This window comes from Diceros bicornis, chromosome 34 (genome assembly GCF_020826845.1).
Source record: "Diceros bicornis minor isolate mBicDic1 chromosome 34, mDicBic1.mat.cur, whole genome shotgun sequence".
Classification (NCBI taxonomy): domain Eukaryota; kingdom Metazoa; phylum Chordata; class Mammalia; order Perissodactyla; family Rhinocerotidae; genus Diceros; species Diceros bicornis.
In genome coordinates this window covers 2,862,462-2,934,550 of record NC_080773.1, presented here as the reverse complement: position 1 = coordinate 2,934,550, position 72,089 = coordinate 2,862,462, and the positions used below count along the sequence as shown (strand labels likewise).

At 41.0% G+C, this 72,089-nt stretch overlaps 1 long non-coding RNA gene across 3 annotated transcripts; it reads right to left on the bottom strand.

Moving 5' to 3' along the window:
- Window positions 1–37,068: 37,068 nt before the first annotated feature.
- On the bottom strand, window positions 37,069–64,515 carry LOC131396713 (uncharacterized). Of its 3 annotated transcripts, none has more exons than XR_009216671.1 (4): window positions 64,467–64,515; window positions 63,586–63,778; window positions 43,947–44,025; window positions 37,069–37,849 (listed from the first exon to the last, which is right to left on the bottom strand). It is a non-coding gene; the product is annotated as an uncharacterized LOC131396713 (long non-coding RNA). The 3 variants fall into 3 exon arrangements; XR_009216672.1 differs by having other exon boundaries at window positions 43,954–44,025; XR_009216670.1 differs by lacking the exon at window positions 37,069–37,849 and having other exon boundaries at window positions 43,868–44,025.
- Window positions 64,516–72,089: the final 7,574 nt, after the last annotated feature.

Genomic DNA, 72,089 nt, shown 5'->3' with positions numbered 1-72,089 from the left:
TGTGATTTTTATCATTCATTTTGTTAATGTGGTGTATCACGTTGATTGATTTGTGGGTGTTAAACCATCCCTGAATCCCTGGAATAAACCTCACTTGATCATGGTGTATTATCTTAGTGTATTGTTGTATTCAATTTGCTAGTATTTTGTATCAATATTCATCCATGGTATTGGCCTGTAATTTTCTTTTTTTTGTGTTGTCTTTTTCTGGTTTGGGTATCAGGGTAATGTTGGCTTCATAGAATGACTTGTGAAGCTTCCCCTCCTCTTCAATATTTTGGAAGAGTTTGAGAAGTATAGGTATTAAGTCTTCTTTGAATGTTTGGTAGAATTCACCACGGAAGCCACCTGGCCCTGGACTTTTATTTTTGGGGAGGTTTATGATTATTGTTTTGATCTCCTTACTGGTGAGTGGTCTATTCAAATTCTCTATTTCTTCTTGATTCAGTTTTGGAAGGTGGTATGATTCTAAGAATTTATCCATTTCTTCTAGATTATCCCTTTTGTTGGTGTATAGCTTTTTGTAGTATTCTCTTATAATCTTTTCTATTTCTGAGGTGTCTGTTGTAATTTCTCCTCTTATTTTTTATTTGTGCCTTCTCTCTTTTTTTTTTTTTTCTTGGTGAGTCTAGCTAAAGATTTGTCAGTTTTGTTTACCTTTTCAAAGAACCAGATCTTAGTTTCATTTATTTTTTCTATTTTTTTTTTTTAGTCTGTATTTCATTTTTTTCTGCTCTGATTTTTATTTCCTTCCTTCTACTGATTTTTGGCTTTCTTTGTTCTTCTTTTTTCCAGTTCCTTTAGGTGCATTGTTAGATTGTTTATTTGAGATTTTTCTTGTTCGTTGAGGTAGGCCTGTATTGCTATAAACTCCCATCTTAGAACTGCTTTTGCTGTATCCCATAAATTTTGGCATGTCATATTTTCATTTTCACTTGTCTTTATGTAGTTTTTGGTTTCTCCTTTGATTTCTTCATTGACTCAATTGTTGTTCAGTAGATTTTATTTAATCTCCACATATTTGTGTCTTTTCCACTTTTCTGGCTGTAGTTGATTTCTAGTTTCATACTTTTGTGGTCAGAAAAGATGCTTGGTATTATTTCAGTCTTAAATTTATAAAGACTTGTTTTGTGGCCTACTATGTGATCACTTCTGGAGAACATTACATGTGCATTTGAAAAGAATGTTTATTCTGTGATTTTTGGATAGAGTGGTCTGTATATGTCTACTAAGTCCATCTGGTCTCATGTGTCTTTGAAAACCAATGTTTCCTTATTAATCTTCTGTTTGGATGATCTATCCATTGATGCAAGTGAAATGTTAAAGTCCACTACTATTATTGTGTTACTATTTGTCCTTTTATGTCCATTAGTAATTACTTTACGTATTTAGGTGCTCCTACGTTGGGTGCATAGATATTTACAAGTATTATATCCTCTTGTTGGATTGTTCCCTTGATCATTATGTAGTACCCTTCTTTGTCTCTTGTTATAGTTTTTGTTTTAAAGTCTATTTTGTCTGATATGAGTATTGCTACCCCAGCTGTCTTTTCATTGCCATTTGCATGCAGTATCTTTTTCCATCCCTTCACTTTCAGTTTGTGAGTGTCTTTAAGTCTGAAGTGTGTCTCTTGTATGCAGGATATATATTGTTCTTATATTTTAATCCAATCATCCCCCTTATGTTTTTGATTGGAGCATTTAGTCCATTGACATTTAAAGTAGCTATTGATAAGAATGTACTTATTGCCATTTTGTTAGTTTTTCTGGAAGTTTTAGCAGTTCTTCTCTGTTCCTTTCTTCTTCTCTTGCACTATTCCCTTGTGGTTTGATGGCTTTCTTTACTACTATGTTTGTGTTCCTTTCTCTTAATTTTTCGTGTATTTATTATAGGTTTCTGGTTTGTGATTATCATGAGATTCAAATATAATAACCTACGTATATAGCAATCTATATTAACTTGGTGGTCTCTTTAGTTTGATCTCTTGCTAAAAGCTCTACTCTTTTACTCCTATTGTCCCACATTTTATGGGTTTTTTTTTTGTGAGGAAGATCAGCCCTGAGCTAACATCCACTGCCAATCCTCCTCCTTTTTTCCCCAAAGTCCCAGTAGATAGTTGTATGTCATAGTTGCACATCCTTCTAGTTGCTGTATGTGGGATGCGGCCTCAGCATGGCCAGAGAAGTGGTGCATCTGTGCGTGCCCGGATCCGAACCTGGGCCACGAGTAGCAGAGCACACGCACTTAACTGCTAAGCCATGGGGCCAGCCCCCACATTTTATGTTTTTGATATCATATCTAACCTCTTTGTGTGTGTGTGTGTGTGTGTGTGTGTGTGTGTGTGTGTGTGTGTATCTATTACCCTCTTATCATGGAAATAGATAATTATAGTACTTTTGTATTTTGACCTTCACATTATCTTCATAGGTGGTTGGTCTGCTACTTTTACTGTATTTTTGCCTTTATCAGTAATTTTATTGCTTTTTTATTTTGATAATTTTCTTATTCCTATTTGTGGTCTTCTCTTTCCCACTTAAATAAGTCCGTTTAGCATTTCTTGTAAGACTGGTTTCTTGGTGATAAACTCCTTTAATTTTTGCTTGTCTGGGCAGCTATTTATCTCTCCTTCCATTATGAATGTTAGCCTTGCTGGGTAGAGTATTCTTGGCTGTAGGTTTTTCCATTTCAGCAGTTCAAATATATCATGCCACTCCCTTCTAGCCTGTGAAGTTTTGCTGAAAAGTCAGCTGATAGTCTTATGGGGTTTCCTTTGTATGTAACTTGTTGCCCTTCTCTTGTAGCTTTTAGGATTCTCTCTTTATCTTTAATTCTTGACATTTTAATTATAATGTGTCTTGGTGTGGTCCTCTTTGGGTTCATCTTGTTTGGTGCTCTCTGTGCTTCCCATACCTTGATGTCTGTTTCCTTCCTTAGGTTAGGAAAGTTTTCAGCTATTATTTTTTCAAATAGATACTCTGCCCCTTTGTCTCTCTCTTCTCCTTCTGAGACACCTATAATATGGATGCCAGTGTGCTTGATGTTGTCCCAGAGACCCCTTAGACTGTCCCCATTCTTTTTAATTCTTTTTGCTTTTATCTGTTCAGCTTTGGTGATTTCCTCTAGTCTTTCATCCAGCTCTCTGATCCATTCTTCTGTATCATCTACTCTGCTATTGAGTGCCTTTAGTGAATTTTTCATTTCTAGCATTGTATTCTTCATTTCTGACGGGTTCTTTTTTTTATATTTTCCAGTTCTTTGTTATAGTTCTCACTGAGTTCATCCATTCTTCTTGCATGATCAGTGAGCATCCTTAAGACTTTTTGTTTGAACACTTTGTCAGGTAGATTGTTTATTTCTGTTTTGTTATATCTTTATCTGGGGTTTTGTCCTGTCACCTTGCTTGGTACATATTCCTTTGTCCTCATTTTTCCTCTTTCTCTGTGCTTGTATTTATATATTAGGTAAGTCAGCTACATCTCCTGATCTTGGAGAGGTGACCATATGTAAGAGATGCCTTATAAGGCCCAGCAGTGTATTTCCCTCTTGTTACCACTTCCAAATGTTTCAGAAGTGTCCTCTGTGTGGGCTATGTGTGTCCTTCTGTTGTGGCAGGGTTGCTCTTGCTACAGGTGCACAGGGAGGCTAGCTGTCCCCCTGGCCAGCTGGTTGTAATGCTCAGCTGTGTGTGGCTACTATGGACCCTTCAGTCACTTTATCAGGCATGGGGAGCCCCAGCAGAGTTGGCTACAATGTCTAATAGCACCCTCCCGTTGCAGTTTTTCTGTTAAGTGAGTAAGCCCCAAGCATGGCTGGTTGCTAGGATCAGGAGGTTACAATTGATGTAAGCCTCCACCCTGCAAGGCTGTTTTCAGCTCTCTCAGGATTGCAGCTGAGTGGGGCTAGCCCCAGGCATGGGAGCACCCAAAAGTTTCAGACTATGGAAGGTGGGGCTGATCCCCCATGTTGCTGTTTGAGAAGAAAAAGTCTGCTGCAGCTGACAAGCCCCACCACCCACAGAACCACACACACCGTCAACACAGTCTTGCCCAGAGCATCTGCCCTGACCCACTGAAGCAGACCCAGTCACCTGACTTCAGAGGCCCCACACACTCCACCAACATCCCAAACACTCCACCCGCTCCTTGTGAATGACTTGTCCTGCAAAGGCGGATCCACTCATCCAGCTGCAGAGGATCCAGGCACCCTGCCTATGCAGCCTTGAAAGTTACCTGAGGGTTTGATGTTGGGCAGGACCAGTCCCTAGGATGGGCTGCGTGCCCTGGCTGAGCTGGATTAAATTGGTGTTCTAGTGAGTGGGACAGACCCTGGGATAACAGGCCAGGGGAAGAACTCCAACGGTGTCTGACAGCATCTGTGTCAGCACACCTGTACTAGGTCACAATAAAGGCTACCACCAATGTCTCAGTCACTAGAGAGGTCTCGCCTCTCACTAAGATGCACCCAGAACATATCAAGTGAGTTTCTTCACCAAAGGACTGTTGATCTTTCTTTCTGGTGATTTTAGATTGCTTTCCATAGTGGGTGAATTTGTGCATGGGCTCTTTAAGAGCAGCCTTTATTTCCCTTGTGTCCAATAGCTTTTCTGGGGGTATTCCGCATTGTTGTTGGTAGCCAGAAAAGCCAGGTATCATGACACTTGTCTCGGTTGTGCTGAGTCCAAAAGCTGCTGATAGTGGTAACGCTCCCCTGCTCAGATCCCCTCTAGGGAAAACGTCATACCTTAGGATTGCTCCCAGCTGGCCATGAAGCACTGTGGCTCTCAAAGGCAGGTTTGTTTCTCTCCAGAAAGGAATTTCTGCCTCTTCCACTTCAGTCAGCACTGTCCCTTGTTGCAGGGGATCTTTCTATCCAGTTTTCAGTTCTCTCTCAGAGGTAACTGTTCCAAGAGTAGTTGTAAATTTGTTGTGTCTGTGGGAGGACGTGAGTTCAGAGTCCACCTATGCCACCATCTTGACATCATCCCAGAAAGATTTTCTTATATCTGCTTCTTCTCAATTGTCTTCAGCTCAAAATAATCAATATGCCAAAGTGGTATATTTTGGGGTGGCATATTCTGCTACCCTTCAAAAGCACCGAGTAATTTGAGAACACTGGTGGATGAAATGACAATTCCTCCACTTTGTGGTCAGATCCTTGCCCTCCAGCAGTGACATGCAGTGTCAGACTGGTATATAAATTGGAGTAGAAGGAATGAACAGAATCTACTGGAGTATAGGGGTGAGAGCAAAAGCTTGGAACTCTGCTAGAAAGTGTTCTGGAATTGTAAAAGACAAGTCTTATGAAAATTAGTCTAAATGAGCAAATGAAATTCAGGTTTCATTTTTCCTGTCATTGACCAGCTTGTGAGGTCTGGATTACATGTTATGTCTGTTACTGAGCAAGGGGTCCTTGTGTGGTATGCATAGAAGCCAATAATATGGTACTGGCTTTTGAGAAAAGAAAGAACTTTATTTGAGGTTGACCAGCAAGGAGACAGAAGCCAAAGCTCTGAAATCTGTCTCCCCAATCCAAGGTTCAGGGCAAAATTTAAGGAGTTAGGGGCCACAAAGCTTGAGCTGGGCCCATGTAAGCTGATTGGCTAATCTCAAATCAGTCCATAATCAAATTACTTGGCCTACTGTAAGCCAGATTTTCCTTGTTGAATGACTTCTCACTTTGTAAAGGGCTCAGGTGGCAAATTTCGGAAGATTCTTGGTTCCTGGGTCATCCTGGGGCTATGGGTTCCCACTTGGCACGTGCACAGTGCTGTCTCTGATTTTAAGCAAGATTTGATTAATCAACAACTTATTTTAAGGAAGCAAAACTGGTTTAAGCTGGTCAATGTTTTATGTGCTGCTTCACACCCAGCTTAAAGCATTGGGTTAAAGCAGTAATAGAGGCAAGTTCACATGGTTGGGCCACCCACGTGGGCAAGCTAACCAAATTTGGAGGTGAAGGCTCAGCAGGAGTGATTTTTGTCTAAGCAAAACCCAAAGGATAATTAAAAATCAACCAAATGAAAAGGAGGGAGAAACAATTTTATTTCTCACAAATACACAGAAAAAACAGCATGTACAAGCATTAGAGGCAAGAGACTTTGTTGTGTATTATTGAAATGGAAAGTAGGTGAGTATAGTGAGAGCAGAGACTGAGACTGGTCCTAAAGCAACAAAGAACTGGAGAGGTGGGCCATATGGGACTGGAATTTGAGTGTGATTCTGTATTCAAGGTCACTCTGGGGCTCCGACATGCTGAGACCCTAAGTTAAAGCTATGGGCAAAAAAGTCACCTGTAGACAGGATAATTCATGGATATACTAACCAGTTTTCAGCCATTGATGTGGCACAGCCCCTCCCCATGTGCATGCTTTCCTATGTCATATTTGACTTACTTGCTGTCTAGTAACTGTTCAACAGGTTAGAAACAAATTAACCATTCCTTTTGGTAGGTCATACCTGGGCACTTACTGTGTGACAAGCCTTCTGTTTATCTTCAAGACAGCTTTCTCAGGAGGTGGAACCTTCCCCTAAGCCCAAGCTTTTGCCATGAAAATAGTTTTCCATGTTTTTCTTTTTCCCCTTCTGGCAGATTTTGGTGGGATTCTTGTGAGAGACATAAAGACCCTCCTCGCTCAGGTTAATCTGTAAACTGCAGTGTCAGTAGGAACCCTGAATGTGACATAAGCCACTTTCTAAAGAGTTGGTCTGAGTGTGAAAGGCAGTTTCACTCTATGCCTACCAATTTGTGGTTCTGCATAATGATTCTAGAGTTAAAACCTAAATTGGGTTTCTCATTTATCCACTTAGCAGCTGTGTTCCTGATAGACAAGAGCCCTTCTCCAACCAAGCAAGAAATTTACAATTAAGGTTATCTCCTAACTCCTCTTGGTTTTCTCCACTTTTTCAATTTGGCAATAATATAATGGAGCCGAGGATGGATCTCCAAATGCCAACCATCTTCACCACTGGAGCTATTTTCAAGTGATCTTTACAGTTGAAGACATCTGTAAAGAGATGAGCTGTTTAGCTCACTGGTGATGTAAGTTGGGCCTTTTATCAGCTAACTTCATGCAATTAATCTTCCTTTCTTCCTTCCTTCCTTCCTTCCTTCCTTCCTTCCTTCCTCCCTCCCTCCCTCCCTCCCTTCCTTCTTTTCTTTCTCCCTTTCTCCCTGTCTCCCTTTCTCTCTTTCTCTCTTTCTTTCTTTTCTCTCTCTCTCTCTCCTGTTTATACTCTCTAGTAGGGAACACTAGTGATTTACTAGTCCCAACTTTGCAGAGATGCTTTTTCCACATAAAATTTCAGTGGCTCCACATTGTCTAATCATGATTTTCCAACAGGGCACAGCCTAACCTGGCTCTGGGGACATACAAAGCCACAAAGTTTACACAACACATGTTCCTGGAAGGAGTTACATCTTGTTCAAATAGTTGAGAGAAAGCATTGTTTATGTTATTCAGAAAGTCATATGAGTAGAGTTGATTACCCGAAAGAACTCAAAATCCACAAAATCAATTCATAAACACAAGTCCAGAAGATACATTGATTTATTTTTATTTATTCAACAAAGCTATCCATTATGTGGCCAGCATTCTACCAAGTGCTGGAAATAAAATGTTGAACAAGTGGGTAAAATTCCTACCCTCATGGAGCTTACGTTTTAGCAGAGAAAACAGGTAATTGTCAAGTAAACAGTAAATATATAACATATTCAGCAAGTGATTAAGGAAATAAAGTAAAAATAAGCAGAGTATGGGGCAAGAACATGGCAGGAGGTTATATTTTAGATTTCAAAAGGAGCAAGCCATGCAGATAACAGAAAGAACTGCATCCCAGGATGACATCAACAAATTGTCGGGGCGGAGACCCTGAGACAGGATACGTGTGGTAAGTTTGAGGAAACAGAAAGAAAGCCAAATGGGCTAGAGCACAGTGAAGGAGAGAGAGAGTGTGCTGGAATGAGTGAAAATGTGGTGAGAGACTAGAGGTGTACTTGGTAAGGACTGTGGATGAGTAAAACATTCTGTTACAACTGCTCTTTCAGTTAGGCTAAATTGCCCTTCATGGTCATCCTTCTTCCTTGTCTTCATCCTCCTTTTAATGCTTGATTCAAGCCAGCTTACCCTAATTGTCCTGGCTCTTTATGTTTGTCTCGAGCATTCCCACTATGAAAAACCACTAGTCTCTTGCTAATGTTGATCACTTCCCAGAACAGCATTTAGATGCATTATTATGCTTGAAGTTCCTCTCCATACCAAGAGGGATATAGGAAGGACAAACAGGATAGAGAAACAGACAGAGAAAGCAAGGCCCAGGAATTTCAACCTACAATAGTTAAATTTCAACTTGCCAACAAAAATTTATTAAGAGTTCCAGTAGCCAAATCCTCTTTCAAACTCAGCCCAAATTGAGATACTTTGAGTAATTATCTGTCATCATCAAAGTCAGGAATGACAGCCATATTGCTTTGTTCTCAGAGAAAGGCCCTAGTTCTCAGTCCAAAGTATTTTGATGAGATGCATGTGTACACAATAGAGATAAAGACTTTATTATTCTAAAATTTCTGCACTTAGGTTACCTTAACTCCTTACATCTATGTTCTTTGTACTAAACAATGTAGATCCCAGAATTTCACTGCACCTGAAGACCAGCAATCAGCCTGCTTTATTGCTTTCTCCTTGCATGCTCATCATAGCAGGTACAATCAAAATCATCTTCTAGATTGACCTATGAAGAGTAGTCAGGGACCATTTTGAGCAAGAGCCCCCTAGTTCTAGAGAGACCATAAATTTGACCCAAACCAGGAAACTGTGGGAATTTTTAGATCAGGGTCCAAAGATCCATCACTCTGTCAACTTACCACAGAAGCATTAAACCCAAAGTTCCATGGGAGCACTTAGAGAGCCAGGCCATTGATGACCCAAGCAGTAAAGAGCCGAGATGATGCAAAATGAGACTTGCTCAGTCTGCTCAAGCTGCCATGATCTACTGAAACATATAGGATCCTGGTGTGACAAAAGTCCTTTTAGCTAAAAGTGATAAATTACTTTTCGTGTAGGTAATATGTGGCTAGAACTATTGCTTTTCTTTTCAGCACACTTATAAAGGGAAAAGGAAGCCCATATAATCCAGAGGAAAGAGAGTAGCTCAGTTACTAATAAATAGGCCTTGCAGAGACTATATAGGTCTGTAGAGAATGAAATTAAAATGTCAACAAACTTAATAAATAAGACAAAATTATTTTCAAATAAAGATCCAGCTTTCTGCTGAATGATGCATGCTGAAGTTCCAGGCACCCTTTCTTATTAGTAACCCCCTGTCAGATATGAAACAAACACTACTCTGCTTTTAAGATGCTTTTATGGAAAAGCTTAAAAACAGTTACTGAGGGCCTAGTGTGTCATATCCTTGGTTTAGGTCTGGCATAAATTTCTAGCTCTTAACTTTTACCTCACATTCTTATGCATTCCTCTTTCTTCAGCCAGATTGTATAGTTTTGGCACCCTGACACCAAAGCAGTGATTGTAAGCACCTCATATCTGTCAGCAGTGAGACAAACCCAACAAGAACCATATGAAGTGTGCTCAGTACTTGTGAAGGTATGTAAAATGCAGGCATCCATGTGGCTAAGTGTTCTAACCAGCCTGCTTCTTTGGAGCAGGAAGCATTAGGTTATGGGTTCTAAAAAAGAGAAAAGATGAAATCTTTTAGGTTCTCTCTTGTATTAGAGGACTGTTTGAAGCTTCTTAGTCCTGGAATCACAAGCAGACATTTCTGGAGATAATAACTACCAACAAGACTGGTGTAATGTTCCATAACATATTTGACAGAAAAGCACTGTTCTAAAATCTAGGTATACAGCAGTAAGTGATGCACGAGATTCATACTCTCATTAAGCTTAAACACAAAGGAAGATAGAAAATAAATATGTAAAGTATAAATATGGATAATAATAAATTTGTCAAAATAAAAGGAGGAGATCTCCAGTCATGATAGTGACTGGAGCAATGATGACATTAACTAGAATGGCCAATGAAGGCCACTCTGAGAAGGTAACACTTAAGATGATAATTGGATGATGAGAAGGTCTCAGCTATGGGAGATGTAGGAGAAAATAAACTCAGGCAGTAACAGGAGTAAGAGCAAAAAGCACGAAAATGAGCAGAAGCTGGGCATGTTCAAGGAACAGAGGGAAGGAGGAGATTAGAGATGAGTTCTAAGATGCAGGAAGAGCCAGATCACCTAGAGCTTTGGAGGCTCCATAAAGAAGGTAGGTTGTGATTGTAAGTGCAGTGGGACCCACTAGATGTATTTAAGCAATGGAGAGACATGCAGGTATTGGGATTTTTACTTTTGGTTTCCATTTGCTTGGAATATCTTCTTGCATCTCTTCACTTTGAACCTATGTGTCCTCTTGAAGCTGAATTGAGTGTCTTGTAGGCAGCGTATAGTTGAGTCTCGCTTTTAAATCCATTCAGCCACTCTGTGCCTTTTGACTGGAGAATTTAATCCATTTACATTTAAAGTAAGATTGATATGTAAGGACTTCCTTTGCCATCTTGTTCACTGTTTCCCAGTTGTTTTGCATTTCTTTTGTTCCTTTCTTCCTCTCTTGCTGTCTTCTTTTGTGAATTGATTATTGTCTATAGTAGTATACTTTGATTTCTTTCTCTGTCTTGTGTGTCTCTACTATAGATTTTTGTTTTGTGATTACCCTTAAATGAAACATCTTATTTTTATAACTATTTATTTTAAGCATCATATCATCTGTGAATAAAGACAATTTTACTTATTTCTTTCTAATCTTTATACTTTTTTCTTTTCCCTGCCTTACTGCAGTGACTGAAAACTCCAATACAATGTTGATATAAGCAATAAGCATGGACACATTTTCCATGTTCCTTATCTTAGAAGGAAAGCCTTCAGGCTTTTACCATTAACTGTGATGTTAGATGTAGTTAACATCTAGATTTGTAGATGTCCTTCAACAAGTGAGGTAGTTGTCTTCCATTCCTAGTTTTGTTGACAGTTTTTTTATCATAAATCGTGTTGAATTTTGTCAAATGCTTTTTTTCTTCATATTGGATAATTTCTACAGATACACCAAAATGTGTCAATAATTACAATAAACGTAAATAAACTAAACTCACCAATTAAAAGAAATCCTCTTTTAACTGTCTTTTAACAAGAAAGTTTGGATCTTTTAAAAATTCAGCAATGTGGAACATGAAGAAAAACTAAAATATAAGAACATAGGTTAAAGATAAAAAGGAAAAAGATATGCAAACAATAACCTAAAGGTCCTTGCAGAGTTACCTTATATCAACATCAGATAAAGATTCTCTTAGATTATTGCTCTTCCCCTTCTAGAAAATAAGAGGAAAATGTACCTATCATCCCCCTGAAATCTATATAAATATGATGAAACGGGCTGAGGTATAGGAATGTATGAAATAAAGTAATGGGAAATAACATTTCAAATGGAGATTGGGGCAAGATCATGAAGAAATTCAAATGTCAGACAATTTATCCACGTAAACAGAGTCTTTACAGAATATCAAACATGATTACAGTGCTGTTGAATTAGTCTTAGCCATGTTGCTAAGTATGCAATGATCACTAAATGCTTCTCATAAAAGATATTTGGCTCCACTTTCCTTCTTCCATTCACACTGCCAACAGAAATGCATAAAAAGGTAGCTCTTAGTTATACTCATGGTAAACTTGCCTCGTGTAGACACAGCCCAAGTGCTGTAAAGATACATTTTATGTTAGTGCATTCATCATACACACATTAAGCAGATGCAAATGATTACAAAACATGTGCATTGGCATGTCTTAGTGCTATAAATTAAATGTCTCCTTGGTCATACCCATGAATATTATTTATGGATATGCTCAGAAGAATTTGTGCTATTGATATCTCCATCCCTTCTATCTCCCTGAAGTCCAGTCAAGTTTACTCATTCATGCTAACTCCACAAGGGGCATCCAATTTGTTAGTATAATCCTGTCAAATGATTCAAGCAAATGCAAAAAAATATGTTTTCAGGTCTCCACAGAGAGGAAACAGTAAATATCAAGTGAGCATTAGTGTACATAAGACTAATTGATATAAAAGAGCAAGTAACACAACTAGCCTTCAAGTCAAAGCATTTTCAAGAGTTGATGAGAGAGGCAGTGATGCCTGAATTGTCACAGGACACACAAGTTACCAGAAAAAAGAGACTTTTTTTTTTATTGATGTTTTAATGGTTTCTAGCATTGTGAAATTTGGGGTTGTACATTTTTGTTTGTCCATCACCCCATATATGACTCCCTTCACCCCTTGTGCCCACCCCCCACCCCCACTGCCCGGGTAACCACAGTCCAGTTTTCTCTGTCCATGTGTTGGTTTATATTCCGCATATGAGTGAGATCATACAGTGTTTGTCTTTCTCTCTCTGGCTTATTTCACTTAACATAATACGCTCCAGGCCCACCCATGTTGTTGCAAATGGGACGATTTTGTCTGAAAAAAGAGACTTTTAATAAGTTTCTAAGTGAGTTAGAATCAGACCTTGCCTTGAGCCATGAAGACAAGCCACCTGACCCACTGGAGGTCACAATTAGCTTAAGGCATTTTCCTCCAAAATCTTATTTTTAAACTACAATATTTCCATTTACTTGGAAGTTTCCCCTGAGAGAGTCTAAATCATTTGGCAAATATTTTCTCATTCCTCATGCTAACTCCAGCAGGGGTATTTTGCTGCAGGACCCCAATTTTCTTTCTGTTTCTTTATGTGTTTTGATGAAATCTATTTCATATATTATCTTCAATTAAAAATTTCATGAAGGAGAGGTTCGTTTTAGGTACCCCACATCTGAAGATAAACATGGAGTTGAGAGGATCAGTATAGAGTGGATATAAACTCTAACAACTTGAATACACCGATATTCTAATAATTTGTAACATTTATTTTTAAGGTTTTTGTTATTCCATAAAAAATACTAATTTATTATAGAAAATGCAAATGGGCAAAATAAGAAAAAATTTTAAACAGTCACAATTCCTTACACTTAGATACGACCAATGTGAATATTTAGGCCCTCTGATCCTCTATTGCAGAGATGTATGATTTCCCATATTTTCATGAGCTTCACTGTTTACTTCAGTTGCTAGGGCCTGCATACTCCACACATGCAGGTTCACTATGATGATAGAGGTGCAGCTCTCATCAAGATCACCAGAGACCTCCTTGTAGCCAGTACACTGTTCCACTTCCAGATATTGTCCTGCCCAGCCCTTTGCAGTTATCTTGCTGCTGACCCTCTCTACTATCTCCTCCCTTGGCTTCTCTGGAGTCTTCTCTTACCTCTCTCTCTGTTCCCTATCCATCTTCTTGGTGGTCCTTTTATTAATGGAGCTCCATGAGTGTCCTATCACTGATCCTCTTCACATTAAATTGACTAAATCAACTCATTTACTCTCACTCCCAGCTTTTCCTAATAATTTCCACAATGTCAAGTCTGGCCATGTCTCCATCCTGACCTCCAGACCCACACAGCCAACTACCTATTGGAACTCTTTACCAAAATATCTCAGAGAAATGTCAGGCTCAGAAAACAATCTCATCTTCCTCCTTGCTTCCCTTCCTAAGCAAATAGGACTACTGGCTATCTGGTATCACAAGTCAGACATGTCTTACGTACACTCAACTCTTCTCTCTCTTTCACTTCCTAATCTTACATCACTTCTCTTCTCCACCCCTCCACTGTCTTAGTTCAGCTCTCATTGTCTTTCTTTCTCCTGTAGTCCTGTAGTTGTCCTAACTGGTCTGGTTGCCTCTACTTTCTTTTGATTTTCTGTAAATCCTCAGATCAGAAAACCAAGGGACCTGACTTAGCTGGAGTGTGTGAGGGCTGGATCAGGGTGGACATTCCAGAAAACAAGTCCTTTAAACTGAGGATCAAACATTTAGTTTGGAGGAAGAGGTGAGAAGACTGTTCCATGACAAGAAAATGACAAGAGCAGAAGCTTTGAGGTATAAAGTCTTTTCAAACTGAATAACAGACTTTAACTATCCTCTAATTCTCCTCAGCTCTCATATAGCAACCAGTAAATAAGTTTCTTTAAAGAGCTTTACCCTCTAGAAAGTAAATTCTATGCAGATTGCTACTACGTCTATAACAGGTTTTCTAAACCTTGGCATTATTGACATTTGGGGTGAGTTTATTCTGTTTTGTGTACGGCTGTCCTTCGCATCGTAAGAGGTTTAGCATCCCTGGCCTCTATCATTAGATGCCAATAGCACTCCTCCCTAGTTGTGACAACCGAAACATCCCCAGCCATTGCCAAATATACCTGGCAGACAAAGTTGCTCCTGGCACAAAGCCTTGTCTTACACATTCAGTCCTTGGCACAGTCCCCAGTGGAGTGCCTGCAACATAATGGGTCTTGACTAGATGGTGGTGGAATGAGAGAAACAAACAAACCTTTACCTATGGGGTGATACAGTTCCTTTAGCTTCCTCTTGGTTCTATAAACAAATTAATAATGTAGTGTTATTTTGCATTCTGAGTCTAAAATATATTTTTTAACTCAATATCTCTAAGCCTGATGCATTTATTTATGATAAGAATTCAGGTCAATGGGATATTGTATGATTTGATAAGAAAATTCATATTAAAATAATGTCAAGGGGCTGGCCAGGTGGCACAGCGGTTAAGTGTGGGCACTCCGTGTCAACAGCCTGGGGTTCACAGGTTCGGATCCCCGGCGCGCACCGACGCACCACTTGCCAAGCCATGCTGTGGCGGCGTTCCATACAAAGTAGAGGAAGATGGGCACAGATGTCAGCCCGGGGTCAATCTTCCTCAGCAAAAAGAGGATTGGCATCAGATGTTAGCTCAGGGCTGATCTTCCTTACAAAAAGAAATAATAATAATAATGTCAATATATGCAAGCTAAAATATATTTCATAATATCGCCTCTCATAAAGTCAATATAATTTATTAATTTATCTCTTGACAAAAATTAAATTCAGGGAGAAAACCCTATGAATTAGGAAACAAAGCAAATATTGAATTTCAAAAGGGACTCAAATGCATATTTAAGCTTATCAGCATGTAGTCCAATTGTAACGTATGTAATTGGCTGATAAGCTTTGACAAAGACTCTCTTCTAGACCAAACTTTGGACATGCTGCTCTAAGTCCTTTTCAGTGAGGCCTCATCTGCGGCGTGTGAGAACTGCAGACTCCCAGCACAAATGAGTTTCTTCACACTCACCCCTCACCCTGGCACTAAAAGACTTCAACAAACACTAACATAGTTTCTAACAGCTCAAGGCCGCATCCCTAGGATGACCCTAGAACCCCTTACAGTGCCTGCCTGAGAAAGCTCAAGGCTGCCAGGAGAATTGTTATTTGGACCAGCCAAAACCTGGTAATAAACATACAGGTCCCTCAACACATCTCTTAAAGCAATTACTTTAGAAAGCTTACAGTTGTAAATTCTTTTCTCCCCCTTGAGATGTAGATTTTCCACCACATAGAAATGTCTTCTCAAGAACCTGACAGCCATCTTTTTGAAATGTAAACATTCAGGGAAATAACTCCCACATCCCTCCCAAGCCTGTGGACACCTTGCTGTAACTTGCACTACTACTTCCTGTCATAAAGACACAAGAAGGTTGCTTCTCCTCCAGATAAGCATCAATTAACAAACCTAGTCTCTGATCAAGCCTCCCTTCTTCTCCTCTGATTCTCCCTCTAACGTGGCCAGTCACCTCGGCACAAATAAAAGTTGACGTTGGTTCATGTGGGACCCTCTTCCCATTACAAAAGTTATTACTAAATAAAGTCTATCCTTAGTGCTTTAACTAGTGTCTGGCTTTATCTTTGACAGTTTCAAATCTGTGGCTTTTAAAAGAATCTTAAAAATGTATTAAATATATATGCATGTATGCATATGTATAAATATAAATATAAATATAAATGTAATATGTACACTCACACAAAAAAGTGGGTGTGTATAAACACATCTTCCTTTATATATAGATAACTATATAGAGAGAGAGATGATTTTTTTTCCACTGGCTGATCTAGTTGAATCCAAACTCAAACACAAGTTTAAAGGATTACCGAAAACAATTATGTATAATTCCAAATATTCTAACTAGCAAACCTGCCTGTGTGGATTTTCTTTTCTAGGCACATGTTGGGGACATTGGATTTTCATGTCCAGTTTCATCAATATGAAGATTATTTTAAGAATTCTGGCTGGAATCTCTTAATAATCTTGCAAAATTCGGGAGCATTTGCCTTGTAATGATGCACCAATGGTTGCTATCTTGGAATTACAGAACTCATCCTCCAGGATTTTCTTACCAATTTCTCCAAAGTTCTCACACACTAGCAAATTCACTTCTTATAGACCCGGATTTGCTTCTTTGCCAAGCTATCTTCTGCTTTGTGTCGAAAATTTAGCCTAGAAAATATCAGGGGTTTTGTCTGGACACTCAGGCCCACAGATAGGCCCACATAGATGGCAGAATATACAAATATATATATGACATATTTATATCTGTATCTATATCTACATCTCTCTCTATCTATCTATCTATCTATCTATCTATCTACAGAATAAAATGAAATCAAAAAGACCCCTGAGAACCAGATGGATTCTGTGTGGCTAACTGGGACCTAAAAACAAAAGAATCAAGTGGCCCTGGCTGGACTGGGATGCAGTCACATACTCTGTTCTTGGCAAAACCACAGAATAACTCTTAAGCTTTGACTCTGTCCAAGTTCCTGATTTTACAAAAGCACCTAACAGCCACCTGGACTAAACCAATAAAACTGTGACCTACGCCAACCAATCAGGACTAAGCAGGCTAGCATCCTTTATTTGCATAAGAGGACCTGGCCTGCATCCTTCATTTGCATAAGCAGACCTGAGTGGAAAGCTGGTCAGGAACTAGGAATCTGGAAGGGAACTTTTTCTATAAAAGACAGCCCCCGTTCCTTTGTCCTCCCAGAGTGTACTGTCAGTTTGCTACTGAAATCTATGTCTCCCCAGTTTGCAAACTGTATGAGCAATCAAGTTTTCCTAACTAAATTCTTGTGTTTCAGAGATTGTTGACATTCTTTAGTGCCAAAAGCAGGATCCGAAGTGACTCCCGGACCCTTCCCTGCACCACGTAGGACCAATGCATCAGTGCGCGGAGGAGACCCTTGAGCTCAGTTGCTCCTCAGAGATGTCGAGAGATGTCCAGATAAGGTTTCTCAGATCCAAGACCCCCTACGCTTTCAAGTAGAGGTCTCAGAAAGCTTTTTGCCTGAGCTGTCCCTCACTAAGATTTTAGGAAAGGGGGTTTTTATCTAGTTGTTTGGATGCCCACTCCTAGTTCTTGTCACCACAAGTTAAGATTCTCAATGGGAAGTTCCCATTCAGAATGATAAAGTTTGCTTGAGTTCAGCATGGGAAATCAATGCTAGAAAACAACCTCTGCTGATCAGTCACCCTCTGCTACCCTGGCAGGGTTTATGTTTAAGAATTATGGCCCTGGGTTGTGTAAATATCTTGTTCTCTGGATTAAGATCACCATGGATGATCTCAAATTGCACTGGCCAACTTAAGGTTCTTTCAAAATCCCCAAATTAGTTTATCTCTCTGTGCAATTAGAATCAAGGAAATATTGAACTTCCCAAGACCAATAGGAAGCCTATTTTAACTGGTATTTTGAGGCTTCTAAGTGAAATCAGGAATCCCTTATTGCCTCTTTAAAAGAAAATAATCCCAAATTAAATGAGACACCCTCCAAATTCGAGAATAACTGTGTCAGTGACCGTGCTAGCGAGAACAAAACCAGGTCTGCTGCTCTTGTCCTACTCCTTCCACTCCCCTATCTCCGCCCCACTACCCCACTCTCACTGAGCTCCCCTACTTCAACTCCCCCAAAATCTCTGCCTCACCCTTCTTTCCTGAACCCAACTCACCTCCCTAATAGCACCTTTCAAAGTTCAAACTAACACTGCAGGAAATGAGGCTGGCAGGTCATTTATTCTCCTTGGACTAAATCTGAATTGCCAGCTTTAGTTCAAGATTTCCCCAGTCCAAATGTTGATTCCCTTCAGTTCCAGCACCACTTTCACCTTATAGCCAGCACTTACCAACCCGGCCTCTCTGACCTTTACCAGTTGGTTCACATGCTGGTTGGAAGTGTCCTTGCCCGAGAATGGATAGAAGCAGCCAAATGGGAGAACCCCCTAGATGATTTTAATCTAACCGGGGTCCCAGCCCTCAAACAAGCCCCAAAACAGGCAGCCAAATTGACCAAAGCCATTCCTTTAATCCTCCCCCACCCCCCAATTAAACTGCTATATCCAGTAAAGGGCGAACCCTCCCGGGCTTCTATGATAGACTTGAGAAACCTTCCCAGAAGAACTCTGGCATAAAGGGCCTCACTGATGAAACCTCGAACTTGTTTAACTGTCTTTTTGTTGCTGGCCTGCAAGACACCCTGGACACTCTTTAAAGCAACATAAACTTAACTGGCTGGCTAAAGGTCCGCATGAACTTGCTTCCTTGGCAAACCGATTTTCTAAGATTTTAGAAAAAGATAAAGAGTCGAGAACCTTATGTGCCCTCTATTGCCAAGATAAAACGGAAAAATTAATGACTTTACAATTGCAGCAGTTCTAAAAACACTCCTCAGCCCCTCTCAAACAATGACTGACACCACCCAGTCAAGAAAAGACTTGTTTTTTTGGTAAAAGGCCAGGGCATTTCCAAAAGGATTGCCAGAAAAACAAAAGATGGCTCCAACAGAATCCTGACAGGTCCACTGCCTTTTGGCCCCTCCATTACATCGAGATTAGGGGGGCTCTGGGGACTTAAAGGGGGCATCCCCTCTCCTCACTGCCAGCCCCTAGGAGATATCAATCTCAGAATAGGGGAAGATCTGATCACAGCTCTCATTGACACTGGAGCTGACTGTCTGTCTTCAACACAGAACGTTATTTATGCTCCTCTCCAGAGTACCAAGATAATCCAAATAATTGGGGTCTCAAAACAACCTATGACAGTTTTTAAGTCCCTGCCTATGTTCTTCCTATTGGGTCCCCTGTCTGGGCAACACTCATTTCTTTTAGTACCCTCAGCTCTGATTCATCTCTTGGGAAAAAACTTCCTCCAAGAGCATCAGGCACACATTTCCTTTTCAGAAAAGAGGGAATTAATGCTTGAAGTCTCCATCGGTTCACACAGTCTAGCTGAGCCCTAGATACCCGCATACCTATACTTAGTCTGACTGACTATACCTCTCCTAGCCCTCCAGAACTAGAGGACATACCAGATAGTCTTTGGGCCAAATCCAACACAGACGTGAGGCATATACATTTGGCCCCACCCATAACGATTCAGACAGATAATAACAAGCCTCTCCCAAACACCAAACAATATCCCCTAAGTCCTGAAGTCTTTAAAGACATCCAACCCATCGTGGAGGACTTGATACACAAGGAGCTAATCCTTCCATGCACCAGCCCTTGTAACACCCCCATCCTTCCCGTATGGAAGCTGAATGGAAAAGGATGGAGATTTGTCCAAGATCTCTGAGCTGTAAATAATATAGCTATTCCCAGACACCCCATTTTACACCCCACACCACTCTCTCTAATGTTCCCCAGACTCAACTTACTTCTTTGCAATAGACCTTTGCAGTGCTTTCTTTAGTATCCCAGTTTCCCCTGGGAGCCAATTTCTTTTCCCCTTTATGTGGAAAGGTCAACAATATACCTGGACTGTGCTACCCCAAGCGTATACAGAAAGATCTATTTATTTTTCCCAATTCTCTGAGCAGATCTAGCCAATATAACTTTCCCTCAAGTTTCCACTCTACTCCAGATGATCTGCTTCTCTGCTTTCCCTCTCAGGAAGCCTGCTCCACTGATTCCCTACACCTTTGAAGCCTAGCCTCTAAGGGCCACAAGATATATAAAGACAAGTCACACATTTTCCAGCCCTCTATTGAATTTCTAGGACATCTTCTGACCCTCAAGGGATTTAACATATATCCCTCCTGTGTCACAGGAATACTAACATTCCCTCTCCCCCAAACCCAAAGACAGCTCCGAGGGTTCTTGGGACTCATCAGATACTGCTGTAACTGGATGCCAAATTTCTCATTAAAAACTCAGCCTCTCAGGGGCTGGCCCCATAGCCTAGTGGTTAAGTTTGACGTGCTCTGCTTCAGCAGCCTGGGTTTGGTTCCCAGGTGTGGACCTACACCACTCGTTGGCGGCCACGCTGTGGCAGCAACCCATGTACAAAATAGAGGAAGATTGGCACAGATGTTGGCTCAGTGTGAATCTTCCTCAGCACAAAAAAAAAAAAAACCTCAGCCTCTCTGCAAAATGCTGAAAAATTCCTATCCCCATCCACTCATTTGGGGCACCTCTGATGAGAGAGACTTTAAAAACCTCAAAGCTCAACTACTGCTGGCACCCACCCAGAACACCCCAATTATGACTCTCCATTTAGGCTTTTCACTCACAAGCATGAGGAAAACACCCTCGGAGTTCTCCCCCAGCCCCACGGGGCACATTGTTGCTCTCTAGGGTACTATAGCACCCAGTTAGACCCTATGGTTTAAGGCTTGCCCTCTTGCCTATGTGTGCTTGCTGCTGCCTCTGCCCTTATTAGAGCCACCGAAAATATAATATTGGACTCCTTTCTGACTGTTTTTGTTCCTCATTCTGTTAAGGCCTTCACCATGCCCAACATCTTACGACCTATGAACCACAATTCCTGTCTTTTCCCCATATCACTGTTGCCCTCTGCAACCTCCTCAATCCTGCTACCCTGTTACACTTACCGGAACAAGATGATGTACCCCATGACTGCATCTCACTGACAGACCATCTCTTGACACTTCATGCCTACTTACATGAGACCCCCTTGCCCAATGCTGATTTCAGCTGGTTTACTGTTGGCTCTTCTCTCAAGGACTCTAAGGATCAATACCATGCAGGCTATGCTGTCATGTCCTTAGAACAAATTACTGAATCTGCCTCCTTAATAGAGGTCACTTCTGCCCAATAGGCCAAATTACATGCTCCCACCTGAGCATGTGTGCTGGCCACAGTGAAGGTCATTAACATTTTCACAGATGGTCACTATGCCTTCAAAGCAGCCTGTGATTTTGGCATGCTCTGTAAACAAAGAGGGTTTCTGACCTCCTCAGGGCAACAAATTTAAAAATAGAGACCATGTTCTGGCACTCTTAGATGTGTTATGTGTTCATTTTTACCTGTGGACATGATTATAAACCTTGGGTATATAATTACCTTGATAGCTGGGGAATAGGAGGAACCTGCTTCTTGAGACTTTTAACTTCCCTTCCTTCCATATTCAAATTGATTGACTCCCCTATGTCTAATCGAAAGAAAAGGTCTTTATCATAGCTGATGACTATCCAGATGAAAATCTTTCCAATTATGAGGATGATAGTGTGGCCAACGTCACGGCTGCAATATTCTTGCAGGATACTCCGGGGCCTTTGGCCACTATGTGGTTAGAGTACTTTTCTCTTGGCTGGTATTAGGGACTGTCCAACATTATATAATGAGCCACAATTTAACTAAGACAGTTAACAGAATGGCCTGGGCCACAGCAAGGGCCATGCGAGCTCAACAAAGCTCTTTAGACCCCCTTGCTAGAGTTGTATGTGACAACTGCATTGCCTTAGACTACCTTCTTACTGCTCAAGGAGGGGTCTGTGCTGTTGTTAACACCTCTTGTTGCACTTGGATCAAGACTTCATCACAAGTCAAATTAGAAACTGCTAAGCTCTTCAAACTTGCCAAATCTTTAAAAGGCCATTCAGATTCCATCCCCTACTGATTTGACTTTAGCTTTTCAGATCTTTTTAGTTGATTACCCTCAGGTCTGGGGTCACTTTTAAGATTGGGTCTCCAGGTTCTCACATTATTTTTCTTTAAAATAATTCTGGCTTGCTTCCACAAATACTTCCAGGTAACCCCTACTCAAATCATGGTGACTCAGCATCTCTGGGCCCTTGACGCAACCATCTGGAACCACCATGAACTTCCACTCTGAGATCTTAATTGACCTCTAACAGGTACCTGGCTGGACCCCTGCTCTGCATGGCCCAAGTTACTCAATTGGATGACTGAGTCTCATTAAGCCCACAAGTCCTTCAGTGGGACTAGATGGACCCAAGGCAGGCAGAGGCCACCTCAGCACCCAAATAGGACAAACACCAAACTGAACGTCAACACTGCCTGCAACAGGTTTTGATCAAAAGGGGAAAATGTGGAATAAAATGACATCAAAAAAACCCCTCAGGGCCGACCCCGTGGCTTAGTGGTTAAGTGCATGCGCTCCGATACTGGCGGCCCGGGTTTGGATCCCGGGCGCACACCGATGCACCGCTTCTCCGGCCATGCTGAGGCCGCGTCCCACATACAGCAACTAGAAGGATGTGCAACTATGATGTACAAATATCTACTGGGGCTTTGGGGGAAAAAAGGAGGAGGATTGGCAATAGATGTTAGCTCAGAGCCGGTCTTCCTCAGCAAAAAGAGGAGGATTCGCAGGGATGTTAGCTCAGGGCTGATCTTCCTCACAAAAAAAAAAAAAGAAGGAAATTAAAAAAAAAAAGAAAAAGCATGAGAACCAGATGGATTCTATGTGGCTAACCAGGACCTAAAAGCAAAATGGAGTCAAGCAGCCATGACGGGACCAGGATGTAGTCACACACTCTGTTCTTGGAAAAAACAGGATCCACTCTTAAGCTTCAACTCTGCCAAAGTTTCTGATTTTACAAAAGCCCCTAACAGCCACCTGAACCTACTGAATAAAACTGTTACCTGCACCAACCAAACAGGACTAAGCAGGCTGCATCCCTCATCTGTGTAAGCGGACCTGGCTTACATCCTTCCTTTGCATAAGCGGACCGGAGCGGGAACCTAAGCAAGAACTGGGAATCTGGGAAGAAACTTTTTCTATAAAAGGCAGCCCCCTTTTGTCCTCCCAGAATGTACCTGCAGTTTTCTGTGAAAGGCTACGACTCCCAGGTTTGCAAACTGTCTGAGCAATAAAGCTTTCCTAACAAATTCTTGTATTTCAGAGATTTTTGTTGACATATATATGTATATAAATCTGGTATACCAGAACAAAACTGGGAATTAGGAGCACCAGCATTGTTGTCTATGTAGATGATGTGATGAGATGGGCACAGAGTAACCATAAGTAAAAGTTGCTATTGGTACCCTACCTGTATCTCCCTTTATACCCTAGACTGCTTTCTCCTGAAACCACTGCGACTCTGCCTGAAACTGTTCTCTGGCTAGGAACAGGCTTGGCATATGCACAGAGCAGGCCAAAATGCCAAGGAAATAATGCCCCTGGAAACAGCCCTCAATCAATTTTGGGCAGAGTCGATGGATATATACTCCAACTTCCTCATCTCACCTCAATTGGAACAACGATGAGGCTGGTAAGGCACAGTTTCCCAAAGGTCCCAAGTGGAATAGAGCCCCAGTTTCCCACCAAAGAACCTATATGTTAACACAGTCTATGAGTTTTCTTCCCTTCTTCATCTCACGTTCCATATGCCCATAGTATTCTTTGGATTATTTTCCAAAAAAGACTACTTCCATGTGAATCTTTGTCTCAAAGTCTATTTCTGGGAAGCTCAACATGAGAAATAAAACATAAAACAGATGTAATATGGGCATGACATATTCAAAATTCCTTGGGAGATTAAATATGGGACTTGGGAAGAATTGGGAAAAATAAACAAAGAAAGTGATCTTTAGGTTGGGCCATAGAAAATGAGAAGAGTTTAAAAAGACAGAGATAATGTCTAAGGCACTTTGGGAAGTGGTAACAACACACACTGCAGTGTAGAGAAATCAACTGAGCAAACAGATTAAGGAGAAGCTGAATCACCCAGTTTAGTTGGAACAGGGAGTGAGTGAAGGGCCTAAAGGGAGACAAAGGTAACAGGCTAGCTAAATCATGGAGGACCTTGAATACCTTACTAAATTATTTTTCCTTTATCAGTAAATCAAAGGAAGCTCTAATGTTGAGAGGAGATTTAATGTAATTAGTATAACACCTAATATTTATAGACGTACTTCTAAGCGCTTGGCATCAAACTGTTAAACACAGATTATATCGTTCAGTCACCACAACAATATTATAGGATAAATATTATTATCATCAACATTTTTCAGGTGAAGAAACAGAGAAGAATCTAGGGAACTTGCCCAGAACCATAGCTAATACATGATGGGACTGGATTTGTACTCTGGCAGTTGGATGCCAGAGCCTGCTTGCTTAGCTACATGCAGCATTGGCTTCCTGAGAGTCGTAGTTTGTGAGGAGGCATTTATCAGAAGAAGGTTTAGATCTGGCTCTATGATATTTTCCAGTAATACTCTATACAGAAACATTTCTAGCTACCTGATTTGTCTTATGTTCCAGTTGGAAATCAACCTAATATTTTTAGCTCTTCCATTCTTGTCTCCCCAGTGGAACCTTCAACCAAATAAATATTCAATTTAGGCAACACATTTAACGATGCCTTCAAAATGGTATTTTATTTTTCAGTAGGTAAATGCTGGAGTTGGTATGCTAAGATCTGGTTAAGTCTTCACAAGAAAGAACAAAATGATCATTACAGACTAGAGTTACATATATTGTACATTTCTAAAAGCAAATGTTTCACCAAAATTTCCCTTTTTGACTGCAAATCTGTCTACCTCATAATATTGGCTAAGTTGGGCTTCATAGTGAGCAGAGAAAAGGGGCTGAGACTTTGTCTTAACTTGAAATCCAAGCACAGTTATGTTAATTCGTGGAGAAGAATAGATTGCAATTAATGCCAGCTGTATTAGCCAAGGTCTTCCAGAGAAACAGAACCAAGAAACCAATGGGAGATATATATCATAAAAACATTTTTAAAATATATAATATTTATATATATTTTAATTTATCAATTAAAATTTAATTATTTAAATATTATATTGCATTTAATATGTTAATAAATATTATAATTAATATTAATATTAATATATAATATAATTTATATATTTTATATTTGTATACTTATATAGTTATACAGTGTGAGAAAGAGAGATTTATTATGAGGAATTGGCTCCCATGATTGTGGAGGATTAGAAGCCCCAGAATCTGCCATATGCAAGCTGGAGGCTGGTGGTGTAATTCAGACCTGAGAACCAGAGGAACCAGTGATACAAACACCAGTATAAGGGCAGAAGAAGATGAGATGAGATGTCCTGGCTCTAGCAGTGAGACAGAAAAAGAAGGAGCAAATTGCTCGTTTCTCTGCTTTTTGTTCTATTCAGGCCTTCAATAGATTGGGTGATGCTCACTCACGTTTAGAAAGGAATCCACCAATTCAAATGCTAATCTCAGCAGGAAACACCCTCAGAGACACACTTACAAATAATGTTTAATCTTGGCACCCCTTGGAGAGTCAAGCTGACACATAAAATTAACCATCACACTGGCCAAGACAGCAGTTTTGTCTTGCTATATAAGAAAATTCATGTATTGTCACATTGCTTCTCCTTCCAATAGAAATCAGTCAGCATTAGTGGAAAGCTCCCCAATTTTCGGCTTGATGAAACACATTTGGAAAAACAAAGGAAATGCAATTGCATTTTGGGGGGAAACAATTAGGAAATACTTTCTTCTTTTACATGATCATGTGAAGGCTGGCAAACCCTGCTCTGTGTAGGTCAGTGTCGCTGTCTCAATACCATTCACTGATTCTGGTAGTGCGGTTACTCCCAGGACAACACAAAGCAGCTGTTTCCAAAATTGGGGATGGAGGGACGAGGGGAGTGCTGTACTACATGCCAGGTACTCCTCTAAGGGCATGGCACCAAGACATGCATGAGATTATTTTACTTAGCACCATCACTCATTACCTTTCAAAGAAAGAAGCTATAAGAAGTGTTCATAGAAGTGAATCTCAGATGGTCCCCAGTGTAAAGGGCCCTCTGCTTCCTTTCTTCCTCAGGCTAAACGTTGGAGGCGTAGGGGGGTGTCTGCCAATATGTGAGCCCACCACAGTCACTTGGGCCAATGCTGACAAGTCTTTTATTTCTGAGATATGTGAAAAATAAATTAACAAATCTTGAGCACCCACTGAGATTCTTAGAAGATCAACGGTCATAAATAATAAAGCCTTGGCTAGCACTGTTTTTGTTCTCTACTACTCCAAAACGTGCCACAGCCTTTCCCAAAATTTTTCAATTGGCATGCTGATTTGGATGAGGGGGTGGGGTGGCAGACAAGAGGAATGAATCTATTGGAAAGGAAGTTTATAGATATTTTAAATGAGAAAACTCTTGGAAACTAATCACCAGAAAGGGAGAACTCTGTACACTCATGATTAAAAACCTCCATCAGGGAATAGTCAAATTTTTAAATCACTCTGCTCATGCATACAGAACTTTAGAGTTTGAAATATTTCTCATATTCCAAACTACGAATGATCTTCATAGACTAGAACAGTCATTCTTATTTTACAAATAAGAACAGACGGTCAGTTTGGGCTGCTATAAGAGAATGCAATAGACTGAGCAACTTATAAACAACACAAATTTATTTTTCACAATTCTGAAGGCCAGGAGGGCCAAGATCAAGGCACTGGCAGATTTGATGTCTGGTGAAGACCTACTTCCTAATTCATAGATGGACATCTTCCCACTGTGTCCTCAGCTGGTGAAAGGGGTAAGGGGGTTCCCTGGGGCCTCTTTTGTGTTGGCATTAATCCCATTCATGAAGGTTTTGTCCTCATGACCTAATCACCACCCAAGAGCCTCTCTTCCAAATATTATCACATTGGGGGTTAGGTTTCAAAATATGAATTTCAGGGGGATACAAACCTTCAGTATATAGCAGGTGGCTTTTTCCCTGGTTGACCCAGCTGGTAGGGGTTAAAGAAGATTTTAAACTGTAGCCAATGATTCACTGACTCTTTAAATCAGTCCAACAAAGAAATAAGTTTGTATGCAACTCACAATCTAATATGGCAGTCTTCAAAAGTTGTCTGGCAAAAGAGTAATTATTTGTGTTACTAAGACCTCAGGCTATATTAAGTTCTTTAGTTCATTAGCCTGAGAAACTTGAGCAAATCACTTAATCTCTCAAAGCCTGAGTGTCCTCATTGTAAAAGAAATAAGGCACACACGGAATAGAGCATTCAGCAGCTACTTTTTGACCACCTAGTGCATGCTGGGCACTTTGGTGGGCCTGAGGGTGCCAACACGGTCCTGCCCTGAGTTTGCAGTCAAAACTCTGTGAGCTGTGTAACCTGGGAAAATTCACATAATCCTTTGGATCTCAGTTTCCTCATTTTTTAAAATGAGGATGAGTCCACCAACCTGCAGGGCTCCACAGATGATGGATTTGAGAGCTCTTCCCAGTGCCTGTTCCTCTGTAAAGAGTTCAGAGAATGTTGCAGCCCAGCCTTTGTGGAGTAAATCAAAGGATATAATGGTTATAAAAGCTCTTTGTAAACTGCAAAAAGCTAGAAAAAATGCAAAGCTGCCCATAAAAGGATGCATAACGGAGTACTGCTGGGCAAGCACAAAGTGTCAGCAATGTTCTTCCTTTGCCACTGGGAATGGGCTCAGCTGCAGATAGAATGAAGTCTAGTAGCAAGGCACAGCCTCCTTCATGACTCTTCTCCTCTCTCATGTCCATTTTAGCAACCAGAACAGTGACTATAAACATTCACGGATGAGAAAGATTAGAAAAGTAAAACAACAGCTTCTGTTTCTCATAGTCCTCTCATCTTTCACATCTATCTTATTCTGAGGCTCAAAACACTTAAAAAATGCTTAAGTTTTCAGAACTAGTGGCCAGGGTATAAACCAATGTAACTCCAGCTGCTGTGCTGTCGGTCATTAGGCTCTACATCCTCATTAACAGCTTTGGAGGCTGGGCCACAAAGGTATATAGTTCACAGAATCCAGCGTCAGAGGACTCACAACAAAGCAAGAGGAGTAAGCTGTGTGCACAATGTGACGTAACTAGTGGCAGAGCTGAATTCCATTGTAGAAGTACAGACATTACCACATCCAGTTCCTGAGGGAAGTAATGATGTCAACAGCAGCAGTTCCTCTTGCTGAGGGGGCTATGTGCCACGCGCTGTGAAAGTGATAAGGGAGTCACGTACGTCATCCCTCATGGTGCTTCCACCAATTCCCAGATGGAACCATTATCAGCCCCTTTAGCCCCAAATCACCAAGCTTATGTACGACAGTACCAGAATTCAAACCCAGCTCTCCGAATCTCTGAACACCTGTTCTTCAACACCATGTTAATCTGTTCCTTAAGGGAGGGAAATAGTTACAAAACTGCCATTTAGTGTACATACCAAGGTGAATGTCACAACAGAACAGGCGTGACAAGGCCAGACTCAGGAGGCCAGACCCAGGAGACACTGTTCAAACCTCTGGGGAGTCAGACAATGGATAGAACTCAGCCATTAAGGGAAGAAGGCTGGAAAAAGGGAACACCAGGGGAAAAGAATGGAAGCTGGAATAAGTGGAATATGGATAAAGAACAGTACGAATTAATGCTGAGGATAAAGGGGCAGAACGGAGGGAGAAATGACTGTCAAGACAGCTTGGGATGAAATTCTGATGAATTGAAATAAAGAAATTTGAATAACGTTTCACACTTGAAATAAGCAAGTGTGAAAGGAACAAGACTTGTTAACACATGACCCGTTCTCCCCTCACTTCCCAAGCCCTCTATGGACTCTTCTGTCTTTGCAGCCTAGCCAACACATCTCTGCCCCCAGACTTCTAAAGGGGAGGAGATGGTCAAAACATCTTCACAACCACGTTGGATCTAGGAATGCAGAGGAGGTGCAGAGGTTTTAGTTCTTTTCGCTGGTCTGCCCTGCTCCCCTTTGCAGCTGGAACAGCCTCGTGCTCCTTTTCTGCTCAGTATCCAGCTCTGTACACAGCGGATGCTCAATGACCACTGAGGACTAAACCACAAACATGTTTTTGCCATTGCCGGTAACTGCACGAGCCTGTTTCCTGACACTCTGTTGGTCTGTTTTTCCTCAGGAAATAAGATGCACCATCTACTGCAACTAAAGTTGACATCTTTGTTATCCTTATTCCAACAAAAAGAGAAATGTGCTAATGTAGTTTCACAGCGAGAAGTGATGAGCACCAAGGCTTTTGCTCCAGCGGCTAATATGAGAAAACAATGCTCAAAGTCAATTTGTACATAAGAATGACTCTCTGTAAGCGAAATGTTAATATGATTTAAATTGAGGGCAGGCAGACTGAAAACCTGCATAATTAATTGTTTAATAATTCTGGAACAAATTCTGCATCTTATGCCCAAATATATCCATTAATATTCCTGGTATCGCCACTGATTACCAGTTCTGTCATGTCTAATATGACCAGGAAAAGGGGGAACAGTGTATTTTCAGCGCCCAGAGGGTGTGTGGTCCTGTCACACTTGCCTTCACAGGCCTGCAGCCTTTTCCTGACACAGCAGTTGTACCATCAATGCCAGCCACAGCACCTTCACCCCACCACCACTGCCACCAATGCTCCCATTCAGCACGTGAGATGAAACTGAAATGGATTCTCTCCTACATTGTGCATCTGGAATTATTAAACTGATTTTAAACGAGACGAGAGAGGCTTAGGGAATTTCATGCACTTAGCTTCAAGTTGGGATGGATAGGATTTTAACATAGATGTTTTTCCCATTGCTGACTAAGTATTGGAGAATCCCAGTTTGTTATAAACAACAAAGTGTCTACTGGCCAGAGGAAGGTTAGACTCTGAATATGTCTTAAGGCAAGCATATCATTTCTCTCATCTCCTCCCCAAATCAGCTGCTTCATCTCCCCTGCATAGGTCTGACAGTGGAGTCATTGTCCTCCTTGTCACCTAGGTTCAAAACTTTTTTGTGTGTGTGTATGAGGAAGATGGGCTCCTGAGCTAACATCCACTGTCCATCTTCCTCTTTTTGCTGAGGAAGATTAGCCCTGAGATAACATCCGTGCCCATCTTCCTCCATTTTGTATGTGGGACACTGCCACAGCATGGCTTGACAAGCAGTGCGCAGGTCCACCCCCAGGATTTGAACGTGCTAACTCCGGGCCACTGAAGTGGAGCAAGCAAACTTAACCACTATGCCACTGGGCTGGACCCACAAAACTCTTTTTAACTCATTTATTTCCTTTCTCCCCATCTTTGGGCAGTCAGACTGGCCTGTCCATTCTTTCCCGCTCACCAGGTCTCTCTCCTGACTTCTTCCATCCCCACTGCCTTCATTAGGGTCAAACTGTGAGTACCCTGGGTGATTGTAATAGTCTCCCAGGCTGCTTTCCTCCTTTTCAGGATATCCTGGCAATGCCTCCAAAATAGCATCCCTAAAACTCCACTGAGACTCTCTACACCTGAACACAGAGCAGAAGTGGTGCTTCTACAGGCTTCAAAGCACCAGGAACACCCTGCACAGGGACCCCCCCTTCTCCTGACTCCTGTGTGTGTCTACCCCCTCGGCTGTCCTACTCAATGTTGCCTTAGTTGTTAAGTTCTGAGGCTACAGGAATTTAAAATTCAGAAAATGTAAATCAAGGTAGGCTGCTTTACTCAAACTTTATTGGGGAAGGGAGCTTTGAAGAGAAGCTAAGACCTGCTAAGATGTGGGAAGATGGAGGAAAGTTTGAAGTGTTTTCCCAGTGAGGAAAACAACTGAAGCCCAAACAGGGAGGTGGGAATGAGCAGGTATTTGCTGGGTCACTGAGGAGACCAGTTTGCCAGGAACCGAAAGAGTTTTGAGGAGACGTGGGCCAGAGCCAAGCCTTAGTGCCAGATGCCATTAAAAAAGTTAAAATACAATAATATCATTTATTGTCCTTTTTGTTGTTCTTGGTGATAAAGGTATTACATGTTTATTACAAAAAAAATCAGAAAATACAGAAATTATTAAGAGAGAGGTAAATATTCCACCACCAAGAAATAATCACATTAGCATTCTAGCAGATATTCTTTGAGCATTCTTCATTCTCTCTCTCTCAGTCACTCTCACTCTCAAGATGGGATCAAATAGTACATTCTATTCTATATTACTACATTGCACAAGTAGGGGATGGAGAGTAGAGAGAGACCTTTCTTTTTATAAACTCAATTTGGCATAGTGGGACTTATCTACCGGGTACATTTTTTTCATATCTGGTTAAATGTTCTTCAAACAAATAAATGTTAGTGACTACCCAAGGTTGCAGCCCTTAGCAGATCTGGAGTGCTCCCATTCTTCTAGCCACAGCTGTACCTTGCTGTAAGTTGTTGCTGCCTTCAAAAATCGTGAAGTTCATGAGTCAAAAACACATTGACAGAAGACACATATACTGTGATTTATCATTGGATGGAGGAGGCTATTCCTGTTGGGAGTGTCACAGAGTAGAACATGGAATATCTTGAACTCTGAGAACCAAATCCTAAAGCTGAGGCAGTCACCACTACTTAAGACAATCTGCCCGGTTGCCCTCTGCTTCCTTCCTCTGACGACTAAAAATAACCCTAAAATTAACCCCTCGTTTTCTTTCTTCCTGGATCTTCTCAGTGAAGGAATATAGGAAATTTGTAGTGAAGAAGTACTTCAGTATTTGGGGTTTGTAAATGAGCTCCTCAGAATTTGTGGATTTGGAGGTTAGGCAGATCCTCTGAAAAGTGAGTACAAAGGATCCTGTGGGGATCTCCATCCCCGCATGTGGACATATTATAATTAATTCAGTGTCTATAATTAATTCCATGTGTCTATCACCTGGACATATTATAATTAATTCAGTGAATCCCTCATCATAGGACATTTTCTTAGCTTCCATTTTTCTGTTATAAATAATCCTATAATTTAAGTAATTGTAGAAAATGTTTGGATGCATCATTTGAAAAACAATGTCTCCTTTGGATATTTCTTTTGAATAAATTCTTAGAAATGAAATCATTGGGTCAAAAATTTTATACGTTTAAATACTCTGTAAACATAAATGTAATAAAATCTCATTCCATAAAGGTTTCCCTGCTTTCTACACAATTAAGCCATACTGGAGAGCATCTATTTCACCACATCTTCACCAATACTAGAAATTTATTTTTCATTCTTACCAATTGTACCGATGAAAAAACTTTTCCTTGTTTCATTTTTCTTGCTGGTGTCAGAGAATTTTTAATGAATCTATGAGGCATTCATATTTCTTTTGTAAATCTTCAACTTTTGGTTTTTGGCTTATTTTGATCTCTGAAAAAGTTTTGTTTCTCTTGATCTCTCTCTCTCCATCTGTCTACCTATAACATTATGACCCCTCATCACTTCAGCTAGTTCCAATGAATAAGGATTTTTGCCAACATAATTACAATAACATTATCACCCTCCCAAAACTTTAATCTTGATATAATCATGTTACCCAATATGTACTCCACATATAAGTTCCCCTAATTGTCCTATAAAAGTCCTTTCTTGGCCATTTTTCCTCAATTCAAGCTCCATTTACCTTTCACTCATTCGGTTGTCATATCTCTGTAGTCACCTTTAATCTAGAAGAGTCTCCTGCCTCTGTGTGTGTGTGTGTGTGTGTGAGAGTATGTGTGTCTTTTGTGACAAGAACTTTTTTTTTTAATCCAGGATATTTATCCAATGGAATGTTCCACAATCTGGATTTACCAATTATTTCTTTATCATTAAGTTTAGTTTAAATATTTTTTTTAAGAATCTACTTACATCAAGGGGTAGATCATTTAGACAGAAAGTCAAGAAGGAAATAGTGGCCTTAAATGAAACACTAGACCAGATGGACTTAATAGATATAGATATAGATATAGATATAGATATAGATATATATATATATAAAACATTCCATCCAAAAATAGCAGAATATACATTCTTCTCAAGTGCACATGGAACATTCACAAACAAAGACCATATGTTGGGAAACAAAGCAAGCCTAAATAAATTTAAGAAGACTGAAGTCATATCAAGCATCTTTTCTGATCACAATGCTGTGAAACTACAAATCAACTAGAAGAAAAAGCTGGGAAAGTCACAGATATGTGGATACTAAACAAAATACTACTGAACAACTATTGGATCAATGGAGAAATCAAAAAATACCTGGAGACAAATTAAAATGAAAACACAACATACCATGCCTTATGGGATGCAGCAAAAGTGGTACTAAGAGGGAAATTCATAACAATACAGGCCTACCTCAACAAACAAGAAAAATCTCAAATAAATAATCTTAAACTACACTTAAAAGAACTATAAAAAGAAGAACAAACAAAGACCAAAGTCAGGAGGGAAATTAAAAAAATTAGAGCAGAAATAAATGAAATGAGACTAAAACAACAACAGAAAGGATCAATGAAACTAAGAGTTGGTTCTTTGAGAAGATAAAGAAAATTGACAAACCCTTAGCCAGACTTGCTAAGAAAAAAAAGAGAGAAGCTCAAATAAATAAAATTAGAAATGAAAGAGGAGACATTACAATAGGTACCACAGAAATACAAAGGATTATAAGAGAATACTATGAAAAACTATATGCCAACAAACTGGATACCCTAGAAGAAATGGATAAATTCTTAGACTCATAGAACCTACCAAAACTGAATCAAAAAGAAATAGAGAATCTGACCAGAGCAATCACAAATCAAGAGATTGAAACAGTAATCCAAAACCTCCCAAAAAACAAAAGTCCAGGACCAGATGGCTTCCCTAGTAAATTCTACCAAAGATTCAAAGATTTAATACCTACCCTTCTCAAACTATTCCAAAAAATTGAAGAAGACAGCCTGCTTCCTTACTCATTCTACAAGACTAACATTACCCTGATAACAAAACCAAACAAGGACAACACAAAAAAAGGAAAAGTACAGGCCAATATCACTGATGAACAGAGAGGCAAAAATCTCAACAAAATATTAGAAAATCAAATACAGCAAAACATTAACAGGATCTTACACCATGATCAAGTGGGATTTATTCCAGGGATGCAGAGATGGTTCAACACCCACAAACCAATCAATGTGGTACACTACATTAATAAAATGAGGAATAAAAATCAAATGATCATCTCAATAGGTGAAGAGAAAGCATTTGACAAGAGCCAACACCACTTTATGATAAAACTGTCAATAAAATGGGTATAGAAGGAAAGTACCTCAACATAATAAAAGCCATTTATGACAAACCCATAGCCAACATTGTATTTAGTGGTGAAAAACTGAAAGCCATTCCTCTGAGAATAGGAACAAGACAAAGGTGCCCACTCGCACCACTCTTATTCAATATGGTACTAGAAGTTTTGGCCAGAGCAGTTAGGCAAGAAAAAGAACTAAAAAGGATCCGAATTGTAAAGGAAGAAGTAAAACTCTCACTTTTTGTAGATGACATGACTCTCTCTATATAGAAAACCCTAAAAATTCCACCAGAAAACTGTCAGAAATAATCAACAACTACAGCAAAGTTGCAGGGTACAAAATCAACATGCAAAAATCAGTTGCATTTCTATACACTAATAGCGAGCTAACAAAAAGTGAAGTCAAGAATACAATGCCATTTATAATCACAACAAAAAGAATAAAATATCTAGGAATAAATTTAACGAAGGAGGTGAAAAACCTATGCACTAAAAACTATGTCAATATTGAAAGAAATTGAAGACAAAAAGATATTCCATGCTCATGAATTGGAAGAATAAACATAGTTAAATTGTCTGTATTAGCTAAAGCAATCTTTTGATTCAGTGCAATCTCAATCAGAATCCCAATGACATTCTTCAAGGAAATAGAACAAAGACTCCTAAAATGTATATGCAACAACAAAAGATCCCAAATAGCCAAAGGAATCTTGAGAAAAAAGAACAAAGCTGGAGGTATCACAGTCTCTTACTTCAAAATGTACTACAAAGCTATAGTAATCAAAACAGCACAGTGTTGGAAGAAAAACAGACACACAGATCAATGGAATAGAATTGAAAGCCCAGAAATAAAACTTCACGTATACGAACAGCTAATCTTCTACACAGGAGCTCAGAATACACAATGGAGAAAGGAAAGTCTCTTCAATAAATTGTGTTGGGGAAACTAGACAGCCATGTGCAAAAGAATGAAAGTAGATGGTTATCTTACACCATACACAAAAATTAACTAAAAAAAATTAAAGATGTGAATTTAAGACCTGAAACCATAAAACTCTTAGGAGAATATATAGGGAGTACACTCTGACATCAGTCTTAGGAGTATCTTTTTGAATATCATGTCTACTCAGGCAAATGAAACAAAAGAAAAAACAAAGAAATGGGACTATATCAAACTAAAAGTCTTCTGCAAGGCAAAGGAAACCATCAACAAAAGGAAAAAACAGCCCACCAACTTGAAGGAAATATTTGCAAATCATATATCCGACAAGGCATTAATTTCCAAAATATATAAAGAACTCATACAACTCAGCAACAGTAAAACAAACAATCTGATTAAAAAAAATGGGCAGGGGATATGAACAGACATTTTTCCAAAGAAGATATACAGATGGCCAAAAGGCACATGAAAAGATGTTCAATATCACTAATTATGAGGGCAATGCAAATCAAAGTTACAATGAGATATCACCTTATACCCATCAGAATGACTATAATTAACAAGACAAAAAATAACAAATGTTGGAGAGGACATGGGAATGCTCATACACTGCTGGTGGGAATGCAAACTGGTGCAGCCACAATGGAAAACAGTATGGAGATTTCTCAAAAAATTAATAAAATAGAAATACCATATGATCCAGCCATTCCACTACTGGGTATTTATCCAAAGGACATGAAATGAACAATTCAAAGAGATTTATGCATCTCTAGGTTCATTGCAGCATTATTCAAAATAGCCAAGATGTGGAAGCAACACAAGTGACCCTCAAATGATGAATGGATAAAGATGTGGTATACATATACGATGGAATACCACTTACTCATTAAAAAAGACAAAACTGTCCCATTTGCAACAACATGGATGGACCTTGAGGGTATTATGCTAAAGAAAATAAGCCAGATATAGAAATACAAACATCAAATGATTTCATTCATATGTGGAAGATAAACAAACACATAGATAATGAGAACAGATCAGTGGTTACCAGGCGGAAGTAGGTTGGAGGGCAGGCAAAAGGGGTAAAGGGGAACATATGTATGGTGACAGATAAAAATTAGACTACTGGTGGCGAGCATGATGCAGTCTATACGGAGATATAATAATGTACACCTGAAGTTATACAATGCTATAAGCTAATATGACCTCAATAAAACAATTAAATAAAAAAGAGAATCTACATAGTCAGTATGTAATTTTTTTTTCATTCCATGCTGGCAAAACAAAACAGCCTTTGGGCAAGAAGATACAAACCTCCTCTTTGAGTCCTCTGCTCTGGCTTTAGCTGAGCTCACAAATATCTCCTCATATTTTCCTCTAGTTTATTTATAAATACATTTTTACTTTATATTTAATATTTAATTAATCTAGAATTCCTGTATGTAGGAAGAATTAGAGATCAAACAGATTTTTCTCCCCTAATGGTTAATAAATTTTCCCTCCCATTTCCACTGATTTGTTCTTTGACTGTTATCATAAATTATTTAAAACAATAAGATCTATTTCTAGGTTTCCTATTTTTATTCCTTTGAATAGAATTTTCTGTCTATTCCTAGGCATGTGCCTCAACCTTTTAATAGCTGGTTGCTCAAGTCCACCCTGGCAGGGATTTTCTTTTCTTCAATATTTTCACCTGTTTAATTTTCCAGATGAAGTTTTTAATAATTTTACCACCTTAAAAAATATCAACCTTACTGGGACAACCTTACTAGGATTCTATTTGACCTATTAATTAATTTGGTATGAATCATCATCTTTACAAATTTTTCTTACATGGTATGAAACTGATTGTGTACGATGATTACAATATTCTTTACGACCTTCAATAAAACTGTATACTTTCCATCATGTAGGTTATGCACATTTCATTTTAATTTTATTTCTAGGTAGTTTATTTTTATGTTTTCTCTTGTGTATGAGATTGTTTTACCTATTATATCTTTTAATTGGCATTATCAGTTCTATATAAAAGCTATTAATTTTATTTAGTTCGTAATTAGCCACCTTGCTGAACTCTCTCAAAGTACATCTGATTCTTTCGTAGGTAGTCACTCCATTGAAAATCACAATAGTTTTGTCTCCTTTGCAATCACTGTCTCCATGTCACGGGGACATGCTAACACAGAACTGGTGTAAAATTAGAGGAACAGAAGAGAGAAAAAGATGACACTTAAAGTTCTTATGGATCATTTGACTCTTCAGAAGAGATACTGTTAATAAGATTTGATTTGGAATATGACATCGAACTGCCACTTATTATCCTCTTTTCTAATAGGCATGGTATCTATATCAGTTAGCTATTACCACAAAAGTTCAGTATAACAAACCACTCTTAAATATAGTGGCTTAAAATAACACCCATTTACTCTCATGGATTCATGGGTTGGTTGGGCTCTGCTCCACGTGTTTCTTATCCTCTTCGTCCTCTTCCTGGAACCAGCAGACTACCAAGGTGTCCTCTTTTCATGGCGACATCAGAGGTGCAAGAAAGCAGGACCGTTTGCACAAGCACTGTTCAACTTGCCTTCTGCATGTTCTCTGCTAACATCCCATCGGCACAAACAGGTCACACAGGCAAACAGTCAGGTGGTATAAAAGTACATGCACAGCAGGAGGACACTGCAAAGTTACAGGGCAAGGGTATGGAAGTATAATTCTATCACTAGGAAGAGAGTGAAGAGTTGAAACAATAATTCACCTACCAGAGTATCAAAAACCCTCTATGCTGGAATTCTTCTCTTTTGTTATCCTTTTTTTGTGCTTAAAAGTCTTATTTCCTCAAAAAAGAAATTTCAAAATAGTATGTATAATCTTGTTTTACAACAAAAATAGCAATGTCAACCATAAGTGCATATACTTCGTCAGCAGCTGGCTCAGTGCTGAAACCTTGGCGGATAGTACGTGGACTCAGCCCCTGCCTGTCCCTCTCCCTAATGGCATACAGCTCCTGATTCACATGAGGCGCATCTTTCTCCCAGCCTCATCCCATTTGCCATCTCCTAGTGGAAAATCAACCCAACATTTGTATTCTCTTTCCATGGTAGTAACCTTAAGTTTTCATCTTTTTTTTTCCTACTTTCATTGGCATTGCAGTGGGAAATTAAAAAAAAAAATTAAATCAGTTTCTGAAAGAGAAGTAATGTGGTAAAAGAGGTTTATCAGGCAAATCACTCTGGTGGCAAAGTAGAGATCGGGTCAGGGTTGTGAGAGCCAGGAAACAAGGAGCCCTGGGAGGGGCCATGAGTCAGTTTGAGTACACGGAGCTGCTACCTTGGATGGACAAGAGGAAGACAGAATGAAGCAACGTCGAGGGCTGGTGAAAGCATGTGAGTGGTGGTGGAAGAGGCGAGTCTGCCATTTCCTTCTGCAATAAAAAAGCTTCCACAGGTACCTCGCATGGTAACCTGGCAGCAGAGAAAATATCACAGCTGATTCATCTGCTTTAGTTAATAAAACCTCCTTTCTCCAACCATGTCAAACTTCTTCCTGAATTCCTGTTTTGTTAGACTGAGGTCCCCCAACTCAAATAAACCGGGGATACTCAGAACACCCTGTAACCGTAACTTGGATCCCCATTATTGTCACAATGTCCTACATGGGCAGTAATGGCAAGAGTCATTGTGATGATCTGAGCATCCCGAAACTGAAAGTAGGGGAGGGAGAGAAATCATTTCTATAGATTTTGCAGTCATTAGTAAATATCTGTACTATATATCTATATATATATTTATGCATTATATATATTTATACATGTATGTATATATACAAAATATGCATACAAACATATATGTACAAGTGTATATATATATGTTACATACACACATATATAAGAAGTGACATATATGTTTTACATTTATAGAATAGCATAACACTCAGTACTAGGCAACAGCATGACTAATTCTTTTCAGAGCAGTATTTTACATCAACTGAATTAACCTAAGTAATTTTCCTCCATGGGGCCAAGTCTTCTTCTCACGCAGTTATCTCTAGAACAGCTATGTTTATTACTTTTTCTTAATTCTAAACCGGCTCTGCCATCTTCATTCATGCCTTCAGCTCTTTGTTTGTTAACGAATCTGTAGCTTTACTTGAAGCTGAGCATAAACTTCAAATGCCACCTCCCCTCACATAAAGAGAGAGGATTTAGGCAGCATCTAACAAATGTACCTTTAAAATCTGCTATGTAAAATAAATGACTTGGGTTTTCTACATTTTAATTACATTACCTGGCAAGCTAAGTAGTAATTCAGTTCCAGTGAAATATCAGCGCTACCAGGCTGTCCTTATATTCTTCTTCCTCAATTCACAGCTTACAGTCCACTTGCCCCATTAGTGGGGACAAATTAGTCTAAAGGTGTTTTGCAAATGGTGTGATACCGCATGTTAAAGGATTGCTTTGTATTGAGCACGTTTTCATTTTTATAGCTCTGGCTCCTGAGTCAGTAGTTGCTCATCAGCACTCGGGGGGCAGGGTCTGGTTTCAGAAGAAAAGCACAAAGGAGAGTGAATTGTCCTTGGCAGACAACACTTCCCATTCCAAGAAAGAGCAGTTACAATAAAGGCTCTTTTAAAAAATGCAACCATTTCCCCGAATGCACGTGCCCAGCAGTGTGTGGAGAAACCAGCAGGTTAAGGAAAGCTTTTGCTGACTGCCCAATAGGTCTGAGTTCTAGTTAAGAGGTGGGCAATAATACTGCCTTACTGCAGCTGTTATGAAGATTAAATACTATATCGTGTTTAAAACACTCATCATATAGCGCCTGGCTATGTGAGTAAGCACTTAATAAATACTACTTGTCATTATTATTTCTTATTATCATCTCCTTTGTAAACTGAATCAAGATAAAATCCACTTTCTCTTTCCTGCTACACTCCTGACTGTGATCCTTAAATAAATGCTACTGTTGGGGGAAGAGGAGGAATCCCTCTCTGCCCTTTCCCTTAAGGTTCTTATGGCTGGCCAAATAATTAACAAGACAGGTGAGCAGGAGAAAATAATACCAAGTTTAATAACATGTATACATGGGAGAAAGCAGGAACATTGCGTTTCAACACAATAGCAGAAATTCTCGTCTTAAATATCATGTTCAGCCAATGACAAAGGAGGATTTTGGGGGTGGGGGGAGTCAGTTACAGGAGATTACCTCTAAAGCACAGTAAACAAGAGTAAGGTTATTATGCAGATTTAAGGCCTCACCTTCCACATTGATAAGTCTCTAGAAATGAGGCCATCCCCCCTCTTTCCAATACAGAGAGGGAGATACCTTTACAAATGGAGATTTCCCTTATAAATGTAAATGTTTGTCTGGCAACTCCTTGCAGGACCATCCAGAGAATGTGGCCAGAGACACAAGATGGGCTTGTTGATGCTTTTTCTATTGTAACATCTATTTTACATTATATTACAGCCATCAGATAGAAGATCTGTTCCAGGAAGGAGTTACTATGTCAAATTCTTTAGGCAGTTAGTGGGGGAGGTCAAATGTCCCTCAGAGAAAACAATCAAGATAAAGTGATAGATATCAGGGTGGCCAAATCTTGATCTCCCACACTACCTTTCAGTCTGGGGCAAACATGCCATGGAAGCTAACCCATAAGCATACACTGTGATGTCTTTACACCCCTGTGATGAGCCACTTAAAAGGGACTGGGGTGTTAGCAGGCCTCTCAGGCTGCACGGATGCTGCGCAGATGCCTATAGCCAGGAGCAGCACATGTCACGTAGCCATTGTAAATAGTCAACAGTCTCTTTTCCTCTTGAGGTGGGTAAGCAGAATAAGTGATTCAAAGTCCATTTCTGGTCAGCTTTGAAACCCACAACTCATCACTTCCACCTGCGTACAGGTGTCTTGGCATTTCAAAAACTCATGGCCCTTCAAACAAAATGAAACAAAAGAGAGCAGGCTCTATGAGAGCTGTGAAGCTGTTCAGTGGCATCCCCTGCTTGCTGCACCCTCTCGCACAGAATTCTTTCCAGTTCCCAAGGCCATGCCAAAAATTGAGTCAGCCAGAGAGAGATGAGGCCGCCCTCGTCATTTAATCCTTCTCTGTGCATTGAGGCCTAAGCGCTACGCTTTACAAAGCCCCTGGCTGGTTGTCTTGCCTGGGAGACAGAAGTAACCCGGGAGGGACCTCGCAGAACCTCACCGACTATTCTGCTGAACAAAAAGGTTGAAGTTAGTGCTGGCTGTTGGTCTTTCCCTTTATCCATGGAGGAAAATGAAAGTCATTGAAAATAGAGAAATAAAAATATGAATCTAAAGCACGTGCTAATCCATTCTTACGTTCAACAAAGTTTTCTGAAGATTTTGGGTTCAAGCACTCGTTCTGCCACTATTGGCTATAGGGCTTTGGTAACTTAACCTCTCTGGGTCTTGGTTTCCTCATTTGTAAAATGGGGCCATTAAGTGTCCTATTCATGTGGTTATCGCGAAGATTAAATGAGAAAAGGCATTTAAAGTGTCAGGCAGAGCACCTGGCACATAATAAACCCTCTATATGGGTGAGCTTATTATTTTTATAGAGCCCCAAATGGGGCAGGTAGAATTCTGCCCCAGATGTGGGGGTAGATCAGCCTTTGCAACACTTCTCATGCTAATGTACCTTGGAAACTGGGAAGAGCTAATAATTTTTGACTATTCATTTCCATATCCTCCCAAGGTTTCTTCCTTCTGAGGAATGACAAGACTAGGTTTTATATTGTGTTCCCACTATTTAGGAGGCTTTACTACAAGATTCAGCTCCACAAACTTACCTTGAATAGTCTCCATTTGCTGGCCGGGCGCACGGCTCTGGGAAGTCAAGGCTGAACACGCTGTGTCCGTCTGACCAAGGTGGGCACGCTCATTGTGATGTGTACTCAAGTTCTCATTTCTCAACAGGTCATTTGTGGGAAAGTCCCCCACCCCACCTCTCAGGTACACCGTCAGGCCTCAGGTAAAGCCAGTGGACACAGAGACCCTCTGATTTGGCCTTTCACTCTCTAAGCTGATTGCTCTGCTGACTGCTCGCTTGTCCACTCTGATGGCGGTACAGGGCAACTTAATGAGCTCTGCCCGGCCTGCTGGTGTAGCAGGAGCATCAGTGTGAGGCTTTCTCAAAGTTTGGCTGAAAGTACCCAGGTAGCAACTATTTTTGTCTTCAAGTGAGCAGTCCAGCCATGCCAAGTGAAGTGTGTAAATGGCATCCAAGTTGGGATGTTACAATGAAGGGCAGCACATGAGGTGAGAGAGGCACAGTCTGCAAAGCCAGCACCACCTTAGTGCCAACACTGGAAGGGACCACAAATCTGAAACTTCTTTCCCTTGGCATCTCAGACCCCTCATCCCAAGACTAGTCTCTGGGAGCCATATGCAGGTGGTCCTGGGGTTCTGAATATTATCTCTGAGCTGTAAAGATATTTAGCATACACGTTTCTGCCCATAAGCAATACAAACCCTCAACATCACCAGTCAGAAGTGTTGCTTCTTAGCTGAGCAGTGATATAAGCTGATGAGGTCAGGGTGATAAATTCCAGCTATGACATTATGGTCGAATGAATCATTTATTCATGGAACAAATGTACTTGGAACATCTGCCCAATGGGGAAGGTACGGTCCAGCCATCTCAGAGTTTATGGACCAAGAGTGATAAACAGACATTTACTATCTTGTAATTAGGCTATGATGTGCAAAGCTGCAGTGTCACCAACTCCAGGAGTCACCTTTTCCATACACTACAATGCCAAGTCGTGCCAAGGGGAATTGTGCAACCCTCCGTCTCTGAGTGTTGGAGCACAGTGAGACAGCACGTAACCGGGCAGGAGGTGTACGGTGAGCCATGCAGAGAAAGCGACATCTACTTGGCACACAGAGGATTAGTAAGAGTTGGTCAGGCAACTGGGTGGGAGATGGGTTAGGGGATGAATTTTGGGGCAGGGAATGTGTTCCTAACAGAGGGATCAGCATGTGAAAAGCAAGATGAGAGGAGAAAGCAATATGCCCAGTACGTAGATTTGCGAGAGGTCGAGGACATCACAAAAGCCAGGTCAACCAAGGGGACCCAAACCCTGGAGGAGGCTGCCTCCTGATCCTTTAGCATCCATCCCGCCTGGGCCTTAGGAAAAAGGATTCACAGAAATTGCAAAGGCCACAGACGTAGAGAAGTGTGGTGGTTAGGAGCATAAACCCTAGGGTAAGAGCTGCCAGTCTCCCATCCCTGCTCCATTGCTTTCTTGCTGTGTGACCTCGGGCATGTTGCTTCCAATCTTTAAGCTTCAGTTTTCTTCTCTGTAAAATGGGAACATGAATAGTATCTCCTTCTGGGGTGGCTGCGAGGTTAAACAAGAGAGCACATGTAAAAACGATTGGCGCAGGCCTGGACATCAGCGGATGTAAGAGACTATAATCGCTGTTACTATAGATCAGAGAGTTTGCAGGGGACCTCTTCAGTCTCCTAGTCTGGAGCCTTTTTCTCCCTGAGTGGAAACTGAAAAGCACGCATGCTCAACTACATGTGATTGATGACAGCTTCAAATGTTGTTCCTTCAGGGGACTTCTGCTTCAAAAGTCATCAAAGTCTTAAGCTAAAGAGGTGGAGCTCCTAGGAGAGAACTGGAGACAGCTGGTGGAGGACGTTTTAGGGGAAGAGAGGCCCAGCGACTAATCATTCCGGACAGGCAGCTCAATTAGCACAGCTGAGGCTGACAGCATTTCAGTTAACTTCATTAGACACGTACATTTTACCTGGGAGATCCTGGGGAACTCCTTGGTCCTTCCAGCGACTTGGCTGATCACTCAAGTTTTCCTCCCACATTTCTGGAAAGGGAGAAATTGCATATTGGGCTGCAGCCCCGTCAGTGCTTTGGTAGCTGCCAACTCTTAAAAGGCCTGTGAAGAAAACTGTTTATGTGACACTCAGCGCTGAAGCAACCCTTCTCAGTTCTATATGCAGCGTTCTTCATCTCACTACCATAACTCAGTTTTTCAATAAAAATATATAAATAAAAGAATGAAACAATGGTGATTTCTCCTGTCATGCTGCTGTGAGAATAGCTAATGCCGTCTTAAATGAGGGCTTTGAGTGTTTCAAAAGTAATAGATACTGACCAGAACTGGTTGGGGATAATCTTTGGTTAATCTCTATGAACTAGCTGATGAACTAAGCATTCCATAACATTCACTAACCTCTTCCTGAGATTACCATGGAAACCACCTCACTCCTGTGTGCTGCCCAGCAGGGAACACCTGATAACTGTCTGGACATAAGAACCTTAGGCTAGTCCCAGCGAGGGGTCCACATCAATTTAATTCACCTATCCATTCACTCAGCCACCACTGGCCTCAGTTCTGGACATACTGGAGGGTATAAAACATGACTTCTTCCTTGAGAGGATCCTATTTGCTAGAAAGATAACCCTACTTAATAATCTCTTATTCTAACACGACTCCTAATATTTTATAAAATATCTCATTTCTTGTCTGCATAGTCCCTTCCATCATCCCTGTGAAACTGACATGGCAAAGAATATCATCTCATTTTATAGGTAAGAAAACTGGGGCTCAGAAAATCAAAGTGACTTATCCATGTGGTAAATAGAGAGACCAGGTGTGATAGGTATAATGGAGGAGGTCTGGATTCAGAATAAGATCTAGGTTTAAGGCTTGGTTTGGCTGCTACCTCACAATCAAACCATAAGCAAAACATCTCTTATCCCCAGGTCTCAGTTTCCTCCTTTGTAAACAAGAGGAGTGCAGTAGGATGATTTTTGAGGGTACATGTGGGTCTGAAATTCCTGGCTCTTTGTGTAAGTGCTAGGGCTAAATGAATCAGATCTAGGAAGTCTCATATTGAAAAATGGAATATAACACAACTGTTTATTGTCATCCAACAGACAAGGAGGCTTTGAAGTTTGAATTTCAGCACCTGACTTTGCCATGTGGCAGGAGGGGGAGTCTTCATGGAAATAGTTTCAAGATTTTTTGAGGTTGTATTGGGTTCTACACCTGTCTCACTCTTTCCTCATATATGAGATCAAAATTTCCCCTTCAGAAAAGTGCTCCAAGCAAACCCAGAAACTCAAGATACTCTTTTAGAATGTATTAGAATGTATGTCTCAAAGATAAAACTGCATGCAGCGCTACGGTGGAGGTGCTGTGGGTTTGTACCATCAGGCAGAATTGACAGTTGGCCCCTTCATCTAAACATTTCTTTTGTTTGGGTTTTTAATAAGGAACTTGCTTTGGCCCAGGACCATGGCAAACTGGCAAGCTGAATGCACGGTGGATGAAGGAATGTGTTTTCATGTGCTAGACACCAGCTATCGCTAAGCAAATCACATAGTGCTGATGATCCAACAATGTGGCCCTGCGGTGGGCACACTCTGAAGCAGTCAAGAGACTGTTCTTTTTGATGGGGCATTGCTGAATCAATGGACCATTCACAGCAGGAAGCCAGTACGGTCCATTCTGAGTCCACTTTTATTTTCTCCTTTTATAAGCCTATTACTCAATTTCATGCAAATTGGCATATTCATTCTGTATGCTGATAATATCATTATGTGCTGATAAGTTTATAGATAATATTTATAAGCCTCTAAAATCCATTTCTGAGGAATATTCTGGGCTGCTTTTCTGGATAACAAATTGATTTTAAATACTAAAACTATTCAAGCTGGACAATTTGGAATCAGGAGCTTTATAAAGGAATATGGAAGCTGTTCTTTCTAGCTGACTAAAATAGCCTGGTGTTTTCTGGTTTGGTAATAAATTAAGATATACAGAAAAGAGTAATACGATACTATAAACCCAAATGAAACAAAGTCATGCCAGTGAGGGTGGCATCTTCCTGGATCATAGCTGGTCCATGTCCTTGGGTTGAGTGGGAGGACAGAACTGGTTTAGTCTTCCATAGCCAGTACCCTGGATCTATTGGTTCTCCTCGTTTAAAGTGATCAGACCATTGAATTTTTAATCTGTGAATCCAGCCCCATCTGGAATTACTCACAAGACTAAGTAGAAGGCATCTCCTATCCTTTCCTATCTTCCCAGCTAGATTCCCGAAGTACAGAGACCCATGTAGTCCTGTACTTCGGCGTAGTTCAGGTTGGGTTTACCGGAACATCAAAGGCATTAATGTGGCCTTGTACTAGCAATACCAAAGGACTGCACTTGGTCTACTCAGCAGAAAGTAGGGAATCTATCCATGCCCCCAAATCAATTACATCCTCCACTTTTATATAGAAAGATGTGATTTCCTTTCCCACTATCTGGTTGGATTCTCATGCCAGTTCTTAGAGTTGAAACCAAGAATATTATCTCCATTTTAAAAGTGAAAAAAACAATGAAGTCCAGAGAGCTCACTTCATAGAACAAGAGGATGAGAGTGATGATGAGGGATGGACAATGATGACAGTTACTATTACTGCCACTACTTTACTAGTTATGGAGCATTTCCTCTACATCAAGCGTTATGCTAAGTGTTGTACCTGGACTATTTTATTTACTCTTACAACAGTCTTATTAGGTTGATTCCATTTTATAGATGAAGAAATTTACAGATGAAGAAAAGTAAAAAACTTGCTTTAGACTTGAACTTGCTTTAGACTAGACTAGAATTCCTGACTTTTATCACAGTGGACCAAGATTTTTCCACTGGACCAGCCTTTTTTAACCTCTTTATTTTAACTTCTTTGTTTTGTTTTATGTGTTTGGTTTGGTTAGTGAACTGATCAATAGGAAGTGTGGTAGAAATAATAGCAGTATCAATAACAAGCCTCACAACTAATAATATTTGTCACATCCTATGGCACCATGCAAAGAGTTTTATAAATATTCACTCATTAGAATGTCAAAACAACCTCATGAAGTTGACTCCATTATCTTTTCATTTTACTGTTGAGGAACCTGAGGCTCAGTAACAGAACTGAGACTTCATTTCAGTCGTGGCTGCTTCTGGAGTTTGTTCTCCTAACTGCCCAGCTACATTTCCTCCTTTCCTCCCATGCCATTGGTGTAAAAAGAGCCTAGATCTGGAACACACGGGGGAGGGAGCCTGCTCTCCACCACTCCGTAACCTGCCACGCTCTGGGCCTCAGATTTCCAACTTTACAATAAATAGCTTGGGCTTTCTAGAGGCTGCCCACATTCCTCCTTACCTGGCCCACCCCATCCTCAAACCAGCAATGCCGTGTCAAGTCCTTCTCATATTCTGAATCTCTCTGACTTCCTTTTCTGTCTTCCTCTTCTAGCTTCTCTAGCCATCAGCTAGAGAATAGTCTCTGCTATTAAGGGTTCATATGATTAGGTCAGATCCACCTTGACAATCACCTTACCTTCAATTCAGCTGTGCCATATAACAGCATAATCAAAGGAAAGATAGCTTGTTCTGAAGATTAAAGCAGGCCATCTTTGGGGGCTCATATTAGAAACTCTGCCTACCACAGCCTTGGTGGTGCCCAGGTCCTTGCCAAATATATGGCTTCAATTGCATACTCTCTTCTTTCTGCTATCTTCAAGTCATCCCTGCTATGGGTTTTGAACTGTTTTTTACTGGCAATGGGAGAAAATAAACTTCAATTTCCTACTTGTATCAATAAAGCAAAGAGCTATCTCTGTGTCAAGATTTAGCAGCTGTAGAAGAACTAAAACTACCATTTGGATGGGAGAGCAGATGCCCACAGTTTCAGTCAAATTCATCCTCTGAGAACTTATGGTTCCTGTGCTGTCTCAGCCATCCAATACCTAGGCCTCACATTGTTTCTATTTGGAAGAGTTGTTAGTTTTGTTCCCCAAGATTCCCAAGGTGCCAGGTGCTCCACAAAGACACAGGTCTAATCTCCTGCTATGCCATGTATTCATCCAGTTACTCAACACATATTTACTCAGTTATATGGCTGTAACTGTGAAGGATAAAGAGATGGTCCATGAGCTAGGGAAGATCTCATGGACAGGGACACACACACACATACACACGGGTAATATGTTACCTGGGACAGGTAACATATGGGAAAACTGTTTTCCCAGGCAAAACAGTGAGTTCTATAATGGTAGCATGACCCAGGTCAAGGGAGAATAGAGGAGAACAAGAGTTCATTGCACTGGAGTTGGATGTAAAATTGTATAGAAAATTTTACAAAGGATATGAACACCGAAGGAGTGAGTGGTGAGACTGCTTGAGATTGTACCCTAGGTCCACTGGTTCATCTTTGTATAACCTCGGACAATGTATTTATATCCCCCAGGACAATTTTTTAAATATATGAATTAGAATAATAATATTTAATAATCATAAAAATACTGTGAGGTAGAACCTAGAGAAGGGGTACTGTTACAGGTTTCTCAGGAAACAGACCCTGAGATGTAGGAAGTTTATTGTTGAATGCTCTCACGATCAACACCTGTGGAAGTAAAAAGAAGGAAGCAGTATCAGGCAGAAAAAGCAGTTGGGTTGGCATGTAGTCTCAGTAAAGGCCATGGGGAGCTCTTAAGCTGGAAAGACCCTTAGAGCTATCCTAAGTTACTAAAAAAGGAATCAGGCCTTTATACTTCTGTACCAATCACTAGGTGCAGGCTGCCCCAGTAAGGGAGCATGATTTAGTAGAAGGCAGCTTTCTATTGCCACTGGCACTTTCTGAAAAGCTGAGGAAAGAAAACCAGCAGCACTCCCAACCACTAGGGGAATAAGTCCTTTAGTCCTGAGGGGGATACGAGCAGCATGCCATTGTATCCACTCCATGTACCAAGCTCCATGATCTATGTGGGCCAGGCAGGAAATGTAGATGAATATAGCAAATTAGATACACTTTGAGTTGGGTTGCTTCTACAGGCATATGATTGAAGCCTGACAAATCAGAACAATTAATTCCCTGGCCATAGTTCAAGCATGGGCACATGGGCCAGTCAAAGCCAAGATGGTACACCATCTTGTAACAACATACAATCTGAGAATGAATGCAACATGGAAGATATTTTGATGTCCATTGGTACAGAGAGATATCATTCCTTTTATTTTCACATTCCATTGTAGATACAACAGGTTTACAATACAGTTTTTCACTATTATAAGCAATTCTGCAGTGAAAACCCTTGTCTTTGAGCCCTTGACTGATTATTTCCTTGGAATGAAGTCTTAAATGTGGAAGAGGTCATGCCTGTTTGCTGAACTGAACAGAATGTCTCCCTCTCAAACATTTCTTTGAGTGCTTACCCATGCCTGGCCCACTGTAAGCCCTGAGATGAGTAAAAGCATGAAGAATCCTCCATCCTCAAGGCATTTACCTTCTACCAGAGTGAATACATATGTATTACGCACTGTGTTACTGTTGCTGTATCATTGCCTGACATTCTAAAAGTGCTGTAACAACGTGGAGAGGGAGAAATTAACTGCAACTATGGAGGTTTGGAGTAAACTTTATGGGATAAGTAGCATTTGTTCTGAGTCTTGAAATATGAAGAGGACTTGAATGGACAAAGGGAATAAAGAAAGGTGGGAGTTATTGGGAAGCAAGAAAACAAAGGCATGGTGTTAAATACAGATGAAAATACGGATGGTAAAACATCTGCAAATATACAGTCTAAACAGGTCACAGGTTTTAAGGTGGAGTAAGCACTAGAAAAATGTCAAAAAAAAGTCCCAAAACTGTTCTTTATATAATGGAACTGAATACAGGATCCTGAAAAAAATCCTAGTTTTATGTGCCCAGCACATGGTAGGTAAAAAATAAACATTGTTGAAGTAATTAATACATGATACTTGTGAGAGAAGAAAACTTGCAAATTATTAGTTTGAACGATATGAAACTGATAATATTTGACTTTTTTTTTCTTTTTTGGGGGAGGAAGATTGACCCTAAGCTAACATTTACTGTCAATCTTCCTTTTTGCTGAGGAAGATTGTCCCTGAGCTAACATCTGTGCCCACCTTCCTCTATTTTGTATGTGGGACGCCCGCCACAGCATGGCTTGATGAGCAGTGTGTAGGTCCGCACCCGGGAACCGGGCCAGTGAACTCCGGGCCAGCGAAGCAGAGCACATGAACTTAACCATTATGCCACCGGGCCGGCCCCCTGTTTGACCATTTTTGAGTTACAAAACCAGCAATTCTGCATTGTTCAGCTTAATAAGTGGGAAGGGATGAACAATGCAAAAATATCCCTCCTAGATTCCAGGCCTCAATTCAGAACCTAAACCTTAAGCCCTTCTGTGAAATCCCTCTCAGAACCTTGTTTCCTTTGACTTGCAAGATGCAAGCCTTTGGCTGGGGCTGGGACAAAAGTCTCTCTGCCTGAAGTTAGACCTGGATGTTTAAAATCTGCACACTGTCTCTGAGCAGAGAATTAGAAGAGACAGGTGTCTTTTTCTTCCTTCTTCCTCCACCCAGCCTGGGGAAGTTTACTCATTTATCGGCCTTTTCCCCTCCAGAAATTGAACTCCCAGTGTACAATAGAAGTGAAAGTACAGACTGTGTCATTTCAGAAAAGGATTTCTACCTCAATAGAAAAAAAAAAAAAAGAATCTACAGGTAGAAAAGAAAAGAAAAATGAAAAAAAAAAGATTTCAACTTCTTTTGGCCATTTTGCCCTTTCAGTGTGTTGTTCAGTTGCTTCCATCTCATCTCCACAGTGATGACAGCTCAGCCCGTCCATGCCCATGTGCCTTCCCTTCCACCTGCCTCTCCTATTTTTTCTTTCCTCTCCCCATCTTTTCTTTCCCAGTCCTCTCCCTTCTTTCCCTCCCCTTTCTAACAACCCATTCCCTCCCTTCCTCCCTGCTCCTTCAATACTATGCAGTTAAGAAAGGTTTAGGGGAAAGACATTGGCTTTTTGCAGGGGTGCGGTACCCGTCCCACAAGCATTTCCACCCAAGTCATCCACAAAGTGAGAGGGGAGAGCATCTCCCTTAGGAAGTTTAGTTCACAAGCTTCAGATTGGATGGTTTTTTTTGGAGTCAGATTTTTAAACCTGAGTCTTTAGAGTTTGTTTATTTGTTGTGTTTTCCTCAGAGGCCAGTTCTGTGACTCTGAGCTATAGAACAATATTAGGTTTTAAATCAGAGAAGCCTGGAGTCCTTTCCCCAGATCCACTGGTTCCCTGCAGCCTGGCTTAGATAAGTCCTTTGTCCTCCTCCTCCTCCTTTTCATTATCCCACTAACATATATGTGTTAAGTACTTTACGTGGATTGATTATTTTGTACAATGTTTACGAATACTCTATGATGACTTTTGGCTTTCAGTAATGGAAACCAGACAAAACTCTGAGCAAATTAGGAGGAAGGGAACTTCCTCCATCTGATAATGGGCATATACAACAAATCTACAGCTAGCATCAAACTTGAAGATAAAAACTGAACACTTTTCCCCTAAGTCAGGAACAAGACAAGGATGTCCACTCTTACCACGTCTATTAAACATTTTACTGGATATTCCAGCCAGAGGAGTAAGACCAAAGTAGTTTGAAGCTTTTCCAAAGGAAATTTGAAAAATACAGGTAATATAAAATGAAAATAATTACCCGTAATCCCATAACCACTCATAAATTCTATAAACACTTTTGTGTAATATTTCAGTGTAATTACATAATTTCTTTCTAATCTATTTTCTGTTCACATATATGGAATAGACCATATATGTTAGGTATTATATCATATAATATTTTGAGGTAAATTCTTTCTAATCTCTTTCCATTCTAATATTATGTTATTTAGTCTGACTCAGCTTACTTATTTTCCACTTAATATTTTAGTTTGAGTATTTTCCATGACCACATTGGTCTTGGCAATGATTTCTTACATATGACACCAAAAGCACAGGCAACTATGAGAGATCAAAATTGGCCATCCTGAAGTATATCTCTTTAACTTGATTATTTTCTCTGACGGACATTTGAACTCCTCCAAACTGCCTAAAGGAATTTAACTCTGGTGTATACAGACTGGCATGGTCCTTGCTAAGCCCATTCTTAACAAAGTTCTGTTTACCAAATATCTCTATTTGTAAAAGTATCTCCCTCTCTGTATTGGGAAGTGGGGGGATGGCCTTATCTGTGAAGACTCTTTTCAGTGTGGAGGATAAGGCCTTAAATCTACATACCCTTGATTACTGTGATTTCTGTCTCCCTCCCCACCCCCAACATCCTCCTTTGTCTTTAACTGAAGACAGGATTTAAGATGAGAATCTCTGCCATTTTGTTGAGAAACTCAGTTTCCCGGTTTCTCCCATTTATACATGTTATTAATCTTGATATTATTTTCTCCTGCTAACGTGTCTTTTAATTATTTGGCCAGCCATAAGAACCTTAAGAGAAAGGGCGGAGGGGGATTCTCCCTCTTCCCCAACACAACAAAAGCAAAACTATACAAGTGAGATTACATCAAACTGAAAAATTTCTGCACAGCAAAGGAAATAATTAACAGAGTGAAAAGGCAACCCATGGAATGGAAGAAAACATTTGCAAACCATATATCTGATAAAGGGTTAATCTCTCAACTATGTAAGGAACTCCTACAACTCAATGCATAAAAGCAAATAATCCAATTTAAAAAGGGGCAAAGAGGTTGAATAGACATGTCTCCAAAGAAGACATACAAATAGCCAACAGGTTTATGAGAAGATTTTCAACATCACTAATTGTTAGGGAAAAGCAAATCAAAATCACAATGAGACATCACCTCGCACCTGTTAGGATGCCCATTATAAAAAAAAAAAAAAAAGATAACAAAAATTGGCAAGGATGTAGAGAAATTGGAATTTTTGTATACTGTTGGTGGGAATGGTAAATGGTATAGCCACTGTGGAAAACAGTATGAAGGTTCCTCAAAAAATGAAACATAGAACTTCCCCCTCTGCCCTTTCCCTTAAGGTTCTTATGGCTGGCCAAATAATTAAAAGACAGGTTAGCAGGAGGAAATAATACCAAGTTTAATAACATGTATACGTAGGAGAAACCCGGGAAACTGAGTTTCTCAACACAATAGCGGTGATTCTCATCTTAAATACTATCTTTAGCTAAAGACAAAGGAGGATGTTGGGGCTGGTAGTGGTTTGGGATTTCAGAGGGGAAGAAGACAATTCACATGGAGAGGGACATGTAAATGTTTGTCAGACAATTCTTTGCAGGGCCACCTATAGAGAACGTGGCCGGAGAGATAGAAATCACAGTAATCAAGAGTATGCAGATTTAAGTCCTCTCCTTCCATTCTGATAAGAGTTTTCACAGATAAAGTCATCCCCCTCTCTTCCCACTACACAGAGGGAGATACCTTTACAAACGTAAATATTTGGTAAACAGAACTTGGAAAAGAATGGGCTTAGTGAGGACCCTGCCAGTCTGTCCATATCCAGAGTTAAATTCCTTTAGGAGGTTAGTGGGGGAGGTCAAATGTCTGTCAGAAAAAATAATCAAGGTAAAAGGACATATTTCAGGGTGGCCAAATTTTGATCTCCCACATATCCAAAAGAATTGAAGTCAGGATCATGAAAAGATACTTGCACTCCTATGTTCATTGCAGCAGTATTCCAATAGCCGAGACATGGAAACAACTTTAATTTCCTTCAAGGGATGAATGGATAAAGAAAATGTGGAATACAATACATGTATACATACAATGTACATACATACAATACATAGTCTCACAAAAGAAGGAAATCTTGCCATTTCTGACAACATGGATAAACCTTGAGAACATTATGCTAAGTGAAATAAGCTAATGACAGAAGAACAAATACTGTAGGATTCCACTTATCTGAGGTATCTAAAATAGTCAAACTCATGGAAACAGACAGTAGAATGGTGGTTGCCAGGGGCTGGGGGATGGGAAATGGAGAGTTGCAACTCAGTAGGTATAAAGTTTCAGTTATGCAAGATGAATGAGATCTGTTGTACAATTTCGTACCCAGAGTTGATAATCCTATATAGTGCACAAAACATTTTTTTAAAGGCTAAGTCTCATTTTAAGTGTTCTTACTATAATAGAAATGTCTTGTAAACAACATTGTGAATGTTTATTATACTTTTAATAAAAAACATATTTAATGAACTGATCTCTTACTGTTAAACTTCTAGATTTCTCCCCTCAAATTTTATTACTATAAAGAAATAATATAGAGAGACCTCATGTACCCATTACCCAATTTTCCCAATGGTAACATCTTGCAAAACTACAGTATGATATCACAACCAGGATATTGACATTGATACAATCCACTGATCTTATTTAGATTTTCCATTTCACTTGTATTCATCTGTCTTTGAGTGTGTGCATATTTAATTCTAGACAATTTTATTATATATGTGAGCTTGTGTATCTCCCATCATAGTCAAGACATGGAATAATTCTGTCCCCACAAGGATGTCTTGTGTTTTCCTCTTATAACCAGCCACATTTGCCTTCCTACTCCCACTCTCCCCATCTTGTTCCTAACGCACGGCAACCAATAATCTGTTCTCTGCTGACACTTTAATTTTAGCCAGTGAGACTCGTTTTGACTTCTGGCTTTCAGAACTGTAAGATAATACATTTGTGTGGTTTTAAGCTGCTAAATTTGTGGTAGTTTGTTACCGCAGCAATAGGAAACAAGTGTGCCACCTTTCAATTGTGTATTCTGAAAGCACATGGCAATATACTCCATTTTACACACAATTCACCTCACAACAGACTTGTGAGGTAGAGAGGATATTGTTTTAAATAAATCCCACCCTGTAGAGAAAGAAACTCAAGTTCTGCAGGTTTCTGTGTCTTGCCCACATCACGGGGCTGGCAAACAGCAGTGCAGAGGCTCTGACAGTGGTTTCGGGCCCTGCTGAATCCAGACGGTGAACATGGACACCTATGAGCAAGGGGTCCTGGGGTACACAGCCCCAGGGATGACAGCCACTTCACAGAGGGCAGTGGCGTCCTTCTCAGACCCAGCGGGGAGCCATGCAGGCTAGGGAGCCCCTCTAATTCCACTGTCCTGCAGATAGCAAATTTGAAATCCCATCCACACTGCAGCTCCAAGGATCCAGAAGCATTGTTCTGTGTGGTGGGACTAAATGAAGAGTCTGGTTTGCTCCCTGCCCCTCCATCCTCCCCACTCTCAAGACTCCCCGTGGATGCACATCATTGAGAGAAAAGCTGGAGCTACTGGGAGAGAAAGTCCAGGAAGCCAGTGCCAGCGGACACTGATGAGTCCCAGCCCAGACCCTTCCCACACTCAGAGCCTTTTGCTGTGAACAAGCACCAAGGTGGATATGTGTGTGGCCTGGATTTGCCAAGAGAATGGCCTCACCTGGATACTCCTGGGCTTGGGGTCAATTCTGGAAGCCCCCAAGGGCATTTGCTCAGCACCCACTCTGGCAACCCGCCCCCAGCATGGCAGAAAATATTTAGGGCTAGGCTGACTCAGAGACACCTGCTTCCTTCTCCAAAGCATGCAGAGGTGAACCCCTCAACCCCTTCCTGCTACTGCCAGCCCGCTGCTACCTCTCGTTCCCTCCAAGGAGTCGCAGCAGACACTCAGGCTGCGTTGCACAGTGCATAATAAATAATAGAAGGGCTGGCTATTGTGTGACAGATTTAGAGATACGTTTGCTTAAGGAAAAGGTGATTTATTACCCCTTCCTTTATTTTCTGCTGTATCTGCATTTTGGGTAAATATTTGTACATTCATCAAAGCTTCATGCATTAATTTAGGCTGCCACTGAGAAGTGAAATGCAATGCATCAAAGTGTGAGAGAGGTTAAAGATGACTTGCTTTCTTTATATTGACATAGGCAACTTCTCCACAATGAGAGTGAACAAGGTTACTGGTCACCAAAAAGATGACCCATCTTGACCAAAGAGCCAAACAACAATTAATATTAATTCACTATTATTTGGGCTTCACAGCCCATTTCTTTTCCCTCCCAGAGATAGTGCCTCAGCATTTGCCAAATGAGACTAGGACAGAGATTACAAACTGATGGTCCACAGACCAAATCTGGCACAGGGGCGTGTACTGCTTGGCCTGCAAAGAGTGTGTGTGTGTGACACACTTAATCAGAAGACTTGATGTGAAGGCCTTAAGAGAAACAGAATCTTCAAAGATCTGGCCACACCAGGCCTGCTTCCCTCCTCAGCCTCATCCACCACAGCCAACACAGCTGTACCCACACGTGAGGCACTAGTGCAGTGCTCGCTGCTCCTTGCTATTCTGCACCTTGTCGACGCAAGTAATCCATAGCCAATCTATAAATCAAAATTAGGGTGAGTCTATGATGAGCCAAGCTTTGAGGACCATATAGCCTGGGAGAGTCCTTTCATGAAGCAATGGAGCACTCCAAAGAAGTGGGGCGTACAGAGTGATTATATACCACCAAAGAGCATGTACCACATGTGATTGCAATGTCCCTTTTACAATAGCCACAACATTGACCTGTTGGCGTGGCGATTGATGGACACAGTGGGTATCAGTTCTGCTGTCTCCATGGTCATGGCTGTGGTCTCGAGTTGGGTGGTCACAGGATGAGTGCAGCAATCAAATCCTAGCCTAGGGAGAAGTGCTTATCCTTAAGAAAATGCCAATGTGTGGGAAGTTGCATCTATATCTTAAGGGCACTGTTCTTGTCTTTGGGGTATGTTAATTGCTTAAAGTGGATATACAATGGATGAACAGAGGCTACTGGCCCCTTTTGGAAAAATAAAACAAGGTCAGGCCCAATTATTTTTACAGCAAATGGCTTCTTCATATGTTCCAATATATCCTATTGCATGCCATTTATTTATCAGACTGCTTTCCTAACTCAGTCATCCCACTGGCTTGGCCCCTGCAAGCGTTTCAGTTTGAAATCCCTGCACTACAGGAAAGAAAATCTGCTGTGGTATTTGGGGAGCTATGAGTAAATTATGTCCAAGTCCCTGTGGAGCCTCTATATCCAGAGCCTGGGGGGAACCACAGGATTTAAAGGGCACAGTCTCTATTCTCAAGCATCCCACTGAGAATTCACCAAAGACTCAAAGCCTTAGAATCATGGAATCACATGGGAGGAGAGAAAAAACTCAGACCTTAGTGTTATGAAAAAAGTGTATTGTAGACAAGGAAATAGGAGATAAGCATTTTAGTTCTGACCCTTTTCTGACTCACTGTGTGACCCCAGGTAGGCTACTTATCTTCACCAGCTCCCAGTTTCTACATGTATATAATGATAGATTAGATGAGAACATCAAGACCCTTTTTGTTACACTCTATGATCCCATCACAAAGGTCATTTCCCCACCTGGTGCCGACATCTCTGGTGCCGTTCTGACACCGCAGACAGGTTCCCACCTCTCAACAGGACCCTTTCTGCCTAGCAATGGTGTCCCTGTGTAGAACTGAGAGCTGCCTCTCTGCGACTTCCAGTCCTAGACCTCCGAAAGCAACACAAACTCCCCAGATCCCTCTTCCATACAAGTACCCTTCAGGTAAGAGCAGACCACTCCCATGTCTCCCCCTGATCTTTTCTTTCCCAAGGTAAACAAAATACCTAAGCATAAAATGACATGAGAACAGTTGTGAAGTGGTGTATCCACAGGCGGGGAATCATGGAGAACTGTTCAAAATGGATTATCTCACTACAAGTAACAGAGGGGACAGATGGGGTGGCATTAATCACCAGCTGTTTCCTGGAAGAAATAGTAACAGCTGCTGTTTTTGAGACCTCTGTACCCTGGGTTCAGGGTCCAGGACGACACTTCTGTGGGATTTCTCAGAAAACTGATTTTCCCACCCACACATGAGTCACTCATGGATGTGCAGCCAGACCCAACCCAGAGTTTTTTAGGAATTTTCTTGGTTTTTTTGGAAAGGGATGACTCTTATATGCTGGGTAAATGCAGGCATCTCTCATCGTCTGAATCTAATCCAGAAGGTAGTGGATGGTGACTTCTGTTTAGTGGGAATCTACATTCCACTTTTCTAAGTGAGGAGAACAATAATGCATTCCCAGCCCAGCCCATTAAAAAAGCCAGATATGCCACCCCAAAACCTTTTTAACTGCATAACATAAAGAATTTTAAAAACCAATTATCTAATTATTTAAGATTTAATGAAACAATTATATTTGTAGGCAGAATGGATTGATATTGCACAGTATCAGATGTGAATTAATTTCATTTTACACAGCCATTATGACTGTAGTGTAAATAAACAATGAACTAATATGTTAAAGATTGTAAAGATCCTCTGCAAATTGGACACAAGTTGGTAGGATTCCCAGAGCCCAGAAGAGGCAAACATAGGAGGTCACAAAGGGCTAGACCCCTGGAAAAGTGTGGAGACACAGTGGGGATGATGCCCAGCACATTTAAACAACCAGTGCTCAGAATGCCCTCCTACAAGAACAGCTGAAATACAACTGCAGGGCACGCTGCATCCTCTCTGCACAGACTCACCTGCAACTGAAATACTTTTGCTGAATTTGCTGAGGTAGCTTTTCAATTTAGAAATGAATTTGGGGTAAAAATTTTGCAACTCATTCTACTGAATATTCAGACACTAAAGAGCACCTCTATAGCTCATGATTCTGAAGCTGGGTTTCAGGTTGATCAAAACCTGACCTGCTGCTTCCTAACTTGGTGGCTTTGGGCAGGTTACTGAACTTCTCTCTGCCTCAGTTCCCTCATTAGCAAATTGGTGATGGATAATCATACTCATCTCATAGTGTTGTCATGAAGTTATAGGAAATGTCTGAGAAGCAGTGAGCATCCTGCTTGGCTTCAGTAATAACGTAATATGGTAGCTTATCAAGATTGTTATTATCATTGTAATTACCATCTCAGCCTTCTCACATGCTATGCCCACCCCTTTCTCCTTTGGAAACAATCTCCCCTGGGTCTCAGCAGGAGAACTACAGGGGCTGGGAAGCCCTCAAGAAGCAATTGAGATGAGCGAGAAGAAAGGTCCTGCTTTAGATAGACAGGTCATAACAGTTGCCAGCATTCAGGACTGGATCCAGACCATAGATTGACACTCCTCTACTATCCACCCTGGCACTGGAAACAGCCACACCCTGCGTAAGATGGGAGCAGAGAAGGAGAAGAGGGGAGCGAGTTTGTGATCCCTATTCTTTGGTGCTGGGTAACTGGATTGGGTGATGTGGTGATCAAGTTCCAGTCTCTGGCAACCACCCACCCAAAAGACCTTCCAGATAGAAAATGTGACCCCAGGCTATGAACAAGTTGTCTTTACTTTCTGTCTCCTGGGTGCTGGGTTCCTCAGTGTAGGTTCTGCCTCATATTTGTGGCTCTCTACTCCACACACCATGCCTGGCACACAGTAGGCACTCACTCTGTACAGATAAAAGTCAGATGTGGAAACAAGGTTGTAACACTTCCAGCTGGAGTGTTTGTCTTGTTTATTCAGAAGTAGATTCAGAGATCCTTCACTGTTATTCCTGTTCCTTAGCCAGCTCTCTGAAGGAGGCAAGAGTGGGGTAAGAAACGAGAAGTCTCTGGAGATATATATTTCTTCTTGTCTCCAGTCCCTCTCAGAAAATGAGCCTTATGTTGGTCACTGCCTTGGATGGGAGAGACAACCACTTGGATTTTACTGAGTTCCTTGCAAATCACTCCCCATCTTTAAATGGAAGGATTGGCTCAGGTCATCCCTAAGGATCTTTCCAACTCTAAGATGCTAAGATGCTGTGATTGGTTCTGCTGCCATGCTCCATGTTGGCATGGGGAGGAGGTGGCCCTGCTTTTCTCAAGTCAAGTGTACTCAGTAATCATCTTCTGCCACTAGGACTGGGTCCTGAGGGCTCTTGGCCAGTTTACATCCTCAATCGCCTTAAGTGTGCTTCCACCTTTACTACTGTAAAGCTGCAGCCTCCCTCTCTGGTACCTCATAGCTCGTTTCCAAATGATGTATCACCATCCAGCTGGTATTGGCCTTCCCAGAACTTCCTCTCCCTTCTCAGATAGATGTGAGCAGTAATGGCCACCGAGTGCTTACTTCTTGTTCCATAATTGACCTGCATGTCTCATAGAAATGCTAAGGACACTCCACAAAGACTAGGGCTGTTCCTGTAAGACAAGTACTTGCTCCTCTCCCTTTATCTCTAAGATGAGCTGTTCCTCACACCACAACAACTGGGGCTGGATTTGACTTTTCCCAAAGCCTTCTTGAATCTGAACATTCTTTAATTCCTGGAGATTCTTGACTAGCAGAGACTGTCCAGGGAAACTGAAGACATATCCTTTTCAGGACATCTTTTTCCCTCTATTCCCAATGTTTCTGGGGCTGTGTAGAACAATATATTGAGAGTCAAGAGTTCTGGGCATAAAATTTGGCTTCATCAGGTCTCCACTTCACCTTTCTAGGCCTCAGTTTCCCCATCTACAAATTGGGGTTATTGTCACCTCTAATGCCCTTTTTAAAGAGTTGATGTGAGGTTGACAAGAGACAGTGAACACTTCAGGGCTCAGTGAAGAAGAGTAAATGTATGCAGAGTGTAGGAAAACAGAATAGCAACAATGATTTTAGCTAAACATGGTGTCCAAAGACATCTTAATGTGAAAGCAGCCTTGACTCAGAGCGAGACTTGGTGGAAAATGGGAACAGTGGAAACTGGAAAGAGAGTTGTTTAAGAGGGTTAAAAGAAGAAATGCATTTGCTCTGTCAGCCTCTCCAAATACTAACATCAGCAGAGCCCCTGATGTCAGAGAGTGTCTATGCAACACCAAGCAAATGAGAACTGAGAATTCCAATTAAATAGTTCACAAAATCCAAAGACCTGATCATTTGTCAGATATTTCTCCTGACTCAATGGGATATTTTTCCACATTGCCATCAGATCCTGATGTTCTTTTAGGGAGGAAATCTTTCCTTTAATAATAAATCTGAGTTTTGTTACAAAGTCAAAATAAAGATAAAAAGTGGAACATCAACCTGAAAATGCATCAAGTGAAAATTCACTTAATGTATAAGTATTCTTTGAGTCCAAAGACCATAGAGGGTCCCCGATCATTAATTCCAGCTATAACAGCATAGTGACAATTTCTCTAGTTGACTGCCCAGCAGCACTGTGAGGACAGCAGACATGACCATCTCCATGTCCTATTGAAGTTCAGGGAGGTCAGCAACTTGATCAAAGTCACCCAGTGTATTAGCAATAGAACCAGGACTAGAATCCAGATTTCCAGTTTTTTGGGCTACACTTTGTTGCCAATGGTGCCTTATTCAAATATTCAGAGCCAGAAATACACCCAGACAGAGGGTACATTACCGGGAAATCAAGCATACTATTGCTTTTCAGGTTTTGCTATCTCAGTTTCCGTATTTTGATGATATATCCTCAATAACTGAGTCTAAGGAACGAATCCCCAACTCCTTATAGCCTGCAGTCCCTTATCCTCTCTGGCATATCCTGCCCTAGGTATTTCGGTCTCCACCTTATACACTCCATGACTCCTCTTCTCCATCTCCATGACCCCCCAGTATGCTAAGTATAGGTTTGTGGCACAGAAGAGTTGCCCTAAAACACTTTTGCTTGGGTTGAAGAGATGCCCTAGCCATTCCTCTGAGACAACACAAATGAAAGTAGAGGAAGCTTCTAATCGGGCTGATTGGGACAGACTGAAGGGAAAACTACTTTGAATTTGAGAAGATTCCAAATGGGAACAATTTTAAAGGAGAAAAATCCAGGTTTATGACTTGCAAGGACAGTGATTTGAATGGGTAAATGGTTTGCAATGTAATAAATAGCTTAAAATAATTTGCAATGAACTTAAGAAATCTTATTTATGCTTCCAATGACTGTTCTCTCAAATACATCCAGGAATACAGATTAAATACCTACTTGGTGCTCTGGACTTTTCTCTAGTTTCTGCTTTTTAAATCACATTTAGGATCCTCAGGGAACTTGCAGACCAATTAGGTTATAACTGTGTGAAGCCATCTGGCAGTAGCACGCTGGTGATGTTAAGGATGTGCTCTCAGAACATATCATAAATAGTCTCACCATGGCCAGTTTCAAACCACCAGCATGATGTCACTGAATGCAGAGTTGGCACTCACCAAGAGTGATGTAAGTGAATAGCCTCAAGAGCATAGAAAATAATAAAATATAGTCAAATAGTTAGGAAGTGATGAGTTTTGAGAATTTATTGCCTTTGTTTTTAGTATAATTTATTCAATTGTAAGTTTATATAATTTAATGTAATTTATATAAGTTTATATAATAATAGCTGTGTTTAATCGGCTAGCAAAATTTCTGAAAATTTAATAATGGGTTTTCATGAGCTGTACCAGCTGGCTTCAAGCCACTACTGCGGGCAGAATACAACATGAAATAAGCTATTACCAGGTACAAAACAGCTACAAAGTGGCAGAGAAAGGAGAGTGTGAGGGTCTGAGCTATTGAGGGATGGCTGCCTGCGTGTGGGACTGGAGCCGAGTCTCGAGTAATACATGAGCCCCTTTGTAATCCTGTTTATGTTTTTAATTTGCTTAGTGATTCTCAAAGTGCAAGTCCCCAGATAAGCAGCATCAGCATCACCTGGGAACTTACTAGAAACACAATCTCTGGTCCTCCCCTAGACCTTCCCAATCAGAAACTCTGGAGATGGTGTCCAGTAATCTGTACTTTAACAAACCTTTTGGGTGATTTTGAATCTCTTTGAAGTTTGAGAACCATTAGCTTAAATGAAAAGACACCCCCGCCCAATTGTGCTTCATTTATTGAATATTTGTTATGTGCAGGGCCTGTCCTAATCCCTTTATAGATATTATCTTGTCCAATTCTACTCACTATCCCATGAGTGTTGCAAAAACCATTGGGATTCTTTCTACATGTTTAATTGATGTATCCATCCTCCAGCTTCTGTTCAGCTATTAATTACCCCCTGCAACCTTCTGCAGAGGTTTAGAAGCCACCTGCTCCAGAGGGACTTGAGAATTATACTGCCCCCATCCCTCGCGCAGCCTGTGGCCAGTGACTGACTGTGGTGGGGAGACACAAGCTCTGCTCCACCCTGCCCACAGCTTCTGCAATTTGTATTCCACGGCTCCTTTGTGGATCAGACTGAAGCTGGGCTTCACTTCAAACCACGTTCTTGCATGCGCTTCCCTATGCTGCTTCTCTCACTCTCTTACCTGTTTCTCCGGAAAGCGCAAATCCCTATCTCAGGATCTATTTTTAGGGAACCTAAGGCATCCATTTGACAGATTAGAACATTTAAAATCAGAGCTGTTACATAACCCGCCCAAGGTTACACAGCTTGTAATGTGAGCAGGCTTTTAACCTCAGACCCACCTGGATCGCATCACAGCATCCCCTCAGTGCCACAGCAACCGTGATGATCTCAGCAGAGCCACGAGGTGGCTGGAAAAGCTGTGAAGGTGGCTGGGTCTGAACTCACAGAGGCTTATAAACACTGACACTGACCTGCTGTGTTGGCAGCCAGCCGGAAGACCATCACCCCGGAGTCCCTCTGCCACACCTTCCTCGGCACAAACACTGATATCCTCAGTATCCCAAGGCTGGTCAGTTGACAGACGACAGGAAAAACCTTCAGGGTTTAGAAATTCAGGCAGCAGCTTAGAGAAGATTAGCCTCCACACAACAGGAAAAAATAAGCCTAGATACAGAAACACTAATGAGCTCTGATTTTAATTTGTGTTGCAACTTTGATACCAAATTGTATCCTAAAATGCTTTTCCAAGTTGGATCATGCATGAAAGATGCAGAAAGAAAATAAGAGGCATCAGCAGGGGAGAAAAAAATGGGATTTGTAAAGAAATGGAGATTTGAGAGAATAGTGAAGGAGAACCATATTTCCAAGCCTGAGCTTTAGGAATGAAACCCCAATAGCACGAGCTGTTGGACTTGGCAGTGTCCCCCGAGGGGAAGCCCATTGAAATGACTGCCAACAAAAGAGACATCTAGCAATCAAAGGTCTGTAGAATTGGAGGTCAGAAATAGACCTTTTTGGATATGGAGCCCAGTTGCATAACTTGATCCAATGCACAGATCTGCTGAGCCACATTCCTGGCAAGTAGTTTCCGACTTGAAAATCTCAAGTGCTGGGACATCCACTCTCTCCATATTGAGCAGTGCTGAAAAGCTTGGGTTTTACAATAAGAGTGCTCCAATTCCAAGTCCCAAACTTTCCAATTTTCAGCGTGTGACCTTTCAGTATGACCTTATATAAATTATTTAACCCCTCAAACTTCAGTTTTTGCCATTTAAAATGTGGAGATGAAAATATTATCTGACTTATAAGTTTCTTATAAGCATTAAATAAAACAAGAATATAAAACACTCACCAAGGGCTTGGCTTATCCCACTTCTTCTGGCTGTCCTCCTACATCACCAGCCACTCGTTGTTTGTCAATTCAACCTGTAAATGTGTAGCAAGCACAAGAGTTGGTCCTGATGCCTTTTGTCTTTGATCTACACTCTCCCCCTGAGTGATCCTGTCCAGCCCCATGACTTTAAATACTTCTATAGGCTGATGACATTCCAATTCAAGTGTTCAGCCTGGACTCTGCTGAGCTCCTGATTGTACATCAAATTGTTCAACATCTCCACTTGAGTAGTTAGTTCATAGGAACCTTTTATGAAGCAGAACTTGTGATGTTCCACCAGTTGCTCAAATCAAACTTCAGGTATCATCCTAGATTCTTTTTTTCCTGGCCCCCCACATTGAAAGCATCAGCACAATGTATGACTGCATCCACAAAATACAACTTGTACCTGTCCCTTCCTTCTTTTTTTATGGTCTCCCTGATCCAAACACTGTGATTTCTCACTTGAACAACTTACAATGGTCTCCTTGTTGGTTTCTGGTTTCCACGCTTACACTCCTACAATCTATTTTACATCCCTCACAGAGATTGGTCTTTTACAAAGCAGATCATATAATGTCACTGCCTACTCAAAACTCTCAACGTTTTCCCATTACGTTCAGGGAAAAGACCAAACTCTTTACTGCAGCCTATTAAGAACTATTAATTTTTTTCAAAATATTTCCCCTGGCTACCTCCCAGATCTCACCAAGTGTTAGAACATAGGCTTCATGAGAATGGAAACCTCATTTTGCTCAACACTGAATCCACCAGTGCCTGGTACAGTGTCTGGTACATAGTAGGTGGTCAAAAAATATCTGTTGAATGAATGAATGAATATATCCCACACATGCTTTTCTTAGTTTTCTCTGAGCTGATCTGAGCCCCCAGCTCCTTAAATGATACACTGAGAATGTTCTCACCATCCAGATGCCCCAGCTTTGTAGAAATTCCATTATTTCAACCTTCTACATGGGTCATTTAGGATCACTGTTGCTGGAGTACCTCTAACCATGCTCTGCTAAAATGAAGTTTCTGGCAAGTCCTAGTTGAGATATTGTCTTGCATGAGTAGAGTAGAGAACTCTGGGGTCCATGAAGGGGTGATAAGTCTGGGAAGATGGATTGTGTGAGCCAGTAAGGAGTATGGATTTGAGTCTATGAGCAACAGGGAGCCCTGAAGTCTTTTGGAAAGAATACACAATCAATACCTAAAGAAAATAATCCTCGAAAGAGTATGGATAATGGACCAGAGGATGAAAGACCAGAGGCAGGAGAGCAGCCAGGAAATCCAGGTCTGGTTCAGACAAGAGGAGATGAGGGAACCATGAGTGGGTTGCAAAGTCCCAGCATGACTTTTTTTTTTCTTTTTTTTTTTTTGGCTGAGGAAGATTAGCCCTGAGCTAACATCCATGCCAATCTTCCTCTACTTTGTAGGTGGGTCACCACCACAGTATGGCTGACGAGTGGCGTAGGTCTGTGCCTGGAATCCGAACCCATGAACTCAGGTCGCTAAAGTGGAGTGCACCAAACGCAACCACTATGCCACAGGGCCAGCCCCCCAGCACTACTTTTTAGAATCAGAACTCAGCCTCTGTGGTGTAAAGCAAAAAGGACTTGAAAGAATTTTAGGCTCAAACAGTCACTAGCAGAACATAAGAACACAAAGACTGAAGCAGCTTATTTAATCATGTGGTTTTGAAAGGATTTAAATATCTGTAACAAGTTCATATTGATTCATTGATTATAACACCAGGTATATGCACCAAGCTCCACTCAGCCTCCAGAGAGATAGAAATGGATACAATATGGTCTAAGCCCTTAAGGACTGAAGTTCAATGGGGGACTCAGGCACAAGATAGATGGGCAACACTTCAGTAGGGTAAGTGCTATAATAGGGGCTAAAGGAAAGTATTGAGGGGGGCAGGCATTCTCAGGTGGGAAAGAGAGTCATTATCCTTGCCTCACGGGGCTGACAAAGGCTTTCCAGGAGTAGATAACATGTAAACCATACTTGAAGGATGGACAAGAGTCTATGAGGGGAAGAATGCTGGAGGAAGAGAAGGCAGTATGTCCAAAGGTGTTGGGACGCTTGGAGAATGATGGGAAATTCTGTGTGGCTAGAACAGGGGCAGGCTGCAGAGATAACCATACTATTACTAATAACGAGTGATGTTCACTTATTTAATATTCACAATAACCCCATAAGATAGATTTTTGTTACCTCAATTTGATTAATGTAATGGATATCTTAGAGAGAGGGTAAGTAAATTGCCCATGGTTTCATAGCAAATGAGAAGCAAAAATGGGCTTCAGACATCAAATACCTGACTCTAGAGCTCAAGCTCCTCATGGGGATGCTCTGCAAAAGTATAATGTGCTCTGTGGATCCAAAAAATTGTACTACCCAGAGTCAGGGTTGGCTGTCAGCCCACAAGCCCATGACACTGCGCAGTGTCTTGAGTCTACTAAAATTTGGCAAACCTCTGTCCAGAGCTGGGTTCAAAAGGTGATTGGTGTGACAATGCATTGCTAAAAATGTACCCAGTGTAAAATCTGTTTCTTAATTTTAAAGAGTCTGCAGTCACCATGGTGATGACTTCATGAATTATTCCTTTGGCTGATTTCCTAGAAGCAAGAACCCATGTCCAGGCTCAAACCAGACGGGCCTCTAAATTTAGACTTACAGGAGACAGAACTGAGTCCAGCAAAGAAATTCATCCTCAGAAATATGGCTATCTCTGTGACCCAGTGGGACCAAGGGAACACCTTCTAACTTCTCAGCTCTGACCTATAATCATTCGTTTCTCTACTTCAACCGGCCAACTTCTAAAATGCCTGAGCCATTGCCCCATCATTTATCCACCAGTATCCCAACCCAGTTCACCACTGGTGAAAGGTTTAATAATGGCATTGCTATTAAACCCCAGGGGCTATCCATACTCTAGCTACCACCTTTGATGGAATCCCAATTGCCAGCCAGTGGGAGATCCAGATCCTACATTGCATTTTAGAATCTACCTCCTTAGACCACTCTTGGCACCAAATTTTGTATGTTGGGTTCCCGGAGAACAGACTGAAACTGAGATTGGCATGCAGGTGGTTTATAGGGCGTGGTCTCAGGAAAAACATTTGTGAGTGAAGGGAGCAGGATTAAGCAAAGGGAGAAGTCAAAATGCAGTGCAGTCACAAAAAGGCCTCAGCCAGTCCCTGGGGATGACCCTTTAGAGATGTGACAAATCGAGACAGTGGGGTTGGGCTTTTATACTCTATCATCAACCAGTCATTGGATATAAGCTGCCCCCATGGGGGTAGATGTAAACTTGGCTAAGGCGAGAGTGATTCCTGGGATTAGTTACTGGTTGTCAGCAGTTAACAGTCCTGGAGCTGGGAGAACGAGTGTCTTCTCACTCTGGGTGATCCGTGGACTCTGCATGGCACACCATAGCATCTACTACGCCACCTTAGGCTTAGGGGAATTAAAATTAGAATTTATAAATAAATGTACACATTCCAAAAGCAAGCCACGTCTCTACAGGGATTTAAAATTCCATTCACATAAAGTGAAAATATGTTCACTGTAAGATTTTTTTGGTGAAAGTAAGATATTGGAAATCACCTATATGTCTATCAATAAGGTAACACACAAATATAATATGATACATCATGAAATACTACATAGCATCTAAAAATAAATTGATATGCCGAATGAATATTGTTTAGGAATAGACACAAATGTGATAAAATTAAAAAGCATGACTAGAAGGATATAAGCCTCATATATAAGGATGATGGTAGTTTTGTTTAGGTAGATAGGAAGGGCAAAAGGACTGAAAATGGAAACAAAATTTCTCAATTTTATCAGTGATATTTTATTGCTATTATTAAAATGATTTGACAAATATTACAACAGATAAACATCTTTTAAATTCAGATGTTCAGTTATATAAGAATCTGTTCTTTTCTCTATACTTTAAATCTCTTAATTAAAATAATACAAAATGGGTAGATAACTCATTAAATTCATAGAACTACTTAAGTTCTGTGGTTAAAACTCAACAAAACACTATGTTCCATCTGGTTCTTAAAAATTAAAATCCTATGAACTGTTATAACCCTGTCATGTGTTCTATCACAATACTTAATGAATGCTAATAACTCTTAGCTGCTATTTACAGAGCACCTACGCGATACATGGTCCTTGTAATCACTGCCTACCCACAGCTGCCTCTGAGAAATGGTGCCCTAGACAGATCTGTTTTCCCATGACTCCCTCGTTCCCACTCCAGCCATAACTTATGTGCCCAAGGACAGAAATCTAACCCAAACACAGTCTTTTTCTGGCCAGCAACCTATTGCATGGAGGCCTTCACTCACTAAGATGAGTTAAGCCAGTCAGATTGCTCTCCCAGGAATGTGGTACTAAGGATGAAGCTTATTCAGCCATGGGCACATCAACTGGGAGAGTATGTGGATATGGGGAAGTCTGTGCCCAGCAGACCAGAAGAAGCCAATGAGCGAAGAAGAGGCTGGAGAGGCTGGAGAACGCAGTCTCCTTGGGGCCTGGATGCATTTAATATCTCTTCTTGGAAGCCCGTGACATCTCTCGATGTCCTTATCCTTTGCCCCACTGCACCTTCTTTTTATTTGAACTGTATTTAGTGGGTCTGTTTTCCTTAGAAACGTTTTTCTTCTGTATTGTCAACAGTCCTTTAGGTAGGAAAGAGTATCCCATTATACAGATGAAGAAGATGAAACTTTCCAAGTTTCAAAGATAATGAGCACTGAAACCACGATTCAATCTAGGCTACTTGCCCTCAAAGCTATGCTCTGGGTTGGACAGCGGATCTGCCAGCAGAGTGAACATTGTCTCAAACAGATCAACATGAGAAAAGAGAAATGCCACCTGGTGGAATCATCGCTGACAGCCAGGAAGTCTGAGAGAAAGCCTCAGCTGGGTAGTGCCCTGTCTTACCCTAATGTTCCAGACCCTGACTTCTTGGCTCTCACTAGAAACACATGGGAATTATTCAGATAAAATAGTGATGATTTTATTGATGTTTTATGAAAAGCATTGTTTCCCACTCTGCCTATCTCTTGAGATGAAGTAGCTTCAGCTCTCGGGAAGAGACAGGGCCTTCTGATTGCCAGCATCTTCTTCTCAGTGTCAACAAAGCACAGTGAGTATGAAGGTCAGGCTATGCTTCTTTCCACTGTTTGTACGAGTAAGTGTCATTAGCAGAGTTGAGCGAAGCCTGCAGTTTCTGAAAGCAGGCAGCAACATGACAATTTTCTTCCTGCCATCTCTCCACTGCCTCAGAGACCTTTCTATTTCTCAAGCTAAATAAGGGAGTCATCAGCGAGGCTCTGAAGGAGGAAACAGTGTTTTCTCTCCCCGCTGCACAGACCTTGATGACTACCTCCCAAATCTTTGGGAAGAATCAAAGGGACAGTGGGACCGTGATGCTCCAGGGTGTAACAGTTCACCAGTGCCTCTAAGAATCGCCTTGGCACAACTGGCACTTGGCAGTTCGCTTGGCCCTAGAGAAACTCCAGTTTTCTTAATAACTAAACTTAAATTCTGCCCACTGATTTGCGCCATTCATATGAATCAAGTTTGTTCCATTCTGCAAGAGAAGTCTTTTCTTCCAAATTAGAACTTAACAAGGGGAAATTAAATGAACTTGAAACTTCCCAAGAAGCTTGATTCTCCAAGTGCCAATCTTCTCAAATTTTCTTATTCATCCAAGAACAAAAGCTGAAGGACGTTCAGTCCACAACAGCATCATCCACAGTACTCTGTCCTACCTGCCCCTCTCTGGGTACATGTGTGTGTTGGAAAAACACACACGTGTTTCTCCTCCTCCAATTTTAACTGTTGTGTTAGCAAACTGGCAAAGCCCCAGCGGAGCCGGAACAGCAATTTACCCTCACCTAGTGTTGGGGAAATGAGCAAGTCTCTTCTAAATCTGTTTTCTGGGAATAGAAGGGCACGAGTCAAACGTGAAGAAGTAGAAATGACGTCTGTCACTAACCACTCACTCAATGGCCACCTCAAGCCTCTGGGCTGGGACCCCGCCTTGTTGCCATGAAGTTCTCCAGGCCCACCCTCTCCTGCCCTACATGGAGAAGGCAGTGGCAGTTCTGTGCCGGATGTGAGTACACAGAGCACTGAGCTCAGGAAGATGTCAGACAGAAATAACGCATATCACCCAGGAATTTTTCTAATTGGTCTCTCCTATATTGCCCCATTTATTTTCACCAATTACTCATTTCCTTGGTGAGGAAAGGCTCAAGGGTTATTCTGTGGTCCATGGGGGACCTGGAGCATGATCCTATTTTTCCTTACAGCTAGTTGAATTCTCTTTACACTAAACCACGCAAATCAAGAGAGGTAGACGGAAAATCTGGTTGAGTGATGAGAAAGGCAAGAGTCACAGAAAGTTGAAAACTGTCAAACTTCTTTTTCTCTCTCTTTGCCAAAGAAAAGAACAAAAACAAACAAAAGAAACCACTTAATTCACTTTTTTTTTCAAAGCAGGGCTAGGGAGACTTTTTGTTTTTCAACTCATTTATCAATGAATATTTACTGAGCACTCATTATCCGACCCGGGGGTCCGATGCTAGGCCCTGGGAGTGAATATAGCCTGGTGAAGAAGCAAAACATGCTCCTTGCTCTCATGAGGCTCGCAGGGGTCCAAGCAAAGGCAACTAGCATTTTTAGCACTCCAACTTCCTTTCTCCAGAATGAGCTTATGAATTTAGGAAAATATTGGGCTGAAAATCAGGACTCTGAAATCTTTCCTCTGCCAGTCAGAAGATATCAAATGAAAATGAGATGCTGGTTTTCCTTCCATAACCAAGAATTCTATTTATTATCTAGTTAAGAAGAAATGCTTTATGGGTTGCTTTTGGAATCATCACCACCAAAAGCAAACCTGTGCCTTCTGTAAGTATTAGGACTCAGCTGGAAGACAGCGAGAGGCCCAGAGAAGAGATGACCATGGGGCAGCAGCTGGGAGTGTCCACGTAGGGAAGGAGGCTGGAGCTGGAGGCACAGCCAGGGGAGATCACAACAGGAACCAATTCTATCCAAGCGGGCCTGGGAGTAGGATGGGTAACCCATAACTGGTGATCATTTCTGGCCAGAGACCGGGCCAGAATCCCAGACTAGGAAGAACTAAGGCACAGGGCAAGAATAAGGAGAGCAAGACAGAGCCTAGGACTGTCTGAGAACTGTAGCACAAAATAAGGGCTTAGTCCCAACGTAGGGCACCACATCTCAGATAGAAGTCATAACAGGGACATCAGACACTACTTATCTAGGATTCCTTAACTTAAATAGTCTCTGTCTTTGGACACGAGGGATCTCACACATTAAGAAAGGGTCGAACCAGCAGCAAGCCCTAAAGTTCTACAACCATGTGGACTGAAAATCTACAGGGGCCAGGAGCCATTTATCTATTCACCAAATATCTACTGAGCACCTACTACTGCCAGGCATTATTCTAGGTACTGGGAACACAGCAATGAGCTGGATAGGCAAGGGCAACAGGAGGCAGGCCCAGTGACCAAGGAGCAGGCCCCTCTGAACACAGACAGT